Genomic DNA, 72,089 nt, shown 5'->3' on the forward strand with positions numbered 1-72,089 from the left:
TAATTATTCAGAAGCTGAATTGAAATAATAAAAAACTGATATTTCTAAGAGTAGACTGGAAAAGTGAGACTTCTTACACTATGAAAAATCATTTCCCAAGAGAATAAAAAAAGTCGCAAAGTAGGAGAAAATATTTGCAAAAGACACATCTGAAAAAGGTTTGTTATCTGAAATATACAAAGAACTCTTAAAAATTAATAATAAGAAAACAAACTGACTAATAAATAGGCCAAAGGTCTTAACAGATACCTCACCAAAGAAGATATAAAGATAACAAATAAGCCTATGTAAAGATGCTCATCATATGTCACCAGGGAAGTGAAAATTCAAACAACAATAAGATACCACTACACACCTCTTAGAAGGGCCAAAATCCAGAACACTGACAATATCAAATGCTGAGAAGGATGTGGTGCAGCAGGAACTTTCATTCATTGCTGGTGGGAATACAAAATGATACAGCTACTTTTGAAGACAATTTGGTGATTTCTTACGAAACTGAACATATTCTTACCATACAATCAAAAAATTGGACTCTTTGATATTTACCCAAAGGAGTTGAAAATATATATGCACACAAAAATCTGCACAGCTGTTTATATCAACTTTCTTCATAATTGCCAAAACCTGGACACACCATGATATCCTTCAGTGAGTAAATGGATAAACTGTGGCACATTCAAGTCATGGAATATTTTCAGCCCTGAAAAAGAAACAAGCTTTCAAGTCATGAAAAGACATATAGGAAACTTCAATACATATTACTATGTATTGGAAGCAGCCAATTTGAAAAGTCTATCTACTACTATATGATTCCAAATATATGACATTCTGGAAAAGACAAAACTATGAAGATAGTGAAAAGATTAATGGTTGCTGGGGGTTAGGGACAGGGAGGGGGGTTGGTGAGGAATGAACAGTCAGAGTACAGATTTTCAGGGCAGTGAAAATACTCTGTGTGATCCTATCATGGTGGATACATGTCATTATACATTTGTGCAAACCCATGGAGTACAACAGGAATGAGCCCTAAGATAAATTATGAACTTTGAGTGATTATGATGTGTCACTGTAGATTAAATCAATTATCATTTGTAACAAATGTAGCACTGTGGCGGGGGACGTTAATAAAGGTGGAGGCTATGCATATGTGGGGACAGGAAGTATACAGGAAATCTCTTCCTTCTTTTCAATTTTGCTGTAAACCTAAAATGCTCTAAAAAAATGAAGTTAAAAAAATTTTGTGATGACAGAGATGAATGTTGACTCCTCTCTGTCTTTAACTTGCACTGTCCCTGAGAATGTAGGTATTCTGGCTTGAATATCTTACTATTTTAGTTTTAAATTGCCTTATAATACCAAGAAGAATTTTGCTCTGATTAACTGAAGACAGATCCTGCAGGAAGAATATTGATCTTTTTAGGTTATTTTGTGAAAAAGAAGTAAGGTGCTATGTGGAAGATTGTAATGAAATTATTGTTTCATAGAGATAAAACATGGCTATTCTATACCTAATAATTAATACTCAAAGGTATGTACAGTGTAGTTATTACAATTTAAGTACAATGAATATGGAATGGCTGTTGTCTACATGGACTGACAAATCTGGATAGGCTTTAGAGGACTGGATTTAAAAAAATGCTAAGCATGACCCCTAAGCATAAGCTCAGGGTCCTGGGATTGAGTTCCACATCAGGCTCCTTGCTCACTGGGGAGCCTGCTTCTTCCTCTGCCTACCACTCCCCCTGCTTGTGCACTCTCTCTCTCTACACACAAATAAATAAATAAAATCTTTTTTAAAAAAAGATAAAATAATGATATTCCTTTTTATGTTATACCACCTTATGGAACAGAAGTGACTTTAAAATCCATCAACAAAGTTATGAGATAAGCAATGGAATTGTACGCAGGGTTATTGAACCAGATATGGAAAGGAAGAGACCATATTAGACTCCCCAAAAATGTTCTTTTTTTTTTTTAAACATTTTCTTTTTTTTTTCTTTTTTTAAAGATTTTATTTATTTATTTGAGAGAGAGAGAATGAGAGACAGAGAGCACGAGAGGGAAGAGGGCAGAGGGAGAAGCAGACTCCCTGCCGAGCAGGGAGCCCGATGCGGGACTCGATCCCGGGACTCCGGGATCATGACCTGAGCTGAAGGCAGTCGCTTAACCAACTGAGCCACCCAGGCGCCCATCCCCAAAAATGTTTAAGGGAACCTGGCTTCCAGTTTTAACTCTGTAGCTTACTAGTTTTATGACCTAAGTGAATCATTTTCCACACCTAAAAAAATATAAATAAGAATATTTACCTCAAAGTTATTGTTAGTAATTTTGAAATTTATATGAGAAATAATTCTATAAATACTAAATATATTTGTATGCTTATTATTTTTAAGTTGTATTGCCTAATCAAACAAAATCAACCAAAAATGTTGCCTCGACTTTGATGAGTAAAATCCAATAATTGGCAATGTGAACTATATCCCACATGCAAAATGATATACAAACTTCCCAATTTTAGAAAATGAAGGCATACACAATGATATAGTCCCATTGAAATTAACAGGATTTCAGGAATCCTGAAATTAACAGGAATATCATATGCAGTTTATATTTGTAATATACATAACAACTGCTTTTTCAAATACGGCATTCCTCCTAAGACTCAGAAGTGGCATCTAGACGTGCCTATACATCATACATCAATTAAGTCAAGAAGAACATCAAGTGTGCCAGCCACTTGCTCAGAGCAAGTGAATGATGACAATAAATTGATATGCTTACTTGCATAATGATAGACAGTAATATGAAAGACAGTGAAGTCAAAAGAGCTCCCCACAAAGTTCTAGCAGACACAAGGCTCTAGTACCCCCTTGGTTCTGTTTTAGAGTATTGTCAAGGATGGTAGGAGAACCAAAACTTGCTTTGTTTTCTGGGGAAATGATTTTACAATAACTCTTTCCAGAAAAGCTTTACAATGACTCTTTTTAACAATGATTCTTTCAACCATTTCCTTGAAAAAATAATAAGAGAATCTCTGGGAACACATAAACTCCCCTTTCAATCTGCATCAAATCATAGAGATGTTGTTAAACATTTTAAAATAAATGGCCTAAGAAGCTGTTAAGAGTCAGCCAAAAACCTTGCAACCTTAATAAGGAGATGGATGTGCATTACCAAATGGTAAATGGCAATGTGTATAAAGAAACTAAGTGCAATATAAAATAAGCAGAGCCTGGGAAAATGACTGGAGCTTTACAGAAAAGTTTAGGAGACTAACTCTTTTAGCAACAAGTAGATCATATAAATTCTAGAAAGCAGGAAATTGAAATATAAATAAAAATCCTGAGTTTCAAAAATGTATGAAATAAGAAATATTGTATTTTTAAGGGTAAGTGAAAGCATCTTTTTTTTTCATATTTTTTATTATGTTATGTTAATCACCATACATTACATCATTAGTTTTTGATGTAGTGTTCCATGATTCATTGTTTGTGTATAACACCCAGTGCTCCATAAAAACGTGCCCTCTTTAATACCCATCACCAGGCTAACCCATCCTCCCACCCCCCTCCCCTCTAGAACCCTCAGTTTGTTTCTCAGCGTCCATAGTCTCTCATAGTTCATTTCCCCCTCCAATTTACCCCCCTTCATTCTTTCCTTCCTGCTATCTTCTTTTTTTTTTTTTTTTTTAACATATAATGCATTATTTGTTTCAGAGGTACAGGTCTGTGATAAGTGAAAGCATCTTAAAAAAGATTTGCTATATGGAAAACAAAATCCTATTAAATAATTAACTGTTCATTTGGGGAATGTAGAAAATCAGTTATATCCTTAAAATGATGACATGAAGAAAAACTATCTTGGCAGAAAATTGAGATTGACTTCATCATCTGTAGCAATAGAGTATTTATAATTTCTTATGAAATCCTTATTATTTTTAAGTTGTATTGCCTAATCAAATGAAAACCATGAAGATTGTCTTTACTTTAGCAAAATCCAAGTAATTGGCAATGCGATTATATCTCATATACAAAATAAAAATGTAATATTCTCAATTTTTAAGAATAAAGGCATACACAATGATGTAGACCTATTGAAATTAACACTGATTTCATATAATGTATACATATTATGTAATAGTATATTATTTAGTAATTTATCAGATTGGAGATATAGAAATTAAAGATAAAGGTTAAACACGGATGGTTATGATTTACCTGTAATTAGTTGGTTTTATTATTGGTAATGTGCTTAGTAAATTCCATTAATAATTTGTCTCTCTAGTTTTTTTTTTATCTAAATCAAATATATTTACAGATTCCAGGTAGGAGTTCCAACAAAACAGAACAGTTTCATTACCTATGCTATACATTTTATCACTTCGTTCAATCGGAAAAGGCAAATGCTTCAACTCATCTCAACAATGAGTTGAAAAGTGTGTGTAAATGAGAATTAGTAAAAACTCTCTAATGGGTAGTTTGACAATAAGAATAAAAATGTGTATTGTGCATAAAATTTGACCTAGCAATCTTATTTCTAGGATTTTACACTGATATAACTACATAGTAAATCATGTGACCACAGGAATGTCCATCACAGTATTTTTTACAATAGTGAAAGAAGGGAAACAACCCAAACTTTAGTAGAGGATTGACTAAATACATTATGACATCATTTGCAGACACAAGTTATTATGTTCAAGAAATATATTTACTGATACAAAAAAATTAAAGGTTAATATTAATGGGATCTCATACTAACACATTATAAATGTGATTAAATTTAATTAATTTATTTGTAAATCATTCTGTAGTTTAGAATTATTTCAAATAGATCAATTCATGAAACAATTCCATGAGTCACTGTTTTTCCTAAAGGACAAAAAGAGGTTTAGAGAAATTAATCTCAATCAGAGTAACATAGGTAATAAGTTATTTGATCCAATAAATCACAAATTTAATATTAACAAGTTTTGTTTGTGCATCTAGTGGCTTTGTACTATCAGGTTTAACTGGAAACAAACTGACAGCACTGCACTAAATTCAGTGAAAAAAGTAGATATTGGCTGCCTAAATACATACAGAACTGATCTCACTAGTGTGAGCACAAAATCCAATTACCTATTCTTTTTTCCTTTGAATATATGTTAGCATCATGATGAGCATAAATTTGTATCCCATCATTAATTTTGTTACTCAGAGCCATTACCCTAAGATTAACCAGGTCTCCTGTTTATCAAAGTAATGTTTTGAATATTTCTGACTCTGTGCACCTATTTTTAAAAAGTGAAATGTGAAAAGGTTTTTTAATTTATCTGCTTGTTTTTATTAAAGAAAAAAAGGTAGTTATGCAAACTGCAGCTAACATAAAAATAAAATTGTATGAGCACCTGTTACTCTGACTTAAGTATTTGTAACTGAGGAATTAAAGTATTAAGACAATTTCTTAGACTATGAAGGAGAGAGATGTTTCTCAAATGAGGTGTGTCATGAAATTAAAGTAAAACTATAGCCAAATCTTTGCGCCATAGTCTTGCTGCCTGAGGCAATAATACAAATGAGGACTGGAGGTCAACATAGACAGGAAAGAGTAAAAAAAAATGGAATCATGCTTCAAACCCAAAAAATCTACATATACAGATTTCCACATTATGAGTAGCATTAGGTATGGGAACTTATTTATTTAAATAGCAATACTCTAACTCAAAGACAAATTCCATCTTGCAGGTATGTTCATGGCAAGTTAAAGCCATGTTGCCATGAAAAGCTATTGAAGGGGGACATAGAATTTTAAAGTTATTTTTAATTCCAATTTAATTATTTTTATACCTGATGTTATTAATATTATATGTCAATCAATTTTGTTGTTACATATGAAGTAATGTGTTAAGTATTGAGAAGGAATTCAAAGCTGACTAAAAACTTATCTTCGTGGATAAGAAATCTATAAGGGGAAAGAAGACATGCTCATACACCAGCAGTACCCAAGTTAAAAAGTGATTAAGCATCATATAGATGTGATGGAAGTTCAGAGCAATAAGAGACCACTGTCAGCTCTGTGGATGAGAAATGGGAAAGCATGCAAGCCAAATTTTAATTTATGGCCAGAATTTAGAAAATTAAATATGATGAGGCTAAAGCAATTCCAGAGGGGATTTAGAGTATAGACAAAGATACAGAATAGATTAATGGAATTTACATGGGAGCAAAAATAGTTTTCCTAAAGTACAACCTACTTTGAGACAATAAACTTTGGAAGAAAAATCTAGAAAATTGGGTCGGATGCAGATTTTAGAAGATGTCGAAAGTCATCTGAAGAGGTTCACACATAATTTAGTAAGTAACAGAGGGATAGGAAACACGACAGAAAATAATGAAATCATACGTGTTTTCAGTAAGGCTCTTCTACGATATATAGGATGATTTGGAGAGAGAAAAATCTGGAGACAGCACAATCAGTTAAGACAGGTTAGTCTCACTAAAAAGTGAGGGCATGGACTAGAGTAATATTGGCAGACCTGGGGAACTATAGATAAATGTGAGAGTTATCTAAGTGAGACCTGGCAATATATTATCTTTGTGTGAGGTAACATTAATGATAACTGTGAAATTTACACCTGAGTGGCTGAGAGTAGAGTTTAGTAATAAGCAACATATGAGGAATGAATGATAAAGGATAGAAAATGAGGAAATCAGTTTTGACACATTGAATTTGATGAGCTGAGGGATAACCAGGTTGAGGTGTTTAATAACTGGTGATGTGGCACTGAGGCTTATTTTGATAATTAATAGGGTAATTGCAATATAGCAGTTATATAGTATTGATGCCTGCGTATATATTGTAATAGCCCATACTTACGGTTGATGTATACTATTTGGTCATGCCAATCTCTTTAATGAAGATTTAGTGGCAGAGTACGTGTAGCCTGGGTAAAGAGAAGCTCTGCATTCTCATTTAGATCTAGCTGCACTGTAGCAGTACAAATTTTTCACAACTTACTTTCTTCCCTTTTACTGGATCAAGAAGCTGTAGGTGACCTGATAAAAAATTTGTTTTAAATAAACTGATTTCTCAGCTTCACTGAGTCATAATTGTTGAATAGGAATTATATACATTGAAGGTATATATGGGATGTTTTGATATATGTATATATTATGAAATAATTACCACAATCAAGCTCATTAACATAACCACCACCTCACATAATTGCCATTTTCTTTCTTAGTGAGTGTGTGTGGTAGGAATCTTTAAGTTCTACCCTTTTAGCAAATTTCAAGTACAAAATACAGACTATAGTCACCATGCTGTATATTAGATCTCTAGAATTAATTCATCTTGCATAACTGAAACTTTGTACCTTTTACCTAATATGATTCCATTTTCCCCTTGAGTCCACCCCTGGTAACCACCATTCTATTCTGCTTCCATAAATTTGACTATTTTAGATTCCATATGTAAAATAGATCATGCAGTATGTGTCTTTCCGTGTCTGCCTTATTTCACTTAGCGTAATGCCCTCAAGGTTTACCTGTGTTGTCATAAATGGTAGGATTTCCTTCCTTTTTAAGACTAAATAATATTCCAAGTGTATGTGTGTATGTACGGATATAGATACAGATATCACCATTGTCTTTTTTCATTCACCCACCGATGGACACTTAGTATTAAAAATAATATTTGTGGGGCGCCTGGGTGGCTCAGTTGGTTAAGCATCTGCCTTCGGCTCAGGTCATGATCCCGGAGTCCTGGAATCAAGCCCCGCATCGGGCTCCCTGCTCTGCGGGAAGCCTGCTTCTCCCTCTCCCACTCCCCCTGCTTGTGTTCCTGCTCTCGCTGTCTCTGTCTCTGTCAAATAAATAAATAAAATCTTAAAAAAATAAAAAATAATAATAATATTTGTAAGTTACATATCTGACAAAGAACTTATATGATGTACTATATATAAAGACTTCTCAAAACTCAACAATTTAAAAAAAATAACTAATGGTCTAATTAGAAAATGAGCAAAACTCATGACGAGATACTTCACCGAGAGGATATCTACAAGGAAAATAAATACATGAAAAGATGTTCCCCATCATTAGCCATAAGGGAACTAAAATAAGACCATGACGAGCTATTACTACATACCTATTAGAACATATAAATACAAAACAGTGACAAAACTAAAGCCGGTGAGAATGTAGAAATGCTGGATCTCTCATACATTGCGGATAGAAATATAAAATGGTAGTCTCTCTGGAAATATTTCATCAGTTTCTTAAAAAATATATATGTGTGTGTATGTATATACATATATACGTACATGTACATATATGTGCAGTTACCAAATGACCCAGCAATTACAACCCTCACTATATATTCCAGATAAATGAAAACATGTCTACATAAATAACCTACACACAATTGTTCATGGCAGCTCTATTTGTAATAGACCAACAACTCTAAACAACCAAAATGTTCCTCAATAGATGAACAGTTAAACAAACAGTGGTACATCCATACTCTGGAATACTACTCAGAAACAAGAAGGAATAGGCTATTCATACACACAACTTGGATAGTTCTCAAGGATACTATGCTAAGTGAAAACAGCCAATCTCTACAGGTTACATACTGCCTGACTTCATTTACATAGAACTATCAAAAGACAAAAAATAGAGAGGTGAGAACAGATTAGTAATTTCCAGGGGTGAAGAGATGATGCAGAGGGGGAGACTGTAAAGGAGAGGGATCACGGACATAATGGAATAGTCCTGTATCTTGTTGCAGTGGTGGTTACATGAATCTACACACGTGATAAAAGGACAGAACTATGTACATGTATAAAAATGTCAACTTTCTCATTTTTAAATATATTTGTTTATTTATTTATTTATTTTTAGAGTGGGGATGAGCAGAGGGAGAGGGAGAATCTTAAACAGTCTCACCTCCCAGCACAGAGCTCAATACGGGACTCAATCTCACCGCCCTGAGATCATGAAAATGAAGAGTCAGATGCTTAACTGCTGAGCCACCCAGGTGTCCCTCAGTTTTCTCATTTTGATATCATGCTATAATTTTGTAAGATGAAACCACTGAGAAAGACTTAGTGAGGAATATATGGGACCTTTCTGTCCTATTTTTATGATTTCCTGTGAATCTATAATTATGTCAATATAAAATGCTTTAAAAAAGGTAAATAAAGCATATTGTATGGCTTAAAATATAAGGCAAAATTATATCATTAATTCTGTGATAAAAATGAATTACTTTGACATATGGCTCTTTAAACACATTGTGGTTATAAAAAGATGGACTCCCTGTATATATAACACTGTCTTTGGGTCTGCATGTCCTTTGCTAAGCTAGGAAATATTTTAAGATTCATCAAAATGTAGTAGAAAGCATATTTGGATTTAGAGAGATCTGAGCTTCATTCCAAGGTCCAGAAGTTGTTAATTTAAGAAATTTACTAGCTATGTAATCATAAGTAAAAATCTTAATGCATTTTCTGAGCTTCAGTTTATCATCTTTAAAGTGAAGATAATAAATAGCAATTGTAGGGGCGCCTGGGTGGCTCAGTCATTAAGCATCTGCCTTCGGCTCAGGTCATGATCTCAGGGTCCTGGGATCGAGCCCCGCATCAGGCTCCCTGCTCCGTGAGAAGCCTGCTTCTCCCTCTTCCACACCCCCTGCTTTTGTTCCCTCTCTCGCTGTCTCTCTCTCTCTGTCAAATAAATAAATAAAAAATCTTTAAAAAAAATAAAAATAAATAAATAGCGATTGTATAGTTTGTGGTCAAGATAAAAGACAATTTATAAAGTGATTTCTACCAACATTCTTCCATTTTAGTTTTAGAATTGAATTTGTCTATATTGGAAGGAACTTACATCCCTTCACAGAACAATGAGTATAACCTACTTTTATAATCGTATCATGACAGGCCACTTAACATATGTTTATTTCTAATTTAGAAACCTCATGAAATAAAGAGAATAAGCAACGTCTAAACTCTGCTGAAATATTTGTAGGAAACTGAGGATCCCCCCAAAAATTCAGGGAAAGACAAATGCTGAAGCAGAGGAGATGAAATAAAAACGGAGTTGCAAACAGATACTAGGGAATAATAATGTGATGCTTAGGTGTGCACATTTAGCCTGCAAAGAGATTCCATGCAATAAAGGGCATAAAGTATGTGAAATCATACTGTAAAATTTGCAAAAGAAAAAAATTTGCAAAAGAATATGTGCTCTATCCACCCTCTCTTCACTTCCTTTCCTTTCTCCCACCAAGATTGGATTGATACTAGGGTAGCCCTTCTTTTAAAATCAGTTATAATGCATGAGCTACTTACATCATTACAAAACTTGAAAAGCTGCCCTAATGAGTTTGCACAAATCTTATTTTTAAGTTGCATTTCATATACTTTGCCAAATAAATATTTAAGACCATATTAGGACCTATAAATAACGGCATTAAGATGGGATCCTGAACAAATCTGTTCATTATGTTATTCTCACAGACATATCTTCTATTAAAAAAGTTAATTTCATAGGTCATCAGAACAATGCTTGATGCATTTGTTCTTTTAAACTTAAACCAAATATCTTCACATTGAAGGATGTACATAACTTGAAATTTTAAATTATATGCAAGGAAAGAACATAGGTTTTAGAATCAGTTAAGCCCATGTTTGAGTCCTTACATAAATCTACACATGTGATAAAAGGACAGAACTATGTACATGTGTAAAAATGTCAATTTTCTCATTTTTAAAATATTTTGTGTGTTTGTTTATTTATTTATTTATTTATTTATTTATTTATTTATTTATTTATTTATTTATTCATAGAGTGGGGAGGGGCAGAGGGAGAGAGAATCATAAGCAAGCTCAACGCCCAGCATGCAGCTCAATTCAGGGCTCAATCTCACCACCCTGAGATCATGACCTGAGCCAAAATGAAGAGTCACTTAAGCCAAGTGACTTTTGGGAAGAAGAAACTGACTTTTTCAACTTGTTGCCTCACATATATAATGAGAATCTTAGAATTATTGAAGAATGAAATTAAAAATTCTATATAAGGCTCTCTGCAGGATATGGCATATAATAGAGACTTGCTACTGGCAATCACTCTCATTCATTAGATTACCTATTAATCTCCTTCTCACTGTTGTTTATTTTTGTTTTCTTTTAATACTGCCAGTATGTCCCTTAGTTTTACATATGCTTTCATACCATATCCATCTCATTTTATTCCTTCTGTAAATATTCACCGGGCATCCTTACAGTGCAAGGTACTATGCCATGTGCTTTGAGATACACAAGACTGTCTCTGCTCCAGACAAGAAAATAAGACTGGCACACAGTATTACCTTAGGAAACAGGTGATTAATAACATTGCAGTGCTACTCGCTGAAGGTTATTGGTAGGATGGTCCTTTGGAGAACACCAAAGACTCCTAAGAAGTAACTTTTAAGCTATGCTTTCAAGGTATTTCAGAAGACAAAAAAAAAAAAACGGGTAGAGAATTCCAAGTAGAAAAAAAAATCCGTGAATAAGATAGTTCAAATAGTTTCCATACTGTCATGCTAAGGATTTTGGACATATCGAGTAAACAATGGGAAACCAGTGAAGACTTTTGTTGTTCAGGAAAGTACACACTGTAAGAGTATCTACGTTAACAATTCTGTATAATCTCCTTCTGCGAAAAGCATATTGTCTAAAAATCAATTGATTGAAAATTAATGTATATAAGACATTTCTGAATTTCCTGTGGCCAGTCTATAAGTCAAACCTAAGCACCACCGCAGATCAGAAGATTAAAAGGCTCAAAGAGTCAAAGAATGATAAATGATAAATTCAATGGAAGACAGTGCTTCTGTCTGCTTCCCGGCAATGCACATATTTGATGACTTCCTGCCTTCTTTATAATGTTGAAAAGAGAGTTCTTAAAGCAATAATCTACAAATTAAGAGAAACTCATTCAGCCTGTCAAAAAATTAAATGGTTGAATGTCCCTAAGTATCTAGCCAGATATTTTACTAATACTTGCTATAAAGAGTGAAGAGTTTTTCATTGCCTTTTTTCCTCCTCCATTCTAGAAAAGAAATTTTGCAAGTTTAAAAGTTACATATGTATTTATTTATTTATAATATATATTTTCATATCTATGAAAACAAAATTATTGAGCAAGGGTAAATGCCTTGTTATGAAGAAAAGAAATGAAAATAATCTTGTCATGTGTTAAGGAAGAAAGGTAATTGGCTTGGTGAAAATTTTATTTGCCTTTTTCGTTTTCCCTTCTGGATAACTAAAAAGTAGAGAGGGCCAAGTTGTCCCTAACTGGAGTTTGGATTTGGTTGAAATAATATAATTAATATTTTTTAATTTGTGTCATGGCTTGGATAATTGATTCTAGTAATACATAAGAAAATAAATAGAGCTATTATTTATAAAATAGTAAAGAATACTGTATGCTATGCTTGAAATATATTTGGATGTAACAGAGAACTTCAATTTAGACACACATATGTGAATTGTGTTTCATCCATTCTTCTTAGGGATTAGTGTCCTCAGATACATGTAGCACCTTAGTATCTTCTCTCTGTTGTATGTTGTAAAAAGCTCCAATGTCCAGAGAACTATTCAACTCAATATTTCAAAATTCCACTCCTCAGACTGTGGTATTTATTCCCTATGAAAATGTCTTGAATATTCTCCTGGGCCACAAAAAGTGAACAAAATATTTTTGGCCAAAGATGTATATAGATTCCAGTTGCAATTGTGTTCTATAAATCATATTACTAATTTTATTAATATCTCTCATGACAGCTATGTTGCCCTACATGTTTTTGCACTGAACAGGGAACGCTACCAGATAGTAAAGCAGAGAAGTTTAGCTCCGGAAAAAAGTCAAATAGTTGCTGTGTGTACGAGATGGAAACACAGAAATTTGAACTATGGGGGAGGAAAGTCAATTAAATGGTTATTTACCTCTATGTTGTTAAAAATCTCAGCTGGAGTAAAGAAAAACTGCAAGGAATTAATGAACAGATATTATGAAGACTATGAGATTATAATGTGGAGTTAAATATTCTTTACTAAAAAAAAAAGAAAGAAAAGCTGATCTTTTGATTTAGATAACACTTTTAGCTCCAGTCATTTCAAACTATCCAAATTTAATCCTAATTAATTAAGTGTATGAATCCATTAAAATGTAAAATGGCATTTAATTTTTAAAACATAAGAAAAACATTTTTGCTTGCATCGGAAAGCTTGTTCAACTTCTAAACTACTTCACTTTACTGAAGCAGATGTTTCTTTGACTATCAGTGACTTGGTATTCTAAGATAACACAAAGAAAGTACATTCAGGACATACAACATGAGATGTGACTAGCAAGTAATGTGACAAGCATACAAAGAACTAAACATCCAAATGAACATTATATTTCTAAGCAGACACTTTGGGAGATCAGACACATTTCAGTGGTGTTGCCATTGCTCAAAACATTTCAAACTTCTCCTTTAGAATGCTCTCAGAAATAATTTATGAACCATACAAACTCAGGCTCATTGCTTTATAAATTGCACCTCATATAGCCGTAACTTGAAGCAAAGCAGAATTGAAAAATATAATTTTCTCTTTTGTTTAAAAAAAGAAACTTACATTTTAAAGTAGTCTCCAAAGAAACTGTTTTTATATAAATCCAGAAAAAACAATTGGAAAAGTAATAATAATAATAATAATAATAATAATAATAATAATGAAATTCTTCCTTTTTCCTTATAATTTGAATAGAAACATAATGTGGACTAAGAATCAAAGCAACTTGGGGCGCCTGGGTGGCTCTGTCGGTTAAGTGGCTGCCTTCAGCTCAGGTCATGATTTCAGGGTCCTGGGGGTCGGGCTCCCTGCTCAGCTGGGTGTCTGCTTCTCCCTCTGCTCCTCCCCCTGCTCGTGTTCTCTCTCTCTTTCTCGCTTTCAAATAAATAAATAAATTTTATTTTATTTTTAAAAAAAGAATCAATGCAACTTTGTTGTGAAGTATCATCCATCTAATCTCAACTTTGTTGATCCTGTTTGTTTTTTCAATGACCACCTTGGCAAATTTTCTCTTTCCTCATTCTTCTTAACCTCCTTTAGCTATCTGACACTCCTGATCATCCTTTCTTTTTCCCAAAATGCTATGAACAGTGTTCTTAAAGGAAATTCCACACCACTCTATATCCTTAGCCTTTTCTGAACTTACTGTGCTGTCCTCTTCCCCCATTCAGGTAAGCATTACTCTACGTACAGAAGTTATTAAAGTATTTAAATACTTATTGAATAAATAAATAGGCAAGCCCTTGGTTCTCTGCTCTATTTTCCTGTGCTATTTCTCTTGTTAAACTAAATATCACGGGTGTGACTATCACCAATGCTCAAATATCAAGTCCCCCCACTCTACCTCTCTCTTTCCCTACCACTCTCCAACTGTGCAAATGTAAGCAAGTGATTTAAACTCTCTGAGTCTTAGTTTCCTCATATGTAAAATGGGGACAAAATTATTGTCTCTCTCATAAAATAATGCCCAGGGAGATAGTGCTTAAGAAGTTCCTGATACATTTTAAATGTTCAATTATTGGGTTTTGGGGGGTTTTTTTGATAAAGATTTTATTTATTTGAGAGGGAGAGAAAGAGCACAAGCGGGGGAGAGGGGAAAGGGAGAAGCAGTGCACATTACACAAATAATGACTGGGTGTTATGTGGAAGGATGTATGAGAAAGAGCATGCTCGGGCGCCTGGGTGGCTCAGTTGGTTAAGCGACTGCCTTCGGCTCAGGTCATGATCCTGGAGTCCTGGGATCGAGTCCCGCATCCGGCTCCCTGCTCGGCAGGGAGTCTGCTTCTCCCTCTGACCCTCCCCCCTCTCATGTGCTCTCTCATTCTCTCTCTCTCAAATAAATAAATAAATAAAATCTTAAAAAAAAAAAAAAGAGCATGCTTGCAACGGCATTGAACTCCAAATAGAAATTTACCATTTTTGTTTTAAAGTTTTAATATAAAATAAGCCTATTCTTGGCTTGTACTTCTTACAGACTTAGTATGGCTTTTACCAAGAGGGTCTTTAAATTTTGACAGTTAATTTTTCTAAAATGTACATGTTCAAATATATATTTTAAAGTTAGGACTTCATTATACACCCCCAGCAAAACAAAAAGTCTAAATATGCTTAATGATTCAGTTTTTGCATAACATAAGAACATTGCTTAATGGTGCTTGAATTAACAAAATGAATTGAGCTAATTGATGACATCCCTTCTTAATGAGACACTGACTTTCTGAGTCATCTCTTGAACTTCTGTCAGTCTCATTAGCCCAGGGCCACTTGCCTAGTAGGTGTCCTTTTGCATGTCTATAGATCAGCTAAATGGGCCTGTTTCAGTGCTAAATCAGGGAGAAGCAGATTTCTGTGGTCTTCTGACTCCTTTCTTTCTCCCACCCTGAAAATCATCAATCTTTCAGGAGTGTTAAATTTACTTTGAGGGTCATAAATATATACTGGTGGAATTTTACTACTGAAGAACTCTGTTATATTGAGATAAAAGCTTGATGAAGCATGGGGTTACCTGTACAAAACTTTGACTCCAAATAAAAACACCAATATATGGACTTTATTTCAATAAATATATTCAAGCATGATTACCTTCAACATCAGCACTGCAAAAAGAAATATTGCCATGAGATTCATGGTTAAAAGAAATAGAGAAATATGTGTTATTAAGCTATAAAAAGTGCATACATTTTGAAAAAATATAATGTCTTGTACTAGAACATTTTTGTCCACGAGTAAAATTGTGAAAATAATTAAACGCGCATAGTTGTTGAAGATAAGTGTATTAAAAGTAGAGTTTTCCTTAGACTTTCTGAAAAATCAAAGAACAAAGGGGGAAAAAATGATCTTTTAAACAGAAGAAAGACCTAAAGGTGAATATTAAATTTTATATACTTTTCTTTCTGAGTTGATCTAACCTCATGTGAACAATAGTTGTCTGGTAAATGGATGTACATGAACTTTAGAAACCAAACTTTCTAAAGGAATTCATTTAAGTTATGCCACAGACTCCGAGAAGTGTCACATTTATTCCAAGAGTTATTTTGTTACTTGGCAGTTTAAGTGTTTTGACCAGTGAAAAGTTAACAACAAAACGAAAAAAGCTGAGCATAGCATGATTTAAAGAATGCCAATTTGTAACCCAGGGGATAGGTATTTGCATACTAATTGTAATGTTCCTGCTGTCACATTACCTTCAGCTTGAAGATCAGTCAGAAAAAGAAATTCGGCATCATCTGTGACAGACAGTGGAAAGAAAAATGCCAGTGAAGTGAGTTGCTGTTTAAAGCTATTTTTAATCTCAGAAGATGTACAAATGAAACACTTGAGCCTTCATTAGTCTCGATGTTTTGTTTCCTTCATTTATGATAAATATGCTAATTTTGTCTTTCTTGCTGATTTATTTTTTTCCCCTTTCTCTATTGATTTCTTCTTCTTTTCTAAAATATGTCAACAATTCATGACTTGCTTTTGCAGTTAATTCTTTATATTTGCCAAGATAAAGAAAGGTTATGCAGGGGAGAAAAAAACAGTGAGTTCTTTTTTTTTTTTTTTATGTGAAGCTTTTCAAAATTACTAAGTGTTAGAGTTTGAGACAAAAGATACATATGATCCTTTTTTTTAAGATTTTTTTTATTATGTTATGTTAATCACCATACATTACATCATTAGTTTTTGATGTAGTGTTCCATGATTCATTGTTTGTGCATAACACCCAGTGCTCCATGCAGAACGTGCCCTCTTTAATCCCCATCACCAGGCTAACCCATCCTCCCACCCCCCTCCCCTCTAGAACCTCAGTTTGTTTCTCAGACTCCATAGTCTCTCATGGGCCGTCTGCCCCTCCGATTTCCCCCCCTTCATTTCTCCTTGCAAAAATTACTCATTATTGCGATATTTATTAAGAAATTTGAAAACAGATATTAAATGCCGGGTAAGGAAGCAGCTATCATTTCCTGGGGCACATGGACCCCTTGCTTGAATTTCCCATTCTCCAGCACACTGCTAATTGAGTGTGAACAGCTAAGTTGTTGGATTCCACACTTCTTAATGCAGTACACCCCGTTCTAGCTGGCGCAATTAGCAAGATCACTGGTAGCTTTCACGCAGTTCCCATCTGGCCTGGCTCTTCTCCGGACACATAATGTCGGGACTGCTGGCCTTGATGGCGCTCGCTTAATGAAGGAAACAGAAAGGAAATCAGCCAAAACCCCAGGAAACACTAAGTGCAATTTTGGCTCCAGATAGATGGTGAATTTTCATGGCAAATATGAAATGTGACTCTGATTATGCCTCACAATTATACAGGAAATGCACACACAGTCACAGATGAGAAGAGTCAGACAAAAGCTTTGTCAGAGTTACAACTAAAATCAAACTAAAAGAAAGAGAAAGAAATGATAGAGTGGTACATTATCCATTTACTTAAGGTAAAACATACCAAGTAAAATTTAACCAAATCAGTACATTTTTAAATCAGCCACCTTCTTTTTCCCCCCAATTTAAATTCAGCAGTTTCTTTCTTAACATTTGTAGAGTTGCATTTTTTAAAGCATAAAACATATTTCTCACTCACATCTAACATGAGAAATGTCCTATTTTCACTTGACAACGTATCAGATTTAAGAATCTATCTTCTGAAAACTTTCTATTGAGTACTCGATTACTGCAATTTAGCTATTATTTACAGGAAATATTTGTATGAAATGCAATAAACTCTATTACAGAAAAAGCACTTTCAAAGTATTTATTATAAATGTTCCAAAACATGAGCAAAGTATGAGAATATGTGTGTTGCCTCATTCATCCTAGGAAGGATTGTAAGGAGAGTTTGGGTTATAAGGAGACACACCTGGGTTTGAATTCTAACTGCCCATTAGTATTTGCAAGATATTGCACCAGTCATTAGCATCTCTGAGGCTCCTTACCCACTGGTAATGTAGAATTAAAACAGACTGTCATTTACAAGATTAAATAAGGCAAAGTAGATGACATGCCTAGCACAGTGTGGTATAGATGGTGAACATTCAATGCATTGTTGAACATTTTGATGCTGGTAAAAATATTATTTCAGTTCATTCATATATAACATAATTTACTCTTCCACAGAATTCTAAATATACAATCAACCCAGAATTTAAAAATTTAAACAGCAAATTAAGAACATTATTCCTTTAAATAGTTGCATCTTGCCTAGCTCCGGAAAAGGGAATACTGCATTTCCACTGACCTCCCATCATATTAGGTAGTCAAAATTGAACCTTTCAAGTCAAACTTGAAATTGGTTAGAAAATAGTGAGCCGAGAGCATCCCGGGATTTGTCACACACCAGCAGGGATATTTCTTCAGAGAGCTGAAAGGCAGATTTTCCTTTTATAATAATGAGGCATTTGATGGGCCTTAAGTAATTCTGGAATATCCAAGTATCTCTAATTCTATTACCTATAATATTCTCTATCCTTAGAAAATAATATTCTAGTATATCTCTCTAATTCGAAACATTAAAATTTTTCTTTTGTCCTTGGTTTTACACTATTCCTCAGACTTTGTTTTCTTCCTTTGTTTGTACAGTTTTCCTACATTAATGAAGGTAACAAGAATAGCTACCATTTATTTAAATACTTCCATTCCTCAAAGGCCCCTTTACATCTGATAAGGTTTTCACTGAATATTCCCTTTTGCTTTTGGCGTAAGCAAAATCTGGCTCTCCCTAAATGACATGACTAGCCTTGATGCCTTCTAGAATGGATGTTATCCATTTTCTCCAATTTCATATTCCTCAGGGATGAGAGGACAGTGGTCTGTCGCTCCCCCGTGATGTTTTCACATCATGTCTCCTCTTCCTTCCACCATTAATTACACCCTTTGAAGCTAATGCAGTTCAGTTCTCACTCTCAATAGCCTTCTTATCACTATCACCTGCCAGCATCTTGAAAGCCATTGATCTGCTTCCATTGAAGGTTTTTTAATACCTGCCACTATTTAGGGTTTGGTCATTCATTCATTATTTGATTATATGTTCAACAAACATTTTTGGACCAGAAATACTGTTCTTGGTAGTGGAAAATAACAGTATTTATTCCTATCATCAGAGACCTTACACAACAGGGAAGTGTATGTTCATCCCTGAATGCTTTTTGCCTAGATTGTTTCTCAGCGGTTTTTGCTTTGTTTGGTTTTCTGTGTGGTTTTTTTGGTGGCTATTCCTCATTCAAGATGGTTGTAGTGTGTGGCCAGGCTTGGGCTCAGAATTCCTCACTGCCCTGTTCATTAACATATATTTCACTCGTACTAAGTGGTTTGCAATCTGAATACTATTAACCACCAAATACCAATCTTCAAATAGAGACAGTTATTTAAATGTCCGTTTGAATGAAAAACCACTATTTCAAAATGATTTCACAGAAAATCTTACATCCCTAAGATTTAGTAAATCAAGGGAGAAAGGAAAATCAGCTGTCCACCATTAGGGAAGAAAGTTTCAGACAGGAAATGTAAGTAATGGAAGAGAGTAAAATGAATCTCCAGTCACAGAGCCCCCTCTATGTACCCTCTATAAGGAGAACTATTATTATCTGAAAACACAATCACATCTGCAACAGCAGAAGGGAGCACAATCAATCCCAACACAAATAATAAAAACAGCAGCAAATTACAAGAAGTAATACAATATAAAAGCATAGAGATCGCTTCACATAGCACATTCAAGATCAATCACCTTGATATGCAAAGGTAAAATTTTATAAGAATGACTAAATATGAGACTCTATTTTATCATCATTTTAATAAAAAAATTTAAATTAGCTCATCCCTTTCCATAAGTAAGTCATTTGCACACAACAGCTACATAATCTAAGATTTTTTTTTCTGGGTAGCAGATGCTTTCTATGGATGGGAGCTTATCTCATCAGGATCTTAGTTTATTAAGGGGGAATAATGCATGATATATTTGCATCTCAGAAACTTTATACCTTAAACCTGATTTACTATTTCTTCATCACATCCCCCAAAGTATACCTTCTTCAGAAGACTTAAGTCTATAAATTTAGGACTGCTTTGGAAAAGATACTACTCTGTCCTGACAGATTCCTAGATTTAAATAAATCATCCCAGAACTGGAAGCATACCAGTCTAAGGAGAAATAAAGGCTGATTCAGAGTGGGGCAAAGCCTTCTCAAAATACTATAAATAAACACTTTTAAGATCATCACATGTTAGAAATCCTTAATTGAAACTTTTTTAAAAACTTTTTTGAGATACCTAATTATGACATGGATAATTTTATATACTGTGAAAACTTAGAAAATAGTTCATTCATCACTATTGCTATCATGACAACTTTTTGGGAATAGACCAGAGTAATGCCACATAAATTAACAATCAATATATTTATAGTTGAGAAGAAATCCACTATACTTCATAGAACCATGAGCAATATCTCTCTTGTGCCTTTATTAGAATGTAAGAATTTGCAAATATTAATAACATTGTAAGCTAGATTAATAAATAATTGCTGATGTCAAGTTATATCCCAGTCTATGTTGCTATTGCTGTGCACTGTGGAAACATTATACAATTTTTGTTGACCTTTTGCAGTTTGATTAACGGTGCAAAACTCTTTTAAATTATGTAATCCAACAAATACGCGTAACTCAAATATTACTACAGGTCATAGAAGAAAAAGATCACAGTGCTATTGTCAAGGGTAGATGTTGTTTTTACAGGTCACCAACGACAGAAACAATGGTGTGGTCTGAAAATATAGACACACTTTTAACCAACCAAGGTAGGATCTGACTAAGTTTAAAAATATAATGATTAAAAGTAAATCATTAAATTCTGAAAGCTGTAGTTATTATAAAATATGAGTTTGATCAATATTTGAAGCATAAGATTCCCAACAGTCACACAAATCTAAATGGAATATAGGTCCCAAATCTCAATGGAATTAGGTTAGACCGAAAATACGACATGATTATAGCAATCCAAACATTAGCACAAAAAGAAAATCCCAAACAGGAACTAAGAAATTTGTCATTTTCTTAGACTCATTATCATTTGATGTATATATATTGGCTATTCTTATTACAAGTTGAAAGAAACATACAAATTATTGAAAAGTTGAAAATTTAAATAAATCACTTGTTTTGTCAGGTCTCAGAGGCTAAAAACAGTTTTAAGTATTTATTTCAACTGAAATTCTAATTTTTAGTGAAAACAAAAACATATTTAAATGCATTAATATGTACATGTGTAGATATGTATTTATATTATTTAATATTGGCTCAATAAGGTAATTTGATTTTCAATAAATAAAATACCCCATAATTTGATTCAAAGTAGTCATTTGGAACTTCTGTTTCTGTTATAGACAATTCTGTTTTGCAGCAGTTTTATTTCAGTTGTATCTCATACAGGAAAAAAAATGGCTCTACAGAGACATGTATTAAAATATGTTTAATAATTAATATTGCTGGTACTAATCAAATGGAATTTCTACTTTAAATTTGTAAAATAAATATCAGAAGATTAGAAAAGTTTAAAACATAATAAAGTTGGGGGAATTCTTCATAGCTGTTTATTCATATGAAAAATTAGATTGAATTAGACAAAATTATTCTGATTTTATGATTCTTAAATAATTAATTCCTAAAGCATGGACATAAAATAATCCACATCACTCCTAGAATCCAACTAAGGACATATACTAAAGACATCAAAGACATGGAATTGCATTTTTGTAAGTTTTGAATGGCATGTTTCTTTTTTACTTAAGTGTATAACCAGTGGGACAGATCAGGTTTACTAGAAGCCTTGAGAAAGTGTCTCTGCAGGTGGTGGGTTGGCTGGTTGGAGTAGGGGAGTTCTAGGGGACAGCACCACAATACAGAGGCATGGAAGATGTTGAGCTGAAGGCAAATGCTTTCATCTGCATATCTCCTGAGATTTTCTATTTCATGCCCACATAAAGTAGAAGAGTCGTAGATTCATTTGAGCAGATGTTTGGTTTTTGCTTTTTATAATACCAGAAAAATAGCTTGGAAATAGAAAATGCTTTTTAATGTTTTAAACAGCTAAATGACTCACCAGATTATCTGTTTTGTCAACTTGGGGATATGTCTTGCAGGTACTGTGCATTGGCTTTCATGTAAGTTTCAACACCTAGTGTTTATTCCATTTGTCAGCCCCTGTTAAGCCTAACCAGTAGCCATTCCATTCTGTAGAGAGTGCCCTCAGAGAATATCATTTTAATTGCATGTAACATATTGTTCCAAAGTCACATGACATCTTTTGATCATTCAAATTGTATGTAGAGAATAGAAGCGTATTTCAATAAAATAGTATGTCCAAGACAGAGATAACTAGCTCATTTTAGCTGTTTATTCTGTTTCGTTGTGTCCCGAACTGAGTGTTGGGAGAGGGAAAATAGACAATAGCTATTATCTCCGAGTAGTCCTTCATTAAAATTGCAGGATGTGAGAAAATAATAAGTTTCCTGATCTCTAACTTCCCATCTCTCAGGGATACATTTAGGTAATCCTCAGTGGGAGGAAGCCTCATATGCCTCAATGACACATATATAAAATATTGCCAGACAGGAATCTATAATTTATGGTAGAATAATGGTATTCTTTCAATACCATGAAAGTATACTTTATCCTCTCTATAAAATAGATTTTAGCATAAATTCTGTTTTGAACCCTCAAATTCATCATTGTTCAGACAAAACTCATGGAAATTTTAATTGAATGTTAGTAAGAAGATTTTTATAACCTAAATTTGTGTCACAGAAGCTTCTTGGATGTATTTTTAAATGCAATAAATGTGTAGTTAATTGAATTTTTTATAGTGCTCACATATTAACGACATCCACATTCTCCAATATTTCTACTGAGAATTTTAATTGGTACCTGATAACCTTTTGCAATGGCTTGTTATTTCAACTGTATTTCGAATAATAAAAAAATATTAAATCTATTTTTAATTTCCCAATGTTTTTAGATGCTTTTATCTTGCTCCCTGAAGCCTTTTCTATTTTCTCTCACTGAAATCACTTTGCTTCCCACCTGCAGCAACCTGCAAATAGCTAATTTTGGTCCCTTTTCCATAAACTTTCTCTTACATTTTCTTTTCCACTAGTTTATTTTCCCTTTCCCCTGATTCTCCACAAGCTCTTTCGTCCCTACTTTGGCACTAGAAGGATCAGATCTCTGAGTATGCAGTCAGGGAAGAGCTGCTTTGAGCAAATGCAAAGGGTTCCTCGTGGCAGATGGAAGAGAAAGTCACCAATGTTTTGGAAGGCAAATCCCTCCTGAGGCAAAAGTGCTGATGTACATTTTCCTGCTCAGAGAGATCCACAGTCTCATTTATAAACAGATACTGACCTCAGGCAGGTACAATCTGTGACACCAAATAATATGAACTCAAGATACTACCTTAGTCCATTCAGCTGTGGGAATGTGATAATGACCTTTCTAACCTGCTCTCTAACTAGAAGCACAATCCTTTTTTTTAAGATATATATATTTATTGCAGGCAACACTCACTATTTATGCTACCAATCCCCTCAAAATTACACTATTTTAAAAATTCCTGATGTTGAGCTTAAATTTTCATTAGTCAAACAAAGACTGATATATTTTTCTTTCTCAATTCTCCCCAATACCTTTTGTGTTATAAAAATAATTAGATAACCAGATCTTTTTTTTTTTTGTCCTTTTTTGTTGGTTTGATTTTCTTTTTTTATTTAAATCCAATTAGCCAACCCTACTCATCCCTAACTCATTTAGCAAAAATTACCTTCTTCAGTGACCTCTAGATATACTAAAGAAGAATATTTCAGGGCACATTTTGATGAGGAAAATAAAGAAAGGAACAATCTTAATCTCAAATAGGAATAATACACATGTAAATTTGGCTGAAAGTTGGGGCGCTTGGGTGGCTCAGTCGCTCAGTGTCTGCCTTTGGCTCAGGTCATGATCCCAGGGTCCTGGAATCGAGCTCTGCATCGGGCTCCCTGCTCAGCGGGAACCCTGCTTCTCCCTCTCCCATTCCCCCTGCTTGTGTTCCCTCTCTTGCTGTGTCTCTCTCTGTCAAATAAATAAATAAAACCTTAAAAAAAAATTGGCTGAAAGTCAAGTAATGGGGAGAAGTGGGACCTATGGGAATCACAGGCTGAAAGCTCACTACCTGTTGTTATTAAATTTAAAAGAAATAACATACTAATTGAGGCAAAGTAAACAAGCCTGCAAGTAAATGGCCTAAAGTTTCTGGAGAAACGCATGCTCAGGAGAATACCTGGGAGCAGGAGAAAAATACCATGCACAGGCTAAATAAGAGCAGGTACCATGAGGGAGAATGGGGACATCAATGTTTTACTTAAGGCAACACTGGGGAAAAGCCCATTCATTTGCTTTATTGACTTAAAATTGCCTAATACCACATAAAGCGAAGAAACACCAAGTCACACCAAGTATCTTGCTGGTTACTTTTTTGGTTTAGAGATTTGAATTGGCCAATATATTCACTCAAGATTAACAAATGCCAGTCCTTCCTTCTTTGCCTTGAGCCCAAACCCACACAATCTAACTCCTCAGCATCAAATTGTTTCCTCACCAACTCATAGCAACACAGATATTCTTACTCTGAAGTTAGTATAACATAATTACTTGATTTGGGTTTAGTTTATTGAGTGTAGAAAACTAAGTCCATGGATTTCCCATGAAGTAACTGCCATCAAGACTTTCCTCTAAACACAACTCCTTGATGTTTCAGATCTAGAAAGAAAAAGTACAGGTTAATGTGTTAATGGAGCTAATTGGAGAAATAGAGACAAGAATATCTTATGTTTATGATTACTGATCCAAAATAAGGTTTCTAAACCTAAAAACAAAAACATATAACTATATAGAGAGGGATGATAAATATTTACACTGAATACTCAGTGAATGCTTATATATATATATAGCAATCTAAATATATATATATAGATTAATATATTAATCTATATATAGATAGATAGATAGATTTTATTTGACAGAGAGGGAACACAAGCAGGGGGAGTGGGAGAGGGAGAAGCAGGCTTCCCGCAGAGCAGGGAGCCCGATGCAGGGCTGGATCCCAGAACCCTAGGATCATGACCTGAGCCGAAGGCAGATGCTTAATGACTGAGCCACCCAGGTGCCCCCAGTAAATGCTTTATTATACAATGTATTCATTTTGGTTATTTATACTGCACTGTATGATATACAAAAGTTTTTTTTTTTTTATATTTAATAGCTGGTTTGGATGCTTTTCGAACATTTCTAAAATCAGAGTTTAGTGAAGAAAATGTTGAGTTCTGGCTTGCCTGTGAAGACTTCAAAAAAACAGAAAGTGCAGAAAAAATTGCTTTTAAAGCCAAGATGATTTATTCTGAATTCATTGAAGCTGATGCCCCTAAAGAGGTGAGTAAAATATTCCAGGATAGTGAATATTCATCTCCTAGCAAATTTGCTCCCAATTATAAGACACTTAATCCATCTAAAGGGAAATCAAATTGTCACTATGTATTCAAATAGAAATGTCTGTAAACTCCAATAGAAGTGCCTTAAGATGATCCTATTTTTTATTGACTCAACAAATCTTTTCAACACCTACTATATGCCAGATATGACCAATATTTTTGTTTCCTTAGCACAACATGCAGACTCTTGAAAAATGATGTCCATTATCTTAGATTAAATCACTCTAAAATTTACCCTATAGAAATGTTACTTAAGTGTGTTCTTGCATTTCAAGTTCACTTTTGTTTTCCCTTTTATAAATCATGGTGGTCAAGATGGAATAGAATTCTAGAATAAAATAATTTATTTAAAAATTAAGGATGATATGTGGGGGGAAATAGGACTACTAACCAACAGCATGAATTCTTCATTTTTAATATTTTGGATGTCCACATTATGGCATGTAATGTCTTAACTTTCCAAAGAAAGAGTTTGCTTACCTTTATTTCTTTGAGGGTAAAAGTAGCCAAAGCTGTGAGACAATGTTTCAGGTAATCAGGATCTGCCTATGCTGCTTTAAGATCAGGAAAGGAGAAAGGGCCTTCCAGGAGAAACCTGGAATGACTGATAATAGTCCCCCCCCCAAAAAAAGGGTTCAATGTGTGTAACAATTCATTTATATTTGATTTCATTTCCAGAACCAAAACAATGATCATCTCCATATACCCTTTACTATTAAAACTTTGAGCAATTTATAATTTAAAACGATTTCAGCCATGAGAGATTGTGGACTCTGAAAAACAAACTGAGGGGGCGCCTGGGTGGCTCAGTTGGTTAAGCAACTGCCTTCGGCTCAGGTCATGATCCTGGAGTCCCGGGATCGAGTCCCGCATCGGGCTCCCTGCTCAGCAGGGAGTCTGCTTCTCCCTCTGACCCTCCCCCTTCTCATGTACTCTCTCTCATTCTCGCTCTTTCAAATGAATAAATAAATCTTTAAAAACAAAACAAAACAAACTGAGGGTTTTAGAGGGGAGGGTCTGGGGGGATGGGTTAGCCCAGTGATGGATATCAAGGAGGGCACGTACTGAATGGAGCACTGGGTGTTATATGCAAACAATGAATCATGGAACACCACATCAAAAACTAATGATGTAATGTATGGTGACTAACATAACATAATAAAATAAAATTTAAAAATAAATAAATAAAATGATTTCAGTTCCTCACTGAATATATCATATAAGCAAAGAATTTTAATGCATAAATAATAAACAGAAAGCTACATTGAATTACTAGTACCAAACATAAACTATTAGTACGAGTCATCTTTCCTATGGAGGCCAAACACCAATTTCCTCCTAGGGGATAGTTATCATATTTTCTGATCCAAAATTAGGATTCATGGTGTGAGAAGGGTTATTACACTTATGGGGACAAAGAACAGAATAGATGAAATGAAAACACTTACAGAAAATCCAGGACATAAAGTGGCTGTATTAATAGTTCAAGTTTTAATTGGACATTACTTACACAGCATACATTGGCTAGTATAAATTTACACACATACGAGCTACTAAAGCATAGCCTGGAATTCATGGGGGGACAGTGAAGAGGGTGAAGAATTTTAACTGCTGTGGAGCCATTTCAACATTCATTTCCCAGTCACCATCTAAGAATCAATAAATAATTCTGGAAAATTGAAAATATAGTATACGAGATTTGTCAAGTTGATTAATGTGTCATTCCCTAAAAGGGCTTGAAATCAGCTCTAAAGATATCCTATATATTGTGATATTGATATGAAAGCCAGATTTTTTTCTTCTTTATGAATTCAGCTAATTAACAGTGATTGTTTTAGAATAGCATTCTCAAACATTTTGCATGAGAAGTCTTCTAATAAGAAATGTCATCTTTTAATTATAGCTGAATTCAATCTTACAATATATAATAAATTATCAATTTTGACAAAATAGTTTTGTTTACTTTCCTAATCTTTTCTTCTAAAATAAATTTATATGGTAATAATTTAAATAAATAGCACAGTTAAACATATAAAACTTGTATGACTTTTTATACTTTGTCCATCTAATTAATTTGACTAAATAAAATATAATTAAATTTATGGCTGCTTTTCAAGTAATAATTATATTTTCTCCTTGAAGTATCTAAAAATGTTATCATCAAATATGACAAAATTCACTGAAAACAAAACACTATATAGATATACATTTGAAAGTCATTATCTTTCTTATTATTTGCCATTAGTTGTTTCCAGTTCAACAGATTACTAAATTTCACTTCCCAAATTACTAAAGGGCATTTGCCTTTTATATTATGCATCAGTTACAGTTTTCAAGGTATTTCTCTGTAGTCCATCGGTTTTATGTTAAATATAATACAACTGTGAGTATATTGACTCATTAAACTGATTTTTTGGGTGCCTGCCCCCACAATGAAGTCACAAAGCAGGAGAGACTGACATGTAATAAAACCAGTCAAATACACAATAAACAATATAATAATAAAGCCACATTTAAAGTTCATTATTAGCACACTGGAAAAGTGATTAAATCTGGAGAGTTAAGGGACACATTTTCAGGGTGATTCACACATGAAAAACGTATGTCATGAAAAGAGTAATATCAAGACGCAAATGAAGAAAGAATATTTCAGACTGAGGGCACAGTGATATAACATGGAGGCACAAAGCTGCCTAGTGTTTCCTGAAAATTACAAACATTTTGATATTGCTAATGAGAAGTGGAGGATGAGGTTGGATAGGCAGTAGTAAAGATAAAAAGGGTGGGAAATATTCTAGATTTATCTAGGAGGCAGACTTAATAAGACAAGGTCATATCTTTGATATGGAAGCTGGAAAACATGATTTTCACAAGTAAAAAAATTAATCCAAGAATGAGATTTATATGAGAATATGCTCTATTTTTCCATATTCAATTATAGTTGTATAAGTGAGTCATAAAGAATCAAAATTACAACTAATTTTCTTGATAGAAAATCCTAAAGTAAAGAACAATGGCAAAGTCATGCTATGTAGAGGTCTATTAACTCATATTTATTTTCTTTTCAATTTCTCATGTCTCTATTTCCTCATCTATAAAATTGCTAGTATAACTTAATTTTTAATTGATGCAATTAGACAATTTATAATTAGACTATAGTAAATTTACTAAACAATCCCTTTTTATAAGTTGACATTACTAATGGTTCTCCGTTTCCTGTTCTAACAGGCAAAGACAGCACACTGAACAAAACAACAAAAATTGAACTTCTAGGTCTCGATGAGAAATGATAATAATTGTAACTAGACTTTATGCCCTCTCTCTTACAGGATTATCTTTTCTCTGGTTTCTACACTAATAGAGAGTTAGTGTGATATAGTAGATAATTGGAAATTTAGAGATACCTAGACCTAAATTCAAATCCTGTAGTAATCTTGTGGTAAGCTGTTTTATCTCTCTGAGTCTCAGTTTCCCTCTAATCATTTATCTAAAAAGCAAGCACATAACACACAGGACACATGAGAATGATGAATGAGATCACATGTCTGTGGTTTATATCATGCAGAACAGCTTTTAGGAAATTGTAATCCTTTTTGTTTTTTTTAAACAAGTCACTATAAGGGCTATAGTTTCAACCTGAAAACAACCATTATAAAAAAACGTTAGCAAAGCACTAGTTTCAGATAAAAAGAGCTATTCATTGAATGGACTATACCTAGGTAGTTTCAGAAGAAAATACTGAGGGAAAAAAAAGTATATATATATAGCCAGGTATTTTAACTAAGTGATTTGAAAAAGAAAATTATTAGACAAGCCGTATTTTTTACTTTTTATTTTTTTAATTTTTTAAAATATTTTATTTATTTATCAGCAAAAGAGAGAGATAAAACACAAGCAGAGGGAGCAGCAGGATGAGGGAGAAGCAGGCTACCTGCTGAGCAAGGAGCCTGATGCGGGGCTCAATCCCAGGACCCTGGGATCATGACCTGAACCGAAGGCAGATGCTTAACGACTGAGCCCCCCAGGCATGCCGACAAGCAATATTTTTTAAAGTGCCTCTACTTTGCACACAATAGGAACCTATAAGTGTAAAAGAAATTCATAAACTTTTATTTATTCGTCCTTCAATTTGGACCACTCATTTCATAATATTTGGAATTTTAAGAAAATAATATTACTTGGTTTCAACAGAATGGAACTCTTCAAACACTTCAAATAATATTTTCATATTACTGAAAACACTGACAGATTTAAATATTCATGTTTTATTTATATCATTTATATATATTATATTTCTGTCATTCTTTTTATTGAAAAGGAAATTACTCAGGATGGAAAATATGTGATTAGAGAGAAAAATGTTTATGTTTATGTTGATTGTCATTCTGAGATAGTAGAAAATGTTCCAAATCATACAACAGTGTAATGTTTAAAATTATATAAATTCAACTGCATATTATCACACTGGCAGTTTTTTAAGTCAAAGAATACTAGTACGAAATATTTAATTCTTAAATGTACTTATTAAATGGGGCACCTGGGTGGCTCAGTCAGTTAAGCATCTGCCGTCCGCTCAGGTCATGATCCCAGGGTCCTGGGATGGAGTCCAACATTGCTGTCATTTGGCTCCCTGCTCAGCAGGAAGTCTACTTCTCCCTCTTCTTTTGCCTCTCCCCCCAGGCTTGTGCGTGCTCTCTCTATCTACTCAAATAGGTAAATAAAATCTTTAAAAATAAAATAAAATAAAAAAGTATTTATTAAATGTGAAGACACCATAACTCATAAAATAAAGAAGAAACTATAGTAATAGAGGAGAAGGTATCTTAATGGGCGTGTGCAGGACACTTTTTAAAATATCTATGTCTGTTTTTTTGCTTTTATTTTTAAGTCAGTATAATGTTATTTATTGACATATTTTATTTCACATCAGCAAATGCTTATTCTGTGTCTACTATTCACCTCCTTATAAGATAAAGTACCTCCATGAAAGGGCAGCTCAGTTTAGGCAGGAGAACAGATTAAAAAAACACTGAAGTATAATGCAATATGTTGTGTGAACTAGGCAGCTTGATAAGGAAATGCAAGAAAGCAAAATAGGTTGAAACTATGGTTTGGCTCAAAAGAAACTTTGAAGCTAGTTGGGTAAAAAAAATGAAATTTATGGAACTAGGGAAAAAGAGCAAAACAACAAATGATTAAGTGCAAAAAAAAAAAAAATTTACAGAGGAAACTTTGCATTATACCTAGAAGGATATAATGATTGGATAGTAGTGAGACAAGATATTGAGATAAGGTCTTTATTTTAAATAAGGTTAGCTTTAAATGGAATCTCAAGGAAAGGAAATAGATATATGAATTATTGGTAGAAAGAGGCCCATGAAAATGGGCATTTGGAAGCATGTCTTGATATTACTCTCATGCCAATTTTGTATTCTCCATCTTAGGTTCAAATGTTTTCTTTGCATTTTTAATGCCACTTTCCCAACATGTGGATGTTTTTATCCGACCCCACAAATTGCTGCTTATCAACAGTGTCCCCCAACTCTAGTATCATCTCCAGATATAATGAGTTTGCTTATTTATTAATTTCCTAACTTTTGGTTCACTCATCACTAAGTGTCTAGTATATGCCAGGAAGCATGCTGGTGCAGATAAGAAAAAAGACAGAGTCCCTGGGTGGGTAAAGCTAACCATTTTGAGGGGAAGACTCCAGTTAAAAAGTAATCCAATAAACTTTCATGAGAGTCATGGTAGGGAACACAGGTGATGTGTAGCATGCAACAGGAAAATCCGATTCTAGGGGGATGAGAAAATGTATCTCAAAAGAAGTAATTTGTGAGCTTTGACCAGAAATGGGAGTATAGAGGGAATTAGACATAATGGGAGAGAAGGATAGGAAAGGAAGACAAAGAGGAAGTCAAGTAAAGGACCAGCCAGTGCCTAGGAGGCTAGTCCCGTAGTGAAGGAAGCCTAGCACGGTATGTCTCAGAGGGGAAACTGAGGCAACTGCACTTCCTGGATCCCAATAATTTCCTCCTCCTTATTTATTTCATCTTAAAATAAAGGGCCTCTGAAAACGTAAGAGAGAGAGAGAGAGAGGAGAAAAAGGAGGAGATCGAGGAGGATGAGAAGGAAAAGGGGTAGGAGGAAGAGAGGTAAAGGAAGGAAAACAGAGTTAAAGAAATTATAAGTGACATCTCTGCACAATGCTTTTACGTGAACTATCTCATCTGATCATCATGACCGCTATCTTGGGGAGGTATTGCAATCATCCACACTGCACAGGTGAAAATGAAACTGAGCCCTAGAGAAAAAATAATGAGTCCTGCAGTCATAAAGATACAACGGGTCATGAGAGGAGAGACCCACAGCCCATTCTCTCAGGTTTCAAATTCCTTTCTCCAGATCTACTATTTATTTTAAATGTTTGTAATGCAGCCTGGGAACCTTGATGTTTATGCTAAAGGCAAAAGCATAAAATTATCTTGGCACATAGAGTCTATCTTCCTTTCTATCAAAAGCTTTATTTCTCTTCTCACATTCTCTTTGTATAACTTCTTAAACCACGAAGTTTAGATTTAACTATGGCATTAAGAGGGGAAAGAGTTGCAGGAGTACTTCTTCTAAATAATCTGCAGTAGCATTTTCGCCCTCTGAAAAACTGGGGGCTGCATTTTAACTTGAAAAGAAAACACTCAGGTGTTTTTTGAACTTCTGTGGGTCTCTGTGCTACTGAAATTAATCTTGGATTAGCATGTTTGGGTTGGTAAATGAAACCAGTCGATCGGACTCCTTCTCAGCTATTCCAGATAGCTTTTACTCACATACATCTATTTTTAGCAATCCATATACATTATCCATCTACATTATGTACATCTATTTTTGTCAACTTATGTGATTGCATGTGTTATAATTTCTTCTGTTTCTTTTGCCCGATTTGAGATGTTAAAACTACCCCCCAACATGTGTCACTGATTTCTGTCTCTAAAACCAGTAAGAGCAAAAGGATGAAGTCCTGTGCAGGGATGGATTCCTTCAAGATGTTACAGACTTTGCCATTCTCAATTTTAATAGCCACCCTTGAGAAGATATTTCAGGATATTCGTTTTCCTTTAATGATGCCAAAAATGAAGTAATACAAGAGGTGTTGGTGGTGATTAAATAGAATTATGCAACCAAAAACATGATTATGGGCGGCTTTAATTTGAATAGTAATTTTTAAGTTTTGTTGTGAATGAGGTCTAAGAGGCTGCCTGCTCCATTTTAGTAAGGTGTTTTACATATGCATGCACACACCCTGTGCATAATGACAGTCTCTTGCTCCACTATATGTTCTAGATGAGGAAAATGCTATCTAATTTGAATGTGAGAACACAATTGAAAACGTTTCATTCAAATTATGTAAAAATATAGAAAGCAGAGTGGAGGGTCACGGGAAAACCAGCAGGTACCCTTTAAAATGTATTCTTCCTGATAAAATAATTTGTTGGAAACCAAAAGGAGTTAACACTGCTGGTGAAGTAAAGAGGAATTTAACTGCCATACCTTGTAGTTAACAATATCCCATGAGTATTAAAATATTCTGGGTCTTTAGAATAAAATTGTTTTTAAACAACTACCCCAAACATCATTCGGAAGGCAGTCATTTTAATGCAATGGATTGCTGTCAATGTTACCTGTGTCAAGGCCTTTTCAAAACTGACAGAATTTAAAAGCCTCTAGATGGTTGTGATGACATCTCCACTGTCAGAGATTCGGTAAGAATCACAATTCTTTTCTGAGACTGACAGTGCAGTGGGCTCAGATATCTAAGATAATTCATAATCTTTTGAAAAAATAAGCAAAGGAAATATTATATTTCTCAGAATCCTTGAAACTAAAGTGTGTATCCATACAAATAAAATGCAAGTAGCTATCATATTAGTAAGTAATGTAACTCTGTTTATTTCATTAACTGATACACTGTTCAGCCCAGGCTCTGGACCTAAGAGTTTGACCACTCAGCGAAGTCTAAGCTTCCCTGTAACTCCCAAGACTCAACATCGTACCACTGGAAAGGTTGCATATTTAGAAGGTCACTTCCTGATGAGATCTTAACCTTTGGTCTACTCCAAGCTCAACATTTCTTGTCTTACTTTTTGAGATAGAAATTTATCCATGTATCTTCTGGTAGAATCCAGCCAAAAATCATAGTTGAGATTTATGCAAAGTTGAAGATGCAGCTCACAGACATGGCCCCAGGAGTGATTCTTTTAAAGATATCTAACTATCTCTCTACATATATTAGGCCTAACATTTTCACTTTTTTTCCAGTTACTGAAATTTCAAGGAATTTGAGAAGAAAAGAGAAGACACTTTTGATAGCCTAATTCTAATACCTCACCCAAATTGACTTCTCAATGGGCATTTAGCAAACTTGATCACTCTCTCTTAATTGAAATACTATCTTCAATTGATTCCTAGTACTTGATTTCCTCCTTCCTTACTGACTGCTATTTAGCAATTTCTTTTACTGTTCTGACTCATAACCCAACAGACTATAATGAGAGAAGGTAATCCCCTTCATTTTCTGCCTACATTCATTCTCCCAGTGATTTTCTCTGGTCCCATATTTTTATTTTTTTTATTTTTTTATTTTTTTAAAGGTTGTATTTATTTATCTGAGAGAGAGAGAGAGAGCACGCATGAGTGGGGCAGGGTCAGGGGGGAAAAGCAGGCTCCCTGCAGAGCAGGGGTTCATGTTGACCTGAGCCAAAGGAAGACTTATAACCGACTGAGCCACCCAGGTGCCCAAGGTCCCATATTTTTAAAAGGGCAGCTCAAACTTAACAAATTCAAATATGAGTCCTGATTTTCTGTTCAAAACTTTCTTCTACCTGAGTCTCCCCATCTCAGTTAATGGCAGTTCTGTTCTATTTGCTCTGGATAAATAATTGGTAGTCATCCTTGATTTTCTTCCACTTACATCCCATGTCCAATCCATCAGCATTTTCTATCATCTCATTCTTCAGAATATTGCTAAAAGCCAGCCATTCCTCAAGATTTTGTCCCTCATCCTAGTGCACTATTCAATCACAAGTTCCACGCATTCTACTTTCTAGATATTTTTAAAATCTATGCACTTCCCATAATTCCCTGTGACATTTCACAGCCAAATTCACCATCACTGCCCACCCGAACTTTTGGTAAGGTTTTCTCATTTTTCTTCCTTTTATCCACACCCAGCTATGATACCACATGGCATCCAGTGATATGATTTTTTTTTCAAACATGTGTTTACAACATGCCCTTACTAAAAATTCTTCCCATTGCTCTCAGGTTAAATAAAAATTCCTTAACAAGAACTACACAAGGTCCCACATGACCTGGTACCTTGATTCCTTTCCAGGTTCGTGCCTTTCCTCCTCTCAAAACCCACTGGGCTTCTTTTGGTTTACCTGCCCATGTGCAAGTTCCATTCTTAATCTATCTCTTCATGATAATAATTCAAAGATCTGCTTAAGATCTCATTTCCTTCAGAAAGCCTATTTTTTCCTTTGGATTACTTTTCCAAAATCTGTCTTCTTGATTAATTTTTCACTTTAATCACCTTTGTATCTTCAGATCCTTCACACAATTCCTAAGCATCTACTCAATATGATATTTCAAATAAATAAATTCTAGGAATGACTACAAATAAAATGCCTACTTTCTCAGATATATGTTAGTTTTTTTTCCCCAGAAAAATGGGAATAATAATACTGTATATCATATAGTTGTGTGTAGGTGACATAAAGTAACCATAGAAAGACAGTGTATCAGTACTAATAGTTAATAAATAATAACAATTATTATTTTCAGTTAAAATAATCATACCTAAATATCATTATGATTATTTTAGAGATAATACCAGTGTTCAGATATTTAGCCAGGGAAGAAGACAGGGTAACCAATGGAAAAAAAATCTAGGATGAGACTTGGGATAGAACTGAGAGAATGCATAGCTGCTTTGCTCCTATTTGAGGGGCATGCAGGGAAAAAGGGAATTAGCAAAAGAAATAGGGAAAAGACAACAGATTAAAAACAAGTTAATTCCATGTCATGAACTATTAAATTCCCTTTGCAGTGACAGATCTTCCTTCTCTGATAATCAGACTGAGTAATTAATGCTAGCAGCAGCCTTTGTATCTAAATTTATTTAAGCAAGAAATCAAATTTCTTGATTTCTAAATCAAAATAATGCATAATGATAAGGAAATTATAGTGACTTTCCTTCTGTGGCCAAGGAAGGCTTCTCAGAGGATATTCAGCTTAAGCTAAATGATGAAGGATAAGGAAAATCTGTACAGAATGAAACTGTGGGGGTGAAAGCGATTTTAGATGGTGAAAACAACATAAACAAGCTTTAGGTACAAGATTTGCTTTGGGAACAGAGAGTAGACTAGTTTTATATATACTGCTAAGGAAAGTAGAAGATTTTGAAACAACACATTGAAGTCTGAGTGCGAGGAAGCTCAAATGCCAAGGTAAGATATTTACAGTTTAGGTTATAAAGAAAAATGGATTTTCAGCTGAATATTCATATGCTGAAAGTGATATTTTGGTGAAATTGATATAGTTATACTTTCACATGTGCAGAAGGGAAAGACATTGTAAGAAGAGGTATCAAACTAGAGGTAAATTTCAGAATTTGGGATAGAGATTCCATTATAAAAGGCTGAACTGGAGAAATAGGAGTGAGAATGAAAAAAGCCATTGTGAAATTACAAAATAACAGGCAAATGAGGGAAAAAATAGGGAGAGAGAGATCAGAGGAAAAAGAGGTGTCAGAGATGTTTCCTATGATTCGAGCTTGAAGAACTTGGAGAAAAATAATGACATTTATACAAACATGTGGGTGTGATGTTTTGTCACTGACATTAAGCTGAATTGCCAAGACACAGCCTCATAAGACTACTAATTATCTCCTGGGATTAGTATATCTGCTCATCACTCAGCTATCATGGCTGATGTTGGCAGTTCCTTGGTTGGAAAACAGACAAGTCAGAAAAATGAGAGGGATAAGTCAGAAATGCAAGCTTCATCTATTTTAATAAATAACATTGATTACCAGTACATGTTGAAATGGAATAGTTCCCTTTAAAATTTAAACATCATTTTTAACAAATATAGAAACATTTTTTTCACTTTATTTATGCAGTCCATATTCGTTGAGTCCTTACATGGCACAAGGCATAGAGAAGGAGGCACAAAATGTAAATATGGTCTAAGTAACACAAAATCCTTTGACAGATCCAAAAAGGAAAGAATCCATGAGTAAACTTCACAGGGTAAATATTACTTGAACGTAGCCTCAGGGCATCAAAGATGTGTGTGAAAGACTTGGTGAGAGGAGTGACTTTCAGGTAGACAAGGATGGTATGAAAAAGATGTTCATAGGTGGGAAAATACAAGGAACTTGAGGGGAAGTGTCTAGCTTGGTAAAAATACAGGGCACACATAGAGGAGAAAACAAAATGTGTAAGTTAGGACTCTGTTGTAAAGGCCATGAATGCCAAAATCAAGGCTTCGGACTTTTTAAATAGGAAATGGGGAGTTATTGCAGGTGTTCAGTTCTGATTAAAATAATAATAAGCCAATCCATGGACTAGGCACACACCAGCCCTGCTGTCAGTGAATACTCCCCCAATGAATGAATGCCTCAATGAGATAAATTGCTATATTTACTATCATGGGGGATACAAAGTTAAGCAAATTGCAGATGATGCCACTTAGTAATTAATGGCACAGCTAAAGAAGAAAACAGGCAACATTTATTCTCATATCCCCACAACATAGGATAGGATTTATGAAACAGACTACCCTAGATGTTTAAAAAACTGCAAGGGCTTGACAACAACCACTATTCACTGATCCCCACTACAAGTCAGGCAGTATTCTAGGTCCATACCATATCATCATGCCACTTCCCTCCTCAAAAACCCTTCAGGGTCTTCCTATTGCTTCTAGTAGAAAAATAAGAACTCCTTACACTGCACATAAGCCCTACAAGACTTGTAGGCAAATCTCATTACAGGAACTTTCTCACACTCTATATTCCAGCCATCCAGGCATAGTGGCTTTTCAGAACATAACGAATTCTTTCTTGCATCTTTGCATTTGTTGTTTTTTCTGCTAGAAATGTTTTCCCCCAGAGTCTTAGAGTACCAGCTTCTTCTCATCCTTCAAGTTTATTTCTAAAATAATGCTATTTATTTAGTTGTTGGTTATCATTTCCCAAGTATAGAAAGCATTTGGTACATAATAGATCATCATAAATATTTGTGGAATCCATGAATGCAAGGATCATTTTATTTTAATTCTTATAAAAACTCAGTCAGGAACTACCTGGCTTAATGATGAGGAAGGATTGCTCAGAAATATTAAACTAATTCAAACCAGGTCACCAAGGTGCTAAGTGTTAGAGCACAGGTTAGAAAATTATCCCAAAGTCTTTCCACTGCCCTCCACCATCTTCCTTTATAAGGAAGGAGAAATTGATTCCAGATTTTGAGGCCTTCAGAGAGTTGTAGCATTTGGCCTGGAACTTTGATGGAGGACGTAAGAGGATGATCAGAGAAATAAAGGTGCAGATGTGGGATCACTGAGTAGCTGAAATCCCTTAAGAAGGAAAACATCTGTGAACAAAGAGTGGCCTTTTTCTGATTCTTTTCTAATTAAAAGTTTTTTCTTCTTCTCTTCTTCCTAGAATAATAATATGAAAATACTTTGATATTAAACTTATCTCATTTAGTCCTTGAAACACTTTAAGATAGATGCTGTTACTCTTCTCTATTATACCGTGGAAATCAAAGATTAAAAGAAATTATAGAACTTGTTTCACCCATATGAATAGCAAGTAAATAGCTGAGGAAAAGCTTGATTATAGGTCTGCCTGCCTCTTTTAACCTCAATTCAATAAGCACGAATTGTCATTTATAGTTTTTCTTTTACCAGACCCCCAAATTATGGCATTTTTACAATTTCCCCATTTTGTCAAGAGACATTTTAATTCTCTTCAACAAATATTTATTGATTGCCTATTATGTGGCAGATACTCTGCTAAGTGCCAGAAAATAGAAGGATGAATAAGACGGATATAGCACCTGCCTTTCTTGAGTTTTTAATTCTAAGATTCAAATCTCTTTTGCACTTCATGAATATTTTCAATTTAAATTAGACAACTTGGATGTGAAATTTTCTGCTTCGCAGAATATATCCTGGAATATGCATAGAGTTAGACAAGCATCTTCCCAAGGTTTGGGGCATTTTACAGATTTGCAGATGAATGGTGTGTTCCAATGTAATAGATCTCTCTTAGACCCTGATGAGGATATTCGTGTATGGTAGTGGTTTGGGGACAAGGATATACACACACACACATGCACACACATATAGGTATATTCTGTGGAAGGCATGGGAGTCAGTGAAGAGGGGGATGTTATTTGGTTTATTTTGGCAAACAAAAAGAAATACAAATTAGAACAAAAAGCAATGTTGTGTGGGAAACAACATGGGGAAGTATAGAGAATGGGAATGTGTTGGTAGAATCCAACCTACTGAATTCTAGTTTTTGTTCTGACTTTGGAAAATATACTATTGGTATTAGGGTTAAAGTACTAGAAAAAAAAGGATTTATGGGAAAATAAATTTAAAATCATGAAATATCTTGTTTTTCACCTTTGCCATTTTTTTATAATCTCAAAATAAGGCTTTGCCTCTGTTTTCTGTCAATGCCAACCCTCTCTACCTAGGAAAAATAATTATTTTTTAAAGAGGTTATTTATTTATTTGAGAAAGAGAGGGAGCGCACGAGAGAGATAGAGATAGATAGAGCAAGGACCAGCGAGGGGAGGGGCAGAGGGAGAGGGAGAAGCAGGCTCCGCTCTGAGCAGGGAGCCCAATGTGGGACTTGATCTCAAGACCCTGGGATCATGACCTGAGCGAAAAGCAGACACTTAAGCTACTGAGCTACCCAGGTTAATTTTTAGTCTCTGGTTGGTCTCTTCACATCCAGCATGCCTTAGTTTGCTGCTGGCTGCTTCCCCAAATGAGCATCTTTTTACTGTCCTCCCATTAAAAATATGAAAAGATCACACACACAAAAAAAAAAAAAGAAAAAGAAAAGAAAAATAATTAAACCAAATACGTGTTCTACATTCCAGGAAAAAAATGTATGACTTTTTCTGCTGTTGTGCATCAGATTGACTTTGTGTTTAGAAAAAAAATTCAAATAATATGTATATCTACCAACTGTATAAACCATGTATTCCTTGACTAAACTAATGTAATGATATGCAAACTTATTTCCACAGATCAACATTGACTTCAGTACCAGGGACCTCATCTCAAAGAATATTGCAGAACCAACTCTCAAATGTTTTGATGAGGCTCAGAAGTTAATCTATAGTCTTATGGCCGAGGATTCTTTTCCTCGATTTCTAAAGTCAGAGATTTATAAGAAACTGGTAAATAGCAAACAGGTTGGAAATCATAAGAAATGGTTCCCTTTTTTGTAAGAAGGTAAATGATAAACTAATAATCAGGTTGTAATTTGGGGAAAAACAAGTGACAGAAGAAATCAACTTTTAATCATTATACTCAAGGCTAAAATGTTTTAAATATACAAAAACAATATAATTTTTTTAAGGTTTAGAAAACATTTTTTTTACTCCAGCAGAAGAATACTTTTTTTATATATATGAAGTTTGAATTTTTAAGTCTTTTGTTTAGAATTATTCATTTTATCTTTTTTAAGAGAATTTTGAACATATATATATTATATATAATATATATTTTCTTATTTTTTATTTTATTATGTTAATCACCATACTTTACATCATTAGTTTTGATGTAGTGTTCCATGATTCATTGTTTGCATATAACACCCAGTGCTCCATTCAATACGTGCCCTCTTTAGTACAAATCACCAGGCTAACCCATCCCCCCACCCCCCTCCCCTCTAGAACCCTCAGTTTGTTTCTCAGAGTCCATAGTTTATCAAGTACTTAGAAATCTCCTACTGGAAGAGTACAAGGGAGTTAATAGAGATGTAATACACTCTTAAATCGTAAGTGGATATTCTCATGACATTATGAATTCAAGAACTATATATCTTCATGTTGCTGAGTGGGAGCCTGTTTAGCACTATATACATGATTTTAAATGCCATTTACATTATTCAAACCTTACTTCTGTAAAAAAAAGAAATTCTGAACCAAAACACAGCCCTCCTTTTAGTGTATTCAGCTATGTCCTTTTAATCAGGATCTGCCACATAATAATGTGGTGATTATCTAAATTGCTATGGCCCTCAGATTAATTAAAAAGAATATTGCAAGAATGTGTGTGTGTGTGTGTGTGTGTATATATATATATATATATATATATATACATAATAACACCATGGATCAAAGTTTGTCAAAATATATCACTTGGTTCAATTCAATGGCATTCAATTCTAGGCATATGCGTAGAAAGGGCTCTGAGGGTGCAGAGGACTGATTTTCTTGGATTTATAAGAACGTAAGGAAAGAGCAGGAATAAAATGGATAAATGAATGGATAAGTCCTTATATAATGAACTGCATAGCAGTAATTGTCCCACAAAATAAAAAATTATTGCAGCATATCTACTTGAATTGGGGAGTTAAGTATCTATTCACTCATTCAGTACTGGAACTTGTTTATGGAACTCAAAGAAATTTTCAAAATGCATTTTTGAGATGTTCCTAAAATTGTTTCTTTCTATATATAAGTATGAATAATTCCATGTCAATATGAAAAGCTATAAAGATTCAACAGATCTTCCATGTTTTCATTTTATTTGTAAACATTTATTTATTTTTGTTAGTATCTCCAATTTGGGGATTAATTCAATATTTAAAAATAGAGGACAAATAGCATGGCTTGCTTTGTGTTTCCACAAAGTGTTCATTTGATAGGCAAAATTTTGTCTCCTCTTTGTCATGAAAAATAAACACTTAAGCACATGCAAATGGAATATTCCCTATACATTTGCAAATTCTTTAAAGGAAGGCATCACACACACTGATTGTGAAGTATTCAGTGCCACCTTAAAGGGGCACGTAGTGAGAAATAGCTACATACTTTTCACCATTTACTCTAAAGGTTCCAACCTTAAGTTAGTCTCTCTTTCAATATGAAATTTAAAAATTATTCCCAGGGGGGAAAAAAAGATGATTCCCAGAGATGAAAAAGAATGAAAAAGACTTTACAAGTTAGAAGGAGACTTAGAAATTAAAATTACATCCCTCCTCTTAGACACACAACACACGAGCGCTCAGTTCTTCCCTCCAGTCTCACAGCTGGTAAGCGGCTTCCCAAGGTGCCACACTACCAAGAACCTGGTAACCTTCTCCCAAGGTGCCACACTGCCTCTTCCCACAGCTGCTGTGTAGACTCCTTCCCAGCTAGAACTGGGCTGGACGCCTGGCGAGCTCAAGTCCTATTGATCCTCAAATACCCAGGCACAGCTCCTTTCATTGAGTATTCCAATTGATTTTTTAATACTCTGTGTGCAGCTTTCTTCTTGTTATCCCAGAGTAAGACTTGATGTTTAATGCCTGTCTCTCAGGTTTTCTCTAACAATGCAGGGGAAGCCACAAGTCAAACTTACACTACCTAGGAGTAGGAGATGGTTGATAATGAGTAAAAATATGGTAGGTGTCAAAACAACTTGTTGAAAAATTGGAAGCTGAATGACCCCTAATTAAATAGCCATGCTTTCCTCCCACTTCCCTGACTCCTTCCCCCTCCCAAGCTATAGTTGTAGGTTTTCTGATTTAATAGGACAGAAAAAGGAACAATTGCAATTTTTGGAATAAAAAAAAAACAGGTTTTTGGAATACTTGGTAGTAAGGATTTTCAGTAAAATACCAGATATATAACATACACATGTGGCTCTATTTATGTCTCTTTCACTCCATATGCTATTTGATTTTATCAGTTATCACTGATGAGCAATCTTATGAATGGAATTTTTAAATAAAAGAGATTAGCTTGCAAAAAAATGAATAACAACATTAACATCCCTGGTAAAATATTTAAATATTCAATGAGTGTATAATGGCATTTTCTAAAAATAGGTCATTGGCTTTAAGAAATGAAGTGCTTATATTAAAAGCTAAGCTAAGCAGTAGAATAGTAATAAAATTACAAGATATTGTTATAGATATAAACTTCAAATTATGAGTTTTTTTCAAACATGATGTTTTCTGTTTTCTGACGGTTCCTACAGAATATATTTTAAAGCAATTTATGTTTGACTTCCGTTAGATCAGACCTAAGCAAATTAAATTATATATTCCTTAAAAAATCTTAGCTTTTTTAACCATCCAATGCGGAACCAGGATCCATGAATTTATTCAAAACCCTTTTGAATTTATTTGACTATCAAATAGCAATAATTCATCAGTAATGATTACTTATTCTTATAAATTTATGCAAATATGGTTTCTTGTATTTGCCTAGAAAGGATCTATTTCGGCCTCAAAATAAAATCAACATTTTTTTTTTTTTACTAATACTATATTGTAAAACTCTAAGACCTTTAGGGCATTGCAAACATGAGCTAGTATCAAACTTTACCTTCCCAAAACTTTTTTTTTAGTTTGTCTATATATAGAATGCACTCTTCTCACCTTCAGTGCTTTACTTTTCTCTAGAGTTTTCCTAATTTTTTGTGGTGCAGTAACTATGTGCGTCTGATGAGAGTACCATTGATACAGTAAAGACAGAGAAAATTTTTTTCCGTTTCCTTTCTTAGAAACTTAGTATCATCTTGGCTTTTTTTTTTTTTTAATTTATTTATTTGACAGAGAGATAGCACAAGTAGGCAGAGCGGCAGGCAGAGGGAAAGGGAGAAGCAGGCTCTCCGCCGAACAGGGAGCCCGATGCAGGACTCGATCCCAGGACCCTGGGATCATGACCTGAGCCGAAGGCAGCCACTCAACCAGCTGAGCCACCCAGGTGCCCCTCATCTTGGCTTTTAAACAATAGTAGCACTCTGGCCCATAACTTTGGAGAACAGGCTAGGTTTCTTTCCTGAATTTCAAGAAAAGTTCAAATCTATTATCTTGAACTCGAAATTTAGCTTGAATTGACTTTCCTTTTGTTTAAGTGGATGTTGGTCAGCTCATCTTCCCAATCATATATTTCCTAACATAAGCAATCAATATGAATCGTTGCAAAACCTTTAAAAAAAAAAAAGCATTCTAAAAAAAAGATTCTTTTTGTCTTGAAAGACAAAAACAGACTATTTGGTCTCAGTATCACTAGCACACTTGTGTGCTATGCAAAAATTCTATCTCTAGCTTTCCCCCACACAATTTCTATATAACAGTTTCACCCCAATTATATCTAATGTGGGCCTGAGTTGCTTCCCAAGCACACGGTCATGTAATTTATTTCATGGCGATGCCAATTAATTTAAAGTGAACCCTTTCACCACTATGTGAAAAAGGTTGGATGTTGTCTACAATAGCAATCAATTATTATATGATTAAAGAGTCGCTCATTCTATGTTCCTCTTATTGTTCTGTCAGATCTGCCATTTCATTTTAATGGGACATCATCAGGAAGGAATATCAAATGACAACTATTTACTTTAGCTATGTCATTTCAGAAGAATTTTTATAGTTATATACAATTACTATTTATAGTGTATGTTCGACTATAAATTGCATATATGTAATTAACTCTAACAATAAATGAACAGACATTGGTGTGTTTCCAAGTATAACAGAGGTGGGAAAATAACATTTTTTAAATGACTTCATTTCTTTAAGAAACCACATTATTTTTTCTCCTTATTTTAAGACACAAAAACAGGATTGGATGTCTGGTAGAAGAAGAAAGAAAACAACAAAGTTTAACCAGGTTATTGTTTAGCCATTAAATATTTATGCCTTGTGTTATGTGTTATATCTAGATTAAAACCAGCTATGAATATTTCTGAGAAAAGAAAACTGTCTTGTTCAATTCATATGCTTTTCTTGAGTAATGATTGTGTAATTAACTATTCCTGGATATCTCACATAAAACCTTATTGCATTGACTTATATTTTTACAAATGAGAATTTTGAAGCAGTTAGTTCCTTACAAATATGATGTATTTTTTTGTTCTAACACTTTTAACTCTTTATGCATTTAGGAAAATAAATTGTAATATTTGGATCATTAATTTTGCAAATAATGATGGCTCAGATACAAAATATAATAAATATCTGGCTGTTTAAAAACTGATTTAAAAAGTTAAAGTTTTCATAATGTAGATATATTAAATATTCTTGCATTTATTTCATATAGATTTTCATTACTATGTCTATTTTTAAATTATCCTCATAGGACTTTAAAAAGTAAATATTTTTGTTCATGATGCCTTTGAATTATTGTTTTTGGTCTACTTTCCAAATATGTCATGTTTACCATGAAGACATTATCATGAATTCAAAATCATAAGACTCACTTTCCTTACTTCTTATAAACAGAAAACACAGGAGGAATTCTTATTATTTAATAGGAAAAGTGTATTTTAAAATTAATCATTCAAAACAGCATTTGTTTCATATCTGAACATAAATCTTTCATGGGATCATAACAAAATCTGTAATTAAAAACCAAGAGCACTTCAAGGGAGATTTAAATGTGGAATTTATGATTGATTAATTACAAATTTGCTTTTAAAGTATTGTTTATTGTCCAACAATTCTACAGATTCTTTTAAAGGATTTCCTTTTTGCTAGAAGCTGTCTTTTAAAATGAGTAAATAAACCCTAACGCTGGAAGGTTAAAGATTGATTGGAAACTTCAAACCATGAGCCCTAACTGTGTTTTAAGCCACATAAAAAGCCATTTTCCCAAATGTTGTTCATATATTAAGTGGTAGAAGCCAATGGAGAGTAAAAAGTATCACTAGGTAGTGATTTTAAGCACCTTCGATTTCTCAATGACATTCTAGATGTACTTATATATATATATTTTGCTTAATATAAGCAAAATACATTTACTTTCTCATTCTGTAATCAATTAAAATGAAATCACTAGCCCTGAAACATGGATGAACATTTCTTTTTTTTTTTTTTTTTGGATGAACATTTCTTAAGTCAATGTTGAAAAACTATAATTGTATATTCATGTGTTTTAATAACTATCATCTGATCAGTTGAGTTTTAAGAATTTCTCACTGAGTTAAAAATTTTGAAGTGAGCAGTGTAGAAGACAAAAAAAAATTTAAGTCTTCAAAAAATGTGCCACAAACTGGAAAGACAGCAGATTTGTACAGTGACTCACAAAGTATTTTCACAGAGAAAAGTAATTTTTACCTTGTGTAAAATATACAATTAAAGAACTAAGGCATACATGATAATTGCAGGATAATATATGTGTCTATAAATTTTGATAATTAATATCATTACATATAAATATATACAGACAAGGCTAGTTAAAATGGGGTCAGCCAAGACTTAGAAATTGAGAATCAATGCGTGAGAAATGCTGTGGCCATCCACCAGAGAAGAGCCAGAGAAAACATGAACAAAGCATGCAACAGCATATCAAAACCAAAGGTAGAGGTCCCAGTCTGACAGGGAAAGAAACTGCAAAAGAACTCCTTGTAGTGGTTCTTTGGGCCTTGGAAGAATGGAAGAATAATGCTAAAACTAATAGAAATATCTTGTTAAAAAATCAGAATGACTGAAGGAAGATCACGACTTGGGTTCACGTTAAAGGTATTCAATGTAACAATAAATACAATAAACAATGTAACAATAAATAGGGCTGCCTATGTATGTCCCGTGGTTTTGAGGAATATAAAAGAAGTCCATGTTCCTCTTCAAGTAGCTAAAACCTCTTCCTCCCAGCTTCCAGGACCAGTTATAAATGCTCAGGTCTTCCACTTTTAATGAAAAAGCTGTCTCCACACTTACTCCCTGCTCTATTTCTCCCATGGTGTATCCTCTTCACAACCAAGCATCAGGAAAATTTTATCTGCACTTCGTCTTCACCCATCCTAAATTCATTATTTAACTTAGTACAAGTGGGGCTTTTCTCTTTGGCTCTCACTTTTCACTGAAACTGCCATGGCTGTTTGAGACTAAATCTAGTGACCAATTTTCAGGGCTCTCATTATGGTCATTCTGAGGTTTTGAACACCCTTAACCGCTTCCTTCTTAAAATCAACTCGTGTGGTCTCTGTGATGCCCTTCTTCATTCTGTGGCTGCTCTTTTTCCATCAGCTTCATGGACTCCTCTTTCTCTGCCTGCTTCTTTATTTTCCAAACTTAGGTTTCTGTTCTTGTTCTTGTTCTCCTGTCCCTCAGTACACTCTTCCAGGGGTATCCACACTCCCCAGTCTCCACCACGATGAGTATTTTGACTCCTGGAGTGATTCAAGACCCATGGGGTCTGAAGCTTAGACAATATAGAAGGAACACAGAATTCTGGATACAAAATTAGGTTTAAAAAAGTAAATACATACTTAAACAAAAAAATCATGTTTGAGAAGTTGAAAAAGACCACAATACTATAGAAACCAAAAAATTAATACACTTTCCTTAATTAACTGTCTGGCATGACTCTATAATTTACTCCATTTCCATTATTTTGTAACATTATAGAAAGAATGGAAAGATACATCAGTCTTTCATTTGCATGGATAATCAGATGTAGTTTTTTATTACTGATATATGGAATGCAAAATACTTGAGACTTCTCACACAGATAAATTCGTTCTATGTGGTGTTCTATAAATTTATGTCTGACAAAGGAATTTTTTTGTTTTGTTTTTAAAGATTTGATTGATTTATTTGAGAGAGAGAGTGTGTGTGTGAGAAGGAACAGAGGGGGAGTAGAGGGGGAGCAGAGGGAGAGGGACAAGCAGAGTCCATGCTGAGCGCAGAGCCTGGCACAGACGTCGATCCCAAGACCCCAAGACCATGACCTGAGCCCAAACCAAGAGTCAATGTTTAACCGAATGAGCCACCCAGGCGCCCCTCAGACAAAGTTTATTTCTTGCAATTCCCTTCAAAAAAAAATGAGGCATTTATAATTCTGTATTTCATTATCAAATACAACCATGGAAGAAAAGAACTTCTGTTTGACCAAGCATTGTAAGAGCCAAATTCTCCACTGAAAGTTTTATACATCTGCATGATTAGGAGAATTTCCCAAAGAACAACTTGCAGTTCCAGACATTCACTTTGTTTCTCTTCCATGACCCACATTATTCTATACTAGGCCCCTTGGGACACTTGGCCCTGTCTCTTCACATTATATCAGACAAGTCAGCACATGGGGAGTAGACGTGTTTCTAAAAACCTTTCCTGATACAGGATGGCTAGCAATAACTCGGTTGTGTGGGGATATGATTATAAACATCCTAACTACTTTATCCTCAACCTAAACTATTGTATCATCATCACTTCTCAGTTAGATCCCCAAAACTCACCCAGCCATTGTCGAGAGGGAGAATGTGTGTGTGGGAGGAGGGGGGGAGCCAGAGTGGAAAGGAACATTAGTCTTAGAAAATTGTGGTTAAAATACCTCATTTTTGCAAATTTTATAAAAGCGTACGACCATGTGAGCATGTTATTAGGGTCCTTCCCAGAGCCATGCTAGTGAAAGCCTTAAAGTTTATCTAATCCAGATGGACCTCTCCTCCTAGCTGTTACACAGATATCTCAAGTTGTACACACTCAAAAATGATTTGGCAATCTTACCTCCAGACAACAGCACCTCTCGTATCGTGTGCTATTCCTTCAGTTATCAGTCACCCATCACCTGGGTGCCTGAGTTGAACATCAGGGAATCTTTTTTACAATTCTCCTTCAACCTCGTATCTAAATATTTGCTAGCTGGGCGCCTGGCTGGCTCAGTCGGAGGAACATATGACTCTTGATCTCAGGGTCTTGAGTTCGAGCCCTATATTGGGTGTAGAGATTACTTAACTACATAAAATACAAAAACTTTAGACAATAAATAAATGTTAACTGCAACTGATCCAACTTATTTCCATCCACACTGCCGTAGTTATGCCACTAGCCTAGTTCAGAGCCTCACCATTTCTTCTGCTTTTCCAACAGCCACCTAATGGGCACCCTCTGTGCCGGCCTTACCACACTGTGATTCACTTTTATATTTTGCCAGACAGAAAAAGCTTTCTGAACTGAAAATCGCATGAAGTCGCGCTGTTGCCTAAACCCTTAACAGATACTCATTATGCTCAACACAATTTCCAAACTTCTTAGTCTGGCATATAAAACCCTTCATAGCATAGTTTCTGCCTTTTTTTTTTTTTTTTTTTTTGAACCACACCTCTCATCTATTCTCTACCCCTTGTCTCTGCACCATCCTATAGTCCGGTAATATTAAAATATTGTCGTTGGCTACACCATTGTCAAGTATTTACATCCGTTGCTCCTTCTGCCTAAAATATCACCACCTAAAGAACTGCTTAAATTCCTCTGGTCTTTTGGAACTCTTTCCATGATGTCTTCTTTGACCACTGCTGCTCCTTCCCAGGTAAACCCGCTCTGAGCCTTTATTAGGGTAAGAACAGGTATTATAACTGATGTCATTTTCATACTAAAAAATGCATTAATTGGGGCACGCAAATCTTAATCTCAGGGTCCAAAGTTCAAGCCCCACCCTGGGTGTGGAGCCTGCTTAAAATAAACAGACAAATAAAAATGTCAAAGGCTTCATGATCACAGGGGAAGTGCTTTAAGTGAAAAACACAGGATACAAACATTACATATAGAATTATCTCTGCTATTAAAAAAAGTGCATTAATTTGGGGGACAAGACTCTGACACCTGGAGGGTACTGTAGTGGTTTTTAGGTTTGCCATATTTGTATATGACATGTTGATATCCTGTTAAATGTTCCATGAGAGTTGAAAATAATTTAAATTTCCCACTAAGGCAGACGTTATTAACTGTCATAAAAGCTGAGATTTTTTACTCTCAGGAATCATCAAAATATCTACTCTAATATCTTTATGGGTTTGAAGTAGTACACTCCTTATTTGATCATAAATCATCTTGTTCAACATGATCAAGACCAATTAAGGTGAAGACTCATAAAAATAAGTAAATATATAAGAAAATAAGTATTAACTAAGATATTTTTACTCTGAATGAATCTATTTTTTGGTTTCAGCTTTTTTACCTTTGTCTTTTGACTCCATACCCACAATCCAGATTCTTCAATTTATAGTTCCAGTTTCTTTAAAGTGAATGAGAACTTAAAGAAATAATCTGAGTGCAGATATCCTTCCAGATTTTTATTTTCCAAATGTGGGAGCCCAGTATAATTGTGGGGTCAGCAGTCAGACTATTTATAGTAGTTCCTTACATTTTCTGAACTTGGGCAAAGAGAAGAAAGTTCAGCTATTTAGAACAAAATGTATACCTGCTGCTCCATGCCTTCCACATGTCTCACCTAGTGCATGCTGGGTTATAAGGGAAGAGTCTCTCTGTGACTGGGCTTTTAACCTCAGTTAGCCCCAACCCACACCTAAGAAAACATGACTACCCTGTTATCATATTAAAAGGTAATAAATTTTCAAGTTGTCACTATGCCATGAGGCATAAAGCTATAAGAGAGAGGCTTTACATATAGCATAGAAATTTTCAAAACTAGGCACTTCCCAATAGAGGCCTGATCATAGTCAAGCACACCAAACTTTTGCTGCTGATTCACTTATACTTAATTGCATGGCAATTATTTAGCAATTCACCCTTGTCTAGGCTTTTCAAAGCATTCAGTTTGGACTTCATTGAATCAACTCTCTCTTTCTGCACTGATTTTATTTGTGTATTATTTAATTAAATCATGTATTAACAATAATGAGTAAAACTTACATAAAGAGAAAAAGAAAAAAAAAATTTCCCTGTCTTTTGATAAACATACAATTCTACTGGTAGGAGGAGATGAGCACTAGCTATGAGGATTCAATGTTGCAGAACTCAAACAGTATGTTAATAAAACATGGAGGGGCACCTGGGTGGCTCAGTCAGTTAAGCATCTGCCTTCAGCTCAAGTCGTGATCCCAGGGTCCTGAGATCGAGTCCCACACTGGGCTCCTTGCTCAGCAGGGAGCCTGCTTCTCCCTCAGCTTGTGAGCTCTCTCTTGCTCTCTCTCTCTCTTTCTCTCTCTCTCTGTCTCTCTGACAAATAAAAAAATCTTAAAAAAAAAAGAAAAGAAAAGAAACTGGTTAATGTCCTAGAGAGTAATATAGCCATAATCTTAGGATATCTTTTCTGCCAGACATAAATCTATTCCTTCTCAAATGGACAAAAGTCATTTACAACTTATCAATTTATAAGTTATCATATACCTTCATGGAGTCTGAATCCTGATCAATAGTAAATAGTAAATCAAACAATGGTTCATTCCCCTAGAGCAAGAGTTGGCAAATATTTTCTATAAAGTGCCAGGTAGTAAATATTTTAGTATTTATGGGCCACATAAAGTCTCTGTCACATACTAATCTTTGTTTCATTTTTTTAATAACTCTTTAAAAATGTAAAACCCATACTTAGCTCAAGGACTGAACAAACACAGGCCTCAGGCCAGATGTTACCTGTGGGCCATAATTTGCCAAAGCACTGCCCTAGACAATAAAATAATCCTTGGATGAGCCTGCTGCAGACACTGAAAAAACTTGCAGTCTTCCCTTTTCTCCAGGCTTGGGGTAACTTTTTAGCCATACAAATGAAGAAGCAGAAACAAAGAGAGTAAACTGGCTCAAAATTCTAAAGCAAGATCTGTAACTGGGACTTGAGTTTGATTTCAATGCCTTGTTCTCTCATCTCTTTTAATCACATATATGCATCCAGACAGACACAGACACACACGCACAGTTGTTACACAGTTTTTATGAACTATTTTAAAAAGAATTTATTGGGCTGCCTGGGTGACTCAGTCGGTTACATGTCAGACCCTTGATTTTAACTCGGGACATGATCTCTGAGTCAAGAGATCGAGCCCCAGTCGGGTTCCACACTCAGCAGGGAATCTGTTTGGGATTTCGTCCTGCACTCTCACTCAGGTGCTCTCTCTCGCCCGCTCTCACTCTCTCTCTCTCAAATAAATGAATAAAATCTTTTTAAAAAGAATTTATTTTACTTACGTATTCCTTTTATATTGTGATACATAAGATGGGTAAAAGAAATCCAGTCAACATTGTTTTCCATATTGTTATGTTGGGTAGTTGTAATCATAGCCTGTTCTATCTGCAAAAAAGTCCATGTCAGCTGAGGAGTAAAAAGTTAAAAGAGAAGAGAGAAGAACCTAGAAGGAAGGAGTAAAAGAAAATGAAGAAACTGACTAGTAAGGGCCATAAAGATTTTTATCACTTTAAGAGAGTTGTCAGGGTCCAGTAGGGAAAACAAAACCATTCTGGGTATGTTAAAGAGAGCACATTTAATACATGGAATTAGTTATAAGAGTGATGGGTGAGCTGAAAAGCTAAGAAAAGGACGGTGATGAAATGCAGAGATTAACATCAGCAGGAAGGCACTTTTGCTTTTCGGGCTCGAAGCCCACCAAAAGGAAGGGGTGTTAGTGGCCTTCGAAAGCCAGAAGTGCCTGTTCTGGCCAGGACACCATGGTGGTGGTTGACTGGCAGAAGTTGGAACCACAGAAGGAGGGCTATGTTTAGAGCACTGGAGAAGACACAGTCACTGTTGGAGGGACTACCCAAGACAGAGAGGAGGGAAAACACTGTGGATTCTCCCTTCCCCACGCCATTCACCAATTCTGGTCTATTCTCAAGACTAAGCTTTCATTTCTGCACAATAAAAGTTGCCAGTCCCTGGTAAAGCACCCAAGTTAATTTATGAAAGGTAACGTGTTAAAAAAGGGGGGGGAAAAAAAACCCTATGAAATATATATAACTCCTTAATCTCAAACATATTTATCACTTTTAACATTATAATTATCAAACACTGACTATTTTAAAAACCTGCTAAATTTGCATAATGAAAAAAGGACACTATTATCTCTCTGAATTTGCATTTTTCAGATAATTCTACATCTTAAATATAATAACATAGTTATGCTGAATTATTTTTATTACCTCTGCAGTATGAAATTAAAAATGTATTTAAATCTTCCTGTAGGTGCTTAATGAAAATTTCTATCTTATGAAATATATGTATTATGAAGCTATATTTTGAGGTATTTAAAATTGTTGTTTAAATTAGGCTTTTTAAAATTTTTGAAAGTGCTACAAACTTATAAACAATTATAATGTACCATGAATTTAGGATAGTATTCAGTAGTAATTAAATATTTGCAAGTTTTAAAATACAACCATATTTGAATGTGAACAAACATAAACATTTTTATTAAGCCTGAATATTTCAGAAACATGCCTTGAGAAAAATACGATTTCTTGGGGACATGAAATGTGAGAAAATAATTGAAGAACCTTATGGTAGAAACTATTTGAAATTTTTTAAATGTAAAACTTTTAAGATTATTTTTCTCCCAAGAATAAAATGTTAAGCTTAGAAAGTTGCAACTTTTCAACAAAACATGCAGTGTACCGGCTGTCAAAAGGCAACACAATACATTATGCAAATGTAGTTTTGCCCTCACTTTAACACTGAATAAATACACATACTGTATCATAATGAAACATGTCTTCTTAGTACTCTTCTAAACTTACCACACAACAACTTAGCTATCAGCGAAGGGTTAGTTAACATATGTTACAAGTATTTGTTAAAACCTAAGCTATAATTAATTCTATATCACAATGCTTAAAATAATATATCTTACCTTACTAGTCTCACTTACTGTGAAGGGTATGAGATGTTATCTCATTTTTAAGCTAACAAGTTAGCCTGCTAAAATTCCATAAATGCTAGCAGAAGACACAAGACTCCTGAATCTGAGACTAAAAAATGTTATTACTCATAGCAATAGTAGTAGCCAGACTATCAGAATCCTTGAGTCATACTTCCCACAGGGCAGTATGCAAAAGGACAGGGGAAGCTGTTTGCTCAGTGGTTTGTTATAAGAGAGAAAGCCTGAGTTTAGAGATCTGAATCTTTTATAATGAGCAGTAAACATGGCTATCCTTTGTTCTGCAGAGACAATATTTCCTAAGGCTGTTTGCTACAAAAACATCCTTGAAAAATTAGACCGCAACAAAAGTGGTCAGTGCCTCTGTATTGTATGGATGGAGGTTTTTTGTTGTTTTTTTTTAAAGATTGTATTTATTTATTTGACAGAGAGAGACACAGCGAGAGAGGGAACACAAGCAGGGGAAGTGGGAGAGGGAGAAGCAGGCTTCCCGCAGAGCAGGGAGCCCGATGCGGGGCTCGATCCCAGGATCCTGGGATCATGACCTGAGCCGAAGGCAGACGCTTAATGACTGAGCCACCCAGGCGCCCCTGGATGGAGGTTTCTGTGATTTGTCCTGTATAACTGACAACCTGGACCTGCACGGACGCAGGCAGGCTAAAGAATGTTGTGTGCAGGGCACCTGGGTGGCTCAGCCATATAAGTGTCTGCCTTCAGCTGAGGTCATGATCTTGGGGTCCTGGAATCTAGTCCTGAGTTGGTGAGCAGGAAGTCTGCTTCTCCCTCTCCCTCCACCCCTCCTCCCTCCTTGTGCACACGCTCTTCTCAAATAAATAAATAAAATCTTAAAAAAAAAAAAAGAATGTTGTTTGTGAGACTTGTGTGCATGAGTGATCTCGGGAGCTTGATTAGTTGACATTAGCTGGCATCCAGGTCAGAATTGGCCCTTCTGGTATGGATGCTAAGAGATATAAATTTTGCCTTACATCCTCTCTGGCTCCAGGCTGGCTGCTCCCCCCTCCCCCAATGGAATGGGCGGGGTGGGGGGGAGGAGGCAAGCACACCTAGCCCAGGCTCCTTGAAGATGTAAACACAGAGGGAGGAAAAAAAAAGATGTAAAGACATAATAACCTAGGAATGCAGTTTGCTCCAAACTACACATAGGTTTAACTTCAGACCCTCATCATTTGCCCTATCGGGATGGCCAGTTGGAAATCTCAGCTGAGACAAGTTTGCTCCGCCCAGGCCTCTCAACTGGGACTCCAGCCTGGCTGTCTCCACAGGGCTTCCCCAGCTGATGAGGTTGGATTTTTTTTTAATTGTTATGTTAATCCCCATACATTACATCATTAGTTTTAGATGTAGTGTTCCATGATTCATTGTTTGTGCATAACACCCAGTGCTCCATGCAGAACGTGCCCTCCTCAATTCCCATCACCAGGCTAACCCATCCTCCCACCTCCCCTCCCCTCTAGAACCCTCAGTTTGTTTTTCAGAGTACATCGTCTGTCATGGTTCGTCTACCCCTCCGATTTCCCCCCTTCATTCTTCCCCTCCTGCTATCTTCTTATCTTTTTTTTCTTAACATATATTGCATTATTTGTTTCAGAGGTACAGATCTGAGATTCAACAGTCTTGCACAATTCACAGCACTTACCAGAGCACATACCCTCCCCAGTGTCTATCACCCAGTCACCCCATCCCTCGCACCCCACCCCCCACTCCAGCAACCCTCAGTTTGTTTCCTGAGATTAAGAATTCCTCATATCAGTCAGGTCATATGATACATGTCTATCTCTGTTTGACTTATTTCACTCAACATAATACCCTCCAGTTCCATCCACGTCGTTGCAAGTGGCAAGATCTCACTCCTTTTGATGGCTGCATAATATTCCATTGTATATTTATACCACATCTTCTTTATCCATTCATCTGTCGATGGACATCTTGGCTCTTTCCACAGTTTGGCTATTGTGGACATTGCTGCTATAAACATCAGGGTGCACGTACCCTTTCGGATCCCTACTTTTGTATCTTTGGGGTAAATACCCAGTAGTGCAATTGCTGGATCATATGGTAGCTCTTTTTTCAACTTTTTGAGGAACCTCCATACTGTTTTCCAGAGTAGCTGCACCAACTTGCATTCCCACCAACAGTGTAGGAGGGTTCCCCTTTCTCTGCCTCACCGCCAACATCTGTCATTTCTTGACTTGTTAATTTTAGCCATTCTGACTGGTGTGAGGTGATATCTCATTGAGATTTTGATTTGGATTTCCCTGATGCCGAGCGATACTGAGCACTTTTTCATGTGTCTGTTGGCCATTTGGATGTCTTCTTTGGAAAAATGCCTGTTCATGTTTTCTGCCCATTTCTTGATTGGATTCTTTGTTCTTTGGGTGTTGAGTTTGATAAGTTCTTTATAGATTTTGGATACTACCCCTTTATCTGATATGTCATTTGTAAATATCTTCTCCCATTCTGTCGGTTGTCTTTTGGTTTTGTTGACTGTTTCTTTTGCTGTGCAAAAGCTTTTTATCTTGATGAAGTCCCAATAGTTCATTTTTGCCCTTGCTTCCGTTGACTTTGGCAATGTTTCTAGGAAGAAGTTGCTGCGACTGAGGTCGAAGAGGTTGCTGCCTGTGTTCTCCTTTAGGATTTTGATGGACTCCTGTCTCACATTGAGGTCTTTCAACCATTTGGAGTCTATTTTTGTGTGTGGTGTAAGGAAATGGTCCAGTTTTATTCTTCTGCATGTAGCTGTCCATTTTTCCCAACACCATTTGTTGAAGAGACTGTCTTTTTGCCATTGGACATTCTTTCCTGCTTTGTCAAAGATTAGTTGACCATAGAGTTGAGGGTCCATTTCTGGGCTCTCTATTCTGTTCCATTGATCTATGTGTCTGTTTTTGTGCCAGTACCATGCTGTCTTGATGATGACAGCTTTGTAATAGAGCTTGAAGTCTGGAATTGTGATGCCACCAGCTTTGCTTTTCTTTTTTAACATTCCTCTGGCTATTTGGGGTCTTTTCTGGTTCCATACGAATTTTAGGATTATTTATTCCATTTCTTTGAAAAAAGTGGATGGTATTTTGAGGGGATTGCATTGAATGTGTAGATTGCTCTAGGTGGCATTGACATCTTCACAATAGTTGTTCTTCCAATCCATGAGCATGGAACGTTTTTCCATTTCTTTGTGTCTTCCTCAATTTCTTTCATGAGTATTTTATAGTTCTCTGAGTATAGATCCTTTGCCTCTTTGGTTAGATTTATTCCTAGGTATCTTATGGTTTTGGGTGCAATTGTAAATGGGATCGACTCCTTAATTTCTCTTTCTTCTGTCTTGTTGTTGGTGTATAGGAATGCCACTGACTTCTGTGCATTGATTTTATATCCTGCCACTTTACTGAATTCCTGTATGAGTTCTAGCAGTTTTGGGGTGGAGTCTTTTGGGTTTTCCACATAAAGTATCATATCATCTGCAAAGAATGAGACTTTGACTTCTTCTTTGCTGATTTGGGTGCCTTTTATTTATTTTGTTGTCTGATTGCTGTGGCTAGGACTTCTAATACTATGTTGAATAGCAGTGGTGATATTGGACATCCCTGCTGCATTCCTGACCTTAGGGGGAAAGCTCTCAGTTTTTCCACATTGAGAATGATATTTGCTGTAGGTTTTTCATAGATGGCTTTTATGATATTGAGGTATGTACCCTCTATGCCTATACTCTGAAGAGTTTTGATCAAGAAAGGATGCTGTACTTTGTCAAATGCTTTTTCTGCATCTATTGAGAGGATCATATGATTCTTGTTCTTTCTTTTGTTAATGTATTGTATCATGTTGATTGATTTGTGGATGTTGAACCAACCTTGCAGCCCAGGGATAAATCCCACTTGGTCGTGGTGGATAATCCTTTTAATGTACTGTTGGATCCTATTGGCTAGTATTTTGGTGAGAATTTTTGCATCCATGTTCATCAGAGATATTGGTCTGTAATTCTCCTTTTGGATGGGATCATTGTCTGGTTTTGGGATCAAGGTAATGGTGGCCTCATAAAACGAGTTTGGAAGTTTCCTTTCCATTTCTATTTTTTGGAACAATTTCAGAAGAATAGGTATTAATTCTTCTTTCAATGTTTGGTAGAATTCCCCTGGGAAGCCATCTGGCCCTGGGCTTTTGTTTGTTGGGAGATTTTTGATGACTGCTTCAATTTCCTTAGTGGTTATAGGTCTGTTCAGGTTTTCTATTTCTTCCTGGTTCAGTTTTGGTAGTTGATACATCTCTAGGAATGCATCCATTTCTTCCAGGTTATCTAATTTGTTGGCATAGAGTTGCTCATAATATGTTCTTATAATTGTTTGTATTTCTTTAGTGTTGTTTGTGATCTGTCCTCTTTCATTCATGATTTTGTTGATTTGGGTCCTTTCTCTTTTCTTTTTGGTAAGTCTGGCCAGGGCTTTATCAATCTTGTTCATTCTTTCAAAGAACCAGCTCCTAGTTTTGTTGATCTGTTCTACTGTTCTTTTAGTTTCTAGTTCATTGATTTCTGCTCTGATCTTTATTACTTCTCTTCTCCTGCTGAGTTTAGGCTTTATTTGCTGTTTTTTCTCTAGCTCCTTTAGGTGTAGGGTTAGGTTGTGTACTTGAGACCTTTCTTGTTTCTTGAGAAAGGCTTGTATTGCTATATACTTTCCTCTTAGAACTGCCTTTGCTGCATCCCAAAGATTTTGAATAGTTGTGTTTTCATTTTCATTGGTTTCCATGAATTTTTTAAATTCTTCTTTAATTTCCTGGTTGACTCATTCATTCTGTAGTAGGATGCTCTTTAGCCTCCATGTATTTGAGTTCTTTCCGACTTTCCTCTTGTGATTGAGTTCTAGTTTCAAAGCATTGTGGTCTGAAAATAGGCAGGGATGATCCCAATCTTGTGGTACCAGTTGAGACCTGATTTATGACCTAGGATGTGATCGATTCTGGAGAATGTTCCATGGGTGCTAGAGAGGAATGTGTATTCTGTTGCTTTGGGATGGAATGTTTTGAATATGTCTGTGAAGTCCATTTGGTCCAGTGTGTCATTTAAAGTATTTCCTTGTTGATCTTTTGCTTAGATGATCTGTCCATTTCAGTGAGGGGTGTGTTAAAGTCCCCCACTATTATTGTATTGTTGTCGATGTGTTTCTTTGCTTTTGTTATTAATTGCCTTATATAATTGGCTGCTCCCATGTTAGGGGCATAGATATTTACAATTGTTAGATCTTCTTGTTGGATAGACCCTTTAAGTAGGATATAGTGTCCTTCCTCATCTCTTATTACAGTCTTTGGTTTAAAATCTAATTTGTCTGATATAAGGATTGCCACCCCAGCTTTCTTTTGGTGTCCATTAGCATGGTAAATGGTTTTCCACACCCTCACTTTCAATCTGGGGGTGTCTCTAGGTCTAAAATGAGTCTCTTGCAGACAGCATATCGATGGGTCTTGTTTTTTAATCCAATCGGAGAGCCTGTGTCTTTTGATTGGGGCATTTAGCCCATTTACATTCAGGGTAACTATTGAAAGATAGGAATTTAGTGCCATTGTATTGCCTGTAAGGTGACTGTTACTGTATATTGTCTGTGTTCCTTTCTGGTCTATGTTGCTTTTAGGCTCTCTCTTTGCTTAGAGGACCCCTTTCAAGATTTCTTGTAGGGCTGGTTTCATGTTTGCAAATTCCTTTAGTTTTTGTTTGTCCTGGAAGCTTTTTATCTCTCCTTCTATTTTCAGTGACAGCCTAGCTGGATAGAGTATTCTTGGCTCCATATTTTTCTCATTTAGTGCTCTGAATATATCCTGAGTCCTTTCTGGCCTGCCAGGTCTCTGTGGATAGGTCTGTTGCCAATCTAATGTTTCTACCATTGTAGGTTACAGATCTCTTCTCCCGAGCTGCTTTCAGAATTTTCTCTTTGTCTCTGAGACCTGTAAGTTTTACTATTAGATGTTGGGGTGTTGACCTATTTTTATTTATTTTGAGAGGGGTTCTCTGTGCTTCCTGGATTTTGATACCTGTTTCCTTCCCCAAATTAGGGAAGTTCTCTGCTATAATTTGCTCCATTATACCTTCTGCCCCTCTCTCTCTTTCTTCTTCTTCTGGGATCCCAATTATTCTAATGTTGTTTCGTCTTATGGTATCGCTTATCTCTTGAATTCTGCCCTCGTGATCCAGTAGTTGTTTATCTCTCTTTTTCTCGGCTTCTTTATTTTCCATCATTTGGTCTTCTATATCACTGATTCTCTCTTCTGCCTCACTTATCCTAGCAGTTAGTGCCCCCATATTTGATTGCCTTTTTTATTTCTACTTGGTTAGATTTTAGTTCTTTTACTTCTCCAGAAAGGGTTTCTCTAATAACTTCCATGCTTTTTTCAAGCCCAGCTAGTATCTTTAAAGTGATGATTCTGAACTCTAGATCTGACATCGTACTAATGTCCATATTGAGTAGGTCCCTGGCAGTCGGTACTACCTCTTGTTCTTTTTGTTGAGGTGATTTTTTCCGTCTTGTCATTTTGTCCAGAGGAGAATAGATTAATGAGAGAACAAAATGCTAACCGGGTAACAATATTCCCAGAAAATATGCTCTAAACAAATCAGAAAAGACCTGAAGCAGTGGGAAAAGAAAGGGAAAGAGAGAAAAAAGAAAAAGATAAAGATAAAGATAAAGATAAAAATAAACAAAAACAGAACAAAACAAAACAAAAAAACCCAGAATGTGATCACATATGATCAGGCTGGTATATAGATCAGTGCCACACACTAGATTTTGGGTGTATTTTGGTCTGTTAGAAGAAAGTGCCTCCCAAAATTTTAAAGAAAGAAAAACTTATATATGTACAAAAATAAGGGTTGATATGATGAAGGGATGAAATATGACTGTAAAGATGAAAATTATAAAATATTTTATAAAAGGAATTGGTAAGAAGTTGTTTGAAAAAAGAAAGAAGAGGATTTAAAAAAAAAGAAAAAAAAGGGAGAGAATGTGATCAGGCAGGGGAGTAGAAAAAAACCAAACACTAGAGATTTAGGGTATATTTTGATCTGTTAGAAGAAACTATCTCAAAATTTTAAAGAGAGAACAACTTATATATACATGCCAAAAATACGGGTAACTACTATGAAGGGATAGAATGTGACTCTAAAAATGAAAAATAAAAATGTTTTTTTTTAAAAAGGGATTGATAAGATGTTGGTTGAAAAAGGGAAAAAGAAAAATTCAAAAAAAAAAAAAAAGACAGTTAAAAAAAATTAACTTTGAAAGACTAAAGAATCATGGTAAAAAAGCCATGAATTCTATGTCCATTATTCCCCTAGCGCTGGAGTTCTGCCGTTCTCACTGATCGGTAAACTTGGTCTTGGCTGGCTGTTCTCACTGATCTGGGGGAGGGGCCTGGTGCCGTGGTTTCCAAAAGTCTTTGCCAGAGGCGGAATTGCCCTGCCCTTGCCCGGTCCGGCCTAAGTAATCTGCTCGGGTCTGCTCTCTAGAGATTTTGTTCCCTGCAAGCTTTCCGTACAGCTTTGGAGGCTGAGAGTGAAAATGACGGCCTCCCAATCTCCACCCCGGAGGAGCCGAGAACTCAGGGCCCTACTCCTCAGTGAGCCCCCAGAGAAAAGCCGCCAGTCACTCCCGTGTCCCCGGTCTCCGGCCACACTACGTGCTCACCCGGCCTGTGACTGCGCATTTCTATCTCTGGCACCCGACTAGGTGTGGAGTCTCCAAACCCCGCAGATCCCTGCGGTGCACTCCCACACCTCTCCTCCTGGGGGAAGAAGGTGAGTCTCCCCGGATCTGCCGCTTGTTGGGTCCCTGCTGGAGGAGCAGTGGTCTGACTGTGCTGCAGATCATGGTTTATGGCAACCCTGAGCTGAGAACCCACGCCTTGGCTCCGTCTCTGCAGCCAGCTTCCCTGCTCCAATCCCTGGAAGCTCTGCCGCACTCAGGCACCCCCAGTCTTTCTGTGACCCCGAGGGTCCTGAGACCACACTGTCCCACGAGGGTTTCACCCCCTGCTTAGCCACCAGAGTGACATCCCTCGGCAGAGCAGACTTCTAAAAGTTCTGATTTTGTGCTCCGTGGCTCTATCACTTGCCAGAAGCGGCCAACAGAGGCCCCTCCCCCGCCGTCTATCCTCCCGCATATCGCCTCGGATTCACTTCTCCACACGTCCTACCTTCCAGAAAGTGGTCGCTTTTCTGTTCAGAGAGTTGTTGCTCTTCTTTTCTTCGATCTCCTGTTGAGTTCGTAGGTGTTCAGAATGGTTTGGTCCCTATCCAGCTGAATTCCTGAGAGGAGACGAAATCCAGGTCTCCTACTCCTCCGCCACCTTGCTCTGCCTCTCCCCCCAGGTTGGATGTTTTAAGTACCCGATGTGATGTAACTCTGTCTTACTCTCCCTTACTACTTACTATTGCCCTCATCTATGCATAGATTTCCCCTTTCTTCTTTCTCTTTCTATTAGATTTTTATAATAGCGATAAAGTGGTTTTTCCCCTTGGAAACTGAGAGTACAGCTGCTGTGAATCTTTTCCTCAAAACAGCCTCTACTGGACGCCTGGGTGGCTCAGTTGGTTAAGCGACTGCCTTCGGCTCAGGTCATGATCCTGGAGTCCCTGGATTGAGTCCCGCATCAGGCTCCCTGCTCGGTAGGGAGTCTGCTTCTCCCTCTGACCCTAACCCCTCTCATGTGCTCTCTCATTCTCTCTCTCTCAAATAAATAAATAAAATCTTAAAAAAATAAAAAAAAAAAACCAGCCTCTACTTCCAACATGGGCAGAAATATGAGGGGTTTGTGGAAAACTGTCTCCCAACAACCACACAAAGACTAGAAAAAATTAGTCTTATTATAAGGAATATGGGGGAAATACTCAGACGTCTTTGTTCCATTGACCATGACTATAGAGTTACATCTGAACTTGCAGGAAACCATTCCCTGAGAGAAGGAGGGAAAAAGCAAGAGAAGAGATAAGAGTCATCCTTTGCCAGAGAAGCACAGTATGTCAAAGTACATTACTTAGTAAGAGATGGGATTTTTCTCTACGGAAACTCTTCCACAAGCTGCCTACAGATGGATAAGAGAAATGCCTGGGAAAAGAGGCCTATATTTTTTTAAAGATGGTAATACTTTGAGTTAACAGATTGCATTTAAAATAAGTGTCACAAGTGAGATGACTCAACTGAAACTTCACTGCTCCCAGATCTGCTGTTTGCCATCTTCTAAAAAGAAGTCATCATTTCAAATCCTAAATTAACCATATATAGATTTCGTTGTGTCACACCTTGTGACTCCATATTATGGTTATGCAATATTGCAGCTGAGCAATGTTGCCCACTTGAAAGTCAGTTTCATTTACTGTGTTGCTTTAGTTTGGAAAGCCCTCTGCAGTAGACATCAATCCATTTCCATTTCTGCTTAAATCAATTTGTGTGTATTGGGAGGGATACTAAATTCTGGTGTTACAGAAGTTTTTAAAATAATTAAACACAATTCCCACTATGAGTGGCACAGGACAACTCCTTATCAACTCACTGTTCATCAAGTACATAGATACAATTTATGCATGCATTAAATCAACTACAGTAAAAAATTTCAAGGAAAGGCATAATCAAAACAATGGTTTAAAATCACTGTGTTTTCTTTTCTTTTTGGGGGTGGTGGTGGTCTATTTTGTAAAACTTATGCTCTCTCTATGCCAACCCTAACACAAATCTCCATAAAATAGGGAAATGTCTTAAGTAACTTGATGTACTATTGTATAATATAAATGTCTAAGACTGTGCACCAGACTGCTTGCAATATGTTCTTTAATGTATTTTATTTTGTTTATTATTTTGCTATTAATTTCTTCCTGCAGTTTTTACACTCATCTACCTAATTTATTATTGGAACATAATAATTCAAGTTGACAAGATAATGGAACAAAGCAGTTACTGCTCCAATTCCTCTTTCCATCATCCATCCATCTATCCATCTGTCCTCCATCCATTTGTTCAGTCATCTATGTAATCCTTTCAATCATTAATACAACAAATAATTAACTGTTGAGCTGCTTCATAATTGTGGTTGATAGAAAAGTGAATGAAGAAGCAGGGACTTCTCTCAATGGGTTAAATAATATGTTATTTTCACTGATCAAGTTATAGGACAATTGTTATAAGAATACAATGATACAAGCCCCTGTTTTAAGTCAGATCAGATGGAGTAGAGAGCTTAAGAAAGAGTATATGTGCATGAGTGTGTGTCTGTTTGCCTGTTTGGAACAGAGGCTCGAGAGAAATCTGAGGAACAAGTTAGGTTTAAACCAGTCCTCAAAACCTACCAGATAGGGTGAGAGGATATGGAGAAAAAGAGAGAGAGAACCATGAGTTAAGGAAACCTCAATGCCCAGCCAGCTTCATGCTTGTCCTATGTCAATTAGCATTCATTGATCTCCTCCTTTCTGTAGCTGAATGTGAAAATGGAGACATGTGGCACCCCTAGAAATTCTACCACTCCTCTCCCCAACCAAAACCTAATAAACCAAGATTGTAGGTGTCCAAACAAAAGAGGAATGAACTTCTCTTGGCTTGGTTTTGTTTCCTGCTGATGTGCCACAAATTAAAGGTGTTAATTCACACATTCCAGAAATCTTTATTGAATACTTGCTATGAGGTATGCAATGTGCCAGTTTCTAGAGTTACAAAAATGAATAGAAGAGATAGGATACCTGCCTCTATGGAAAGTACAATTTAGCAGCAAAATTAAAGAAACCCAATGATATTTTATATTCAAGAGAAAGGACAGGGTTCATGGAAGAATATATCAAAGTCTGACAGGGACGGAAAGCTCAGGTAAGGTGTCTTTTCGAAAGGCACCTTAGAGTCTGTGTGTTGGAGTGAGAAGCAAACTATGGTAGAAGTGTAAGCAACGAAGTAACAACCAAAATTTTGTTTTAGAAAGATAAATGTCTGTAATGTTGAAAAGCCTTGGAAATGAATAAAATTTCTGCTTCTAAATGTTAAATATTTATGTATAATCTTGTAAATATAGGAATGTTTATCAAAATAGTCTATTTCCTCTACCTCCTTTCCACATACAAGTTACAGGCAACTTCAGGGCAAGAAGCTTCCTTTCACAAAGCAGTGGGACAGTGCTTCATTCTGTGTTTAGGAAATCAGTAAACACATTTTACATACTCTTGTAATATCTGATCTAGAACCAGAAAATACAATGAACTGAAGCTGGCAGTGTTTGCTTTCTGTAAACTATAAACAAGTTGTAACCTTAATGGTGGGTACAAATACAGTAGACATGATTATAAACACCGTGATTTTGTAAGCTTTTCATGTTCTGCACACCACTGAATTAAAAAATTATGTCAAAGTTTGCCTAAAGTTCTGTAACCAGTTCTTTAAAAATATCAACTAGCTCCTCTCTTGCCTATTCCCTTGGTCTACACCCTAGAAGTGTGGGGTCCTGGGTGGGGAAACAACGGAAACTTTTCATTGACTGAACTCTTCCCTGAATCCCTCCAGCTAATCTTCAGAGGAAATTCCTAGTGGGACCCACATATGTATTTCAGAATGAGATCACCTTCCTACCTGATCATTTCACATCAAAATTCATACCACTGGGGGAAAAATTCACCACTAAACTTTCATCCAGTTCAAAGTCTAAATATGGGAGGAAGTGAAAGACCACCCTGGTGGAAAAATTAACTGCTTGTTGCTAATTAGGTGCTTCCACAATCCCCCAAGGAAGGCCAGCTAGCTAATTAAGCTTAATTGCTGAGCGCCAGGGCCTAGGTGTCTAGCCCCCCTGCAGAACTCACGGCTGGAGCTGCAGGGACTTCTTCACCCAGAGCAGGGTTTCAGCCCCATGCTTCCCAAACTAATCTCAGTGACATTTTACCCTAATGCCAAGTCAAGAAAGAGAACATATCTCAAATTTACAATGTTGCCGTATTATTTAAGATGGGCTTCCAGTTTTCTTTTTATGAGCTTCAGCATATTCCCCAGTCTTTGCCACTTACTTAGTTTATGATAATCCAGAGAAATGCTGCAGACAAATACACCTGTGGGAAAAGATTGCAAAATTATCATTATAAAACTCAAGACACACAATTTAATAAAAATCAGAACTCACTAGATATATATTTCTTTAATTTCACACACACAAAAAATTATTCATTGCCTCTAATTTAGAAACTATTCCAAAAATTGTAGTTGTAGGAATCTCAAGTAACCTGCAAATGAATAGATTGCATATATCCATCTTTGTAAAGGTATGGTTTTCTGTTATTATTCTTTCTCTAAAGCTTTTTTCAGGATCTTGATAACTAAGACTATTCAGGATACATTCTCCATCTAACCTTGACAGGAGTAAAGTCTCAAACCTGTGCCTGACTCACTCTCTTTTCAGATTTATTTTTATAAATAAGTAAGTTGCTATGCCCCCTAGTCACCATGACAGCTTTCTACAATGCCTGAAAACACGCCCTTTCACACTGACACTCCTGTCCTACTCAGATTCCACTATTTGCATTTAAAATGAATGAATTCTGAATTATATTCTTATTCAAGGCCTTCTGCAAATGGGTTTGCATGAGGTTGCTGCTGGAGTGTGAATAATTTCCATACTGCATTCATTAGTCATAGAAACAAGCAAAGACGATTTATAGGAAATGATTGAATCTGGAGGCTATTTTTTTTTTCTTTCTGGTGGCATTATTGATTTCTTGACTCCCTCCCATTTTTCTTTAGTTCTAAGAACATAAATGATAGGCAAGAAATTTACTAAAATATACCATCTTCCAAGAAAAAATTTTTATATGAATTAAGACAAGAAGTGTATGTACAGAGAAATCTAGAAAAAAAAAGCATCAATGCTTACATATGAGGGAAGGATGAGAAAAAGAAGAGGCCAAAAAGGAGAAGGTCACATTACATAAGTCCTATATCAATTATGATTATAAAGAATGTAATGGATTTTACTTTGCGATTTTGATACAAGTATCACTACAATCTAGTTATACATCATATTCATGCATGCTATACCTTGATAGTTTTCTCTATGATGGTCAATTGGTCCTAAGGCTTTTGATTCTCTAAAATCGCATGAATGTGTCGAAAGAGAAAAGTGGGCAGAAAAGGAAGTGAAATTATTTAAAATCAGATCTTTCCAAGCTCTAGTTTAATTGAATAAATAACATCATAAGTAAATTCATGGGACAATTTGGAAGAGGTTTAAAAATAGATACACATGAAAATTTCTTTTCTACTAAGCAATTAATCATGTTAGAAAGTTTCAAGAACATTGAAAAAATGTACAGAGAATAAAGCTACATACTTTCATAACTTCAGTCAGATGTTGTATTAGTTTGCTAGGGTTTCCATAACAAAGTACTACAGAGTAGGTGGATTAGGAGAGATTTATTGTCTTATAGTTCTGGAAGCTAGAAGTCTGAAATCAAGATATGGGCAAGATTAGTTCCTTCTGACTCATGAAAAGAACATCTATTCCAAGCTTCCAAGCATCTCTCCTTGGCTTGTAGACGGCCATCTTCAGGTTCGCATGGAGTTCTTTCTGGGTCCAAATGCCCCTCCTTTAATAAGGACACCAGTTATATTGGATTAGAAACCCATTCTGCTCTATTATGACCTTATTTTAACTAAATACATCTGCAACAACCCTACTTCCACATAAAGTCACATTCTGAGATGCTGAGGTTTAGGACTACAACCTGTGAAATTTGGTGGGGATACAAAATTCAACTTATAGCAGATATGAACCTCTTCTAAAAGGAAAAAATATGCTAGCAGATAACCAACACTGATGAATGATTTTTATTTTAATGTTACCTGAATAAGTAACAAAATAAATCTGTATATTATAATTTACATAATAGTAAATAGCCAAAAACAAAATTTAAAATTATATACAAATAAAATTAATTTAAATTAACAACACTAATTTATCAGAACAGAAATGCGATTTTGTTGCAACCAAGCCATACTTGAGAAAATGAATGTGCTTTGTGCAGCTACAATAGTAGTTCTTTTGATTTCAATTTGTGCCATGGATAATTCCATTTTTCCACTAAATTTTTCTATTTGAACCTCCAAAAGCAGAAGTGGTCTCAGTAATACATGGTTTCCCCCTTCTGGACATCTAGTATAATTGAATTAAGAGGTAATATTATCTCTTGCTCTGAATCTCTTTCCAGGTATCAGTGTAATATTGTATCAAATGTATCAAAATAGTATTTTTCTCATTACATAATCCGTTTATTCATTCCCATACCCTCAATTACTATTCCTACTTCTCTTCATTCGTGTCCAACTTTTCCACCTTTGGAAGGGACACTAGGTTCAGCCACTATGCTGGTCTAGATTGCTAGTAAATATTTCCACTCAGTCCCCTCCCATTCATGTTAGGGTAAGGTTACGCGGGTACAGAACTGGTGGGCTTTCTTGACCAGCAAGCAACACAGCTGCATTCACTGTTAGTCCCAACTTTGCCAGATGGGTAAAGGCACAGCCCACCTCATCAGGCCCTTAAGAAGTCTGACATAAAGGTTTAAAAATATCATTACAGTTTCTTGCTTGGGCATCATCCCTGTTTCCAGCACTTATTTTTGCCACCCTGGTCCTATCTATGTCCACGGCATCAGGTAGGAAAAAGAAAGTTGAGTGATGTGGGAAGAAAGGAAGGAAGGAAGGAAGGAAGGAAGGAAGGAAGGAAGGAAGGAAGGAAGGAAGGAAGGAAGGAAGAAAGAAAGAAAGAAAGAAAGAAAGAAAGAAAGAAAGAAAGAAAGAAAGAAAGAAAGAAAGAAGGAAAGAAAGAAAGAAGAAAGAAAGAAAAAGAAAGAAAGAAGAAAGAAAGAAAGAAAAGAAAGGGAGGGAGGGGGAAAGAAAGAAAGGGAGGGGGAAAGAAAAAGGAAGGAGGGAAGGAAAGTATAGTCATACCTGTGTCCTCTTCTACCCCCTCTGCTCCAGACCCACCAGAAAAACAGAGGAATCTATCCAGTGGGGACACTCCTTTGGCCCCCGTCATGTCAAAGGTGAGGACATACCTGTGAGGATGGATAAGCCAGCCCTTCATGCCAATATCTCTTCCTGTTTTAGACAACCAATGTTCCAATGGCCCATTCCAGTTTTCTATCAAACTATTATTCTGAGAATGTCTCTCTGCCCATTGTTGGCCACTATGGGCTGTAAAGTGTGTTTCTTGTTCTGAAGAAATGACAGAACCTGTAGCAGCAGTGCATTTTATGGCAAAGAAGTAACTGTAGAACTGCACTAGTAGAATTTGCTGGAAATATGTCCTTTAGAATGCTAGGTAAAGCTGTTGATGAGGAGACGTCTCACCAGACCCATTCTGCTATAAAACCTCCCATGATGCTACCAAGGGGAAGCTGCTGGCTGCCATGCAGCATAGGAATCAGGCATTGAAGCAAGTGTGCACCCTCTGCTGGCAGAGATTCAATGCCAGGGGGCAAAGGAAAAATATTTAAAGGGCCCCTGTCCACTTTCACAGATCAGACAAGAAGGATTAATTGAGAGTTTAGAGGCAATAAATCAACAAGCAACACACACACTTTATCATTACCATCTTTGAGTGCACAGATCATTTGTATACTAAGATCACTCCATTTTTTTCTTATTTGCCAATGACAACAAAGTACCACTGGTTTACAATTGTTATCCTCACTTTCTACTCTTGAAATGATTTGAAAACCAAATGATTATCATAATTCATGTGACGGCAAAATCTGACCTGACCTAATAGGAAGAGAATATTTATGGTCTTTACCTTCTACTTAGTTGAATATGCAAATCTGTCATTGTTGAAATGTGATTGTGTTGATTTCAGGGTTCTGCTCCTCGTTCTCTGGGGAAATTACAAGGCACAGCATTACCTTTCTCAAATCTAAAATTATGAAAAACAACTGGCCCCAAGGGTCTCAGGTAAGGGATTGTATACCTTACTACTTAGAACCAATTTGATCTTAAATACAAAAGCAGATATGGAGAGGTGACTTCAATAAGATGGCAAAATAGGAAGTCCCTGATCTCATTCTCCAACAGAAACATCAACTCAAAAACATATAGTCCAAGAAGCTTTTAGGAGAACTCCAGAAACCAGTCAGAAAGTTGCAATACCCTAGGTAAACTCAAAGTCAAGGCCAGTTATACTGAAATGGGCAAGAAAAGCCATTTCCTGTCAACTACATAGGCACCTTCCCTAAGCAGGTGCAGCTTGAGATCAGGAGGAAACGCCACACTCTCAGCTTCTCCCTTGGGAGGGAGAGAAGAGTGGACTGTGGGTCTAACATTTCAGCTTTTGGTGCAGAGGGCTATCCTAAGGAATGGTTTCTGTCTTTCCTGACCCAGAGCACTGATGAAATCGGCATGGCTGGAAGTCTGGGGGTCCCAGAAAACAAGAGAGCTGACCAGCTTGTTGCACCACAGAGCCTGCAGTACCACAGGGAGACACCAGAGGAAGCAAGATGCCACAAACCCGGGAAAAAGAAACTAGCCAATCTCTGCGGGGAAAATCACAAAACAAGGCCAGTGAGGACATATACCCATAACAAGTTTGAAAGGCCTCCAGGATCTCTAGCCAGACTGATCGGTGAAGGTTTTCCCCTATATGAGGCCAGTTTATAAGGACTAGAAGTGTCTGTTTTGTTTTTTTTTTTTTCAAATGCAAAACTCACAACAAAAATAAGGCATGCGAAAAAACAAGGAAACATGGTCCAAAGGAACAAATTAAATCTCCTAAAGAAAACTGAGATCTATGAATTACGTGACAAAGAATTCAAAACAACCATTTTAAAGAAGCTCAAGTACTACAACACAGGTAGATAACTAAATGAAATCAGTACAATGCATGTACAAAAACGAGAATTTCTTCAAAGAGATAGAGAGGATAAAAAACAAAACAGAAGTTCTAGAGCTGAAGAATTCAGTAACTGAACTGAAAAATTCACTAATATGGGTTAACCACAGACTTGATCAAGGAGAAAAATCATTGACCTTGAAGACAAGTCAACATGCTACAGCATGGATGAAACTTGAGGACATTTATATGTTAAGTTAAATCAGCCAGTCACAAAAGACAATACTGCTTGATTCCACTGACATGAGCTATCTAAAAGGGTCAAACTCTCACAAATAGGAAGTAGAAGGTGTTTGCCAGGAGCTCCAGGGAGGAGGGAAAGGAGAATTTCAATGGATACAGGGCTTCAGTTTTGCAAGATGAAAAAGTTATAGAAATGTTGCACAACGTGCAAATTGTTAACACTACCTTACCCTACATTTAAAAATTGTTAAGATGATAAATTTTATGTTCTGTGTTTTTGAACATAATAAAAAATAAAACAGATGTGAGCTCTGAGATGGTCTGTGTTCAGTTACAACGTGGTTATTCAGGTGATTCAGAATATGCTTACATGATTTTGTAGGTACCTATATAAATAAAATTTTTAAAATTTTTAATTTTCTCATGTAGAGCCAGAGTCCTTTCTAGAATAGTCTCAGAATGTGGGGAGTGGGGGAGAGGGAGTGTACAGGAGATGGAGGGGGTAACTTCATACCCCAATTTGAGAAACCCAGTGCATGTGATTAATTCAGACCTCATATATGAAAGAGTAAATAAAGCTTTAGACATTGCTTCATTGTCCTTGCAAATGTCACGTCACCAGGAGGAAACAAAATATAGGGTGCCAACTTCCATAGTTAACCCTAACCCTGAACCTAACCTTCGTTTCAGCAAATTCTTATGTTTTGGGTAGTAATAAGCTTTATTTTCAAATGATAACCTTGCTGTACATGGGAGCAATGATAAATAAAACCATTCTAATAAAAAGAAATTTGACCACTCTTAATTTAAATTTCCACCATATCTAAAAATTTCTAAGCATCAGTCTGGTAATAGTTTCTGTATTTTATTTTCTTGGGTTGCCACTCATTTTTTTTTTTGGAATATATTCAGTGTCAATATATTTTTCATAAATTCCATGAATTTTAATTGAAATTAAAATTGTAAAGCAATACCATAGAGTTGTCCTAAGTTCAGAGTACCACCATTTTAACACCAAACTTGGTGCGGAGCAGACATTGTTCATTTCCTTTATATATATTTTATCAAGTCCATGGCTCCAATCTTTACTGTAACTGCTGTTGTAGAAAAATATAACATCAGGTGTAACCTCTTGTGCTAAGGAAATCTGATTGATCAATTCAACACCAAAATTATTCAAGTCATATCAGACTTTCACTGTATAATTGGAGTGCAATTTGATACCCCACAACAGTAATTTAATAATAAAATACCATAGGAAATAAAATAGTGGCCGCAAACTTGGAAATAATGGAACATTAAAGCAAAGATTTAACCACCATCTCAAGCAAGAACTTCTCTATTGCATATTTGGCAGGCAAACGAAGACCGTGACATCCCCAGCTAATGCTCAGATATCAGTATTATTAGGACATTGATTCTTGCAAGGATGGCTCAGATAATTGTTATAAACCACTGAGAGTACATACTGTCAAGCATTCATGTACTCGACCCCAAGCAATTAGAATGATTTTCTGCACTTCGAAAATGTAACTGGCTAGGAATGTGTCCCTTGTAACAGAA

At 35.7% G+C, this 72,089-nt stretch overlaps 1 protein-coding gene across 1 annotated transcript; it reads left to right on the forward strand.

Moving 5' to 3' along the window:
- The first annotated feature begins 16,341 nt into the window (after positions 1-16,341).
- RGS21 (regulator of G protein signaling 21) lies at positions 16,342-40,123 on the forward strand. Its single transcript, XM_045876100.1, has 4 exons — positions 16,342-16,352; positions 20,791-20,867; positions 25,361-25,527; positions 39,920-40,123. Exons 1-4 carry the CDS (start codon positions 16,342-16,344, stop codon positions 40,121-40,123), a joined length of 459 nt encoding a protein of 152 aa, XP_045732056.1.
- Positions 40,124-72,089: the final 31,966 nt, after the last annotated feature.

The sequence above is a fragment of the Mirounga angustirostris genome, unplaced genomic scaffold (assembly GCF_029215605.1).
Source record: "Mirounga angustirostris isolate CCGP_5_RB_7025 unplaced genomic scaffold, mMirAng1.0.hap1 SCAF_6, whole genome shotgun sequence".
In the NCBI taxonomy this organism is placed as follows: domain Eukaryota; kingdom Metazoa; phylum Chordata; class Mammalia; order Carnivora; family Phocidae; genus Mirounga; species Mirounga angustirostris.

Bases quoted from the DNA above. Each gene is read 5' to 3' on its own strand.
- RGS21 (XM_045876100.1), top strand. The intron at 20,868-25,360 runs GTAGGATCTGAC...TATATTTAATAG, and splicing joins CACACTTTTAACCAACCAAG to CTGGTTTGGATGCTTTTCGA. The intron at 25,528-39,919 runs GTGAGTAAAATA...TTATTTCCACAG, and splicing joins AAGCTGATGCCCCTAAAGAG to ATCAACATTGACTTCAGTAC.